Genomic DNA, 67784 nt, shown 5'->3' on the forward strand with positions numbered 1-67784 from the left:
GGCGGTGACACCCGTGTGACTCTGGCGGTGGCTCTGGTGGCTCCGGTGGCGCCGGTGGCGACGGTAACACCCGTGTGACACCGACGGCGGTTCTGGTGGCACTGGCGGCACTGGCGGTGACACTAGCGGTGCTGGTGACACCCGTGTGACTCTGGCGGCGGTGCTGGCAGTGACTGGTGACACCGGTGGCGTTGGCGGTGGCTCTGGTGGCACTGACGGTGGCTCTGGTGACACCGGCGGTGGCTCTGGTGGCTCTGACGGCGCTAGTGACACCCCAGTGACTCTGGCGGCGGTGCTGGCAGTGGCTGGTGGCGCTGGTGACACCCGAGTGACACCGGGGGGGTTTCCTGAGGAAGCGCCGCCCCTCCCCGGCCGGGCTGGGTCGGGGTCAGGGTCAGGGGCAGCGCCGGTTCCGCTCGGGCACCGGGACCGCGGGGAGAGACGGGGGGGACGGAGCGGGGCGGGGACACCGGGATGGGACATGGGGACACTGAGGGCCACCGGGATGGGACATGGGGACACCGGGATGGGACATGGGGACACCGGGATGGGACATGGGGACCTTGGGGACACTGGGGGACAACGGGATGGGACCCTGGTGACACTGGGGGACGCAGAAGTGGCACAGGGACACAAGGGATCCCACGGGTGACAGGGACGGGCCCCCGATGGCACCGGGGGACACAGGGAGGGGACACGGTGACAGCGGGGGATGGCACAGGGACAGGGGGCAGCGACACCGGGGATCACAGGTGTGACGGGGAGGGGACACAGGTCACACCAGAGACCCCACAGGTGACACCAGGGACCTCTGGGTGGCACTGGGGACGCCATAGGTGACACCAGAGACCCCACAGGTGACACCAGAGACCTCATAGGTGACACTGGAGACTGCAGGTGTCACAGGGAGGGGACACGGGCGACACCAGGGACCCTACAGTTGGCACAGGTGACCCCAGGTGTGACTCCAGAGACTCCACAGGTGACTCAGGTGACCCCACGCACCCTCCCGCGGCCACGTGACCTCTCCCCGGTCACTCACGGGTTAAACCCCGCTCCTGCTCCCATTGGCCGCCGCTCAGCCAATCACAGCGCGCGGCCGGCGCTCGGCCCCGCCCCCCCGCGGGGCGCGCCCAGCTGTCTCCATGCCCGAGCGGCGCCTTCTGATTGGTCCGTTCCGCGCCGAGGGCGTGACCGATCGTCGCCGCCGCGCTCCTTATGCGGGCAAAGCCCCGCCCCCGACGCGCCCCGCTTCCGGTTCCGGCGCCATGGCCGCCATGGCCGCCCCGGCCCGGCGCCTCCGCCCCCCCCGGTAACGGAGCCGCCCCCGGCGGCGGGACCCCCCGGCAGCGGGAGCGCCCCCCGGGGCCCCCCGGGCCGGGACCATGTCCTCGCGCTCCGCCCTGGCGGCGGGGAACGAGCGCAACGCGGACACGGTGAGGGGGGGGGCGGTACCGGGGGGGCACCGGGGGTACCGGTAAAATGGGGGGGGGGGGTCAGGGGTCACCGGGACCCCCGGGAGTGAGTTTGGGAGGGGTCTCTCGCACTGGGATGATTGAGGGGGGTCTCAGGGATTTTGGGGGGCTGAGGGGATTTTGGGGGGGCTGATGGGGGTCTCACCCTGTCATAATTTGGGGAGGGGTCTCAGGTCTCAGCCCCCCCAATTTGAGGAGGGGTTTTTAGGGGTGATATTCTGGGGAGGGGTCTGTGGTGTTTGGGGAGGGGTCTGTGATATTTGGGGAGGGGTCTCTGTGTGTTATTCGGGGAGGGGTCTGTGGCATTTGGGAGGGTCTGTGTTATTCGGGGAGGGGTCTCTCTCTCTGTTATTCGGGGAGGGGTCTCTCTGTTATTGGGGGAGGGGTCTCTCTCTGTGTTATTTGGGGAGGGGTCTCTCTGGTATTCGGGGAGGGGTCTTTCTGGTATTTGGGGAGGGGTCTCTGTTATTCGGGGAGGTTCTCTCTGGTATTCGGGGAGGGGTCTCTGTGTGTTATTCGGGGAGGGGTCTCTCTGGTATTCGGGGAGGGTCTCTGTTATTTGGGGAGGGGTCTCTCTGTTATTCGGGGAGGGGTCTCTCTGGTATTTGGGGAGGGGTCTCTCGGTTATTCGGGGAGGGGTCTCTCTCTGTGTTATTCGGGGAGGGGTCTCTGTGTGTTATTCGGGGAGGGGTCTCTGTGCTATTCGGGGAGGGGTCTCTCTGTAATTCGGGGAGGGGTCTCTGTGTGTTATTCGGGGAGGGGTCTGTGGCATTTGGGAGGGTCTCTGTTATTCGGGGAGGGGTCTCTCTGTTATTCGGGGAGGGGTCTCTCTCTGTGCTATTCGGGGAGGGGTCTCTCTGTTATTTGGGGAGGGGTCTCTCTCTGTGCTATTCGGGGAGGGGTCTCTCTGTTATTTGGGGAGGGTCTCTGTTATTCGGGGAGGGGTCTCTCTGGTATTTGGGGAGGGGTCTCTCTGTTATTTGGGGAGGGGTCTCTCTGGTATTCGGGGAGGGGTCTCTCTGTTATTCGGGGAGGGGTCTCTCTCTGGTATTCGGGGAGGGGTCTCTCTGGTATTTGGGGAGGGGTCTCTCTCTGTGCTATTCGGGGAGGGGTCTCTCTGTTATTTGGGGAGGGGTCTCTCTCTGTGCTATTCGGGGAGGGGTCTCTCTGTTATTCGGGGAGGGGTCTCTGTGTGTTTATTGGGGAGGGGTCTCTCTGTGTTTATTGGCGAGGGGTCTCTGTGTTTATTGGGGAGGGGTCTCTGTGTTTATTGGGGAGGGGTCTCTCTCTGGTATTTGGGGAGGGGTCTCTCTGTTATTCGGGGAGGGGTCTCTCTCTGTTATTCGGGGAGGGGTCTCTCTGGTATTCGGGGAGGGGTCTCTGTGTGTTATTCGGGGAGGGGTCTCTCTGTTATTCGGGGAGGGTCTCTGTTATTCGGGGAGGGGTCTCTCTGTTATTTGGGGAGGGGTCTCTCTCTGTGCTATTCGGGGAGGGGTCTCTCTGTTATTCGGGGAGGGGTCTCTCTGTTATTCGGGGAGGGGCTCTGTTATTCGGGGAGGGGTCTCAGGTCTCCCCCGCAGCTGGCCCCGGGGGGCGTGGCTCCGGCCCCGAAGGGCGGGGCGTGGGCGGGGCGCGGCGCCCCCCGGGGCCGGAACTCGCTGGGCGCGGAGGAGCCGCCGCACGTGGGCAATTACCGGCTGCTGAGAACCATCGGCAAGGGCAACTTCGCCAAGGTCAAACTGGCCCGGCACGTGCTGACCGGCAGGGAGGTGGGCAGGGGGCGGGAGGGGTCATGGGAGGGGGATTGGGGGCGATGGGAGGGGCGATGGGAGGGGGATTGGGGGCGATTTGGGGTGATGGGAGGGGGATTGGGGCGATTTGGGGTGATGGGAGGGGGTTCAGGGGTCAGTTGGGGCAGTGGGATGGGGATTAGGGGTCTGGGGAGGGGTCTCAGGTGAATTTGGGGTGATAGGAGGGGGTTTTGGGGAGATTTGGGGGGGACAGGGACGATTTAGGGCGGTGGGAGCATGTTGGGGGGCCTGGGATGGGGCTCAGGTGAATCTGGGGGGTCTCAGGTGAATTTGGGCTCTCTGGGGGTCTCAGGTGAATTTTGGGTCCCCTCAGCGCCCCCTCCCCATTTTTAGGTCGCCATTAAAATCATCGACAAGACGCAGCTGAACCCCACGAGCCTGCAGAAGGTGGGGAGGGGTCTGGGGGGGCTCCCCCCATTTGGGGAGGGGTCTGGGGGCGTTCCCCCTCATTTGGGGAGGGGTCTCGACCCCCCTTGCTGACCCTGCCCCCCCTCCCCTGCAGCTTTTTCGGGAAGTTCGGATCATGAAGGGGCTGAACCACCCCAATATCGGTGAGGGGGAGGGGTCCCAGAACTGGGGAGGGGTCCTGAAAATGGGGAGGAGTCCCAAAAATGGGGTGGGGTCTCAGAATTGGGGTGGGGTCTCAGAATTGGGGAGGGGTCCCAGAATTGGGGCGGGGTCCCGGAATTGGGGAGGAGTCCCGAAAATGGGGAGGGGTCCCGAAAATGGGGAGGGTGTCAAAAATGGGGAGGAGTCCCAAAAATGGGGCGGGGTCTCAGAATTGGGGAGGGGTCTCAGAATTGGGGCAGGGTTTCAGAATTGGGGAGGGGTCTCAGAATTGGGGCGGGGTCCTGGAATTGGGGAGGGGTCCCGTGACCCCCCGTTTCCCTCCCAGTGAAGCTGTTTGAGGTGATCGAGACGGAGAAGACGCTGTATCTGGTGATGGAGTACGCAAGCGCAGGTGAGGACACACCTGGGACACACCCAGGGAACATCCAAAACACACCCGGGACACACCTGGGACACCTGGGGACACCTGGGGACACCCAGGACACACCTGGGACACACCCAGGGAACATCCAGGACGCACCCGGGACACACCTGGGACACCTGGGGACACCCAGGACACACCTGGGACACACCCAGGACACACCCGGGACACACCTGGGACACCTGGGACACACCCAGGACACACCCAGGGAACATCCAGGACGCACCCGGGACACACCTGGAACACACCCAGGACACACCCGGGACACACCTGGGACACCTGGGACACACCCAGGACACACCCAGGGAACATCCAAAACACACCCGGGACACACCTGGGACACCTGGGGACACACCCGGGACACACCTGGGACACACCCAGGACACACCTGCGACACACCTGGGACACCTGGGACACACCCAGGGAACATCCGGGACACACCTGGGGACACCTGGGGACACCCAGGACACACCTGGGACACACCCAGGACACACCCGGGACACACCTGGGACACTTGGGGACACCCAGGACACACCTGGGACACACCCAGGACACACCCAGGGAACATCCAAAACACACCCGGGACACACCTGGGACACCTGGGGACACCCAGGACACACCCAGGGAACATCCAAAACACACCCAGGACACACCCGGGACATGCCTGGGGACACCCTCACCCCTCCCGTGCACTTCCAGGTGTGGGTTTGGGCTGAGCCCAGGTGTGTTTTGGGGTGTTTGGGGTGGTTTTGGGTGTTTTGGGGTCTCACAGGTGTGTCCCAGGTGTGTTTTGGGGTGGTTTTGGGTGTTTTGGGGTCTCACAGGTGTGTCCCAGGTGTGTTTTGGGGTGGTTCTGGGTGTTTTGGGGTCTCACAGGTGTGTCCCAGGTGTGTTTTGGGGTGGTTTTGGGTGTTTTGGGGTCTCACAGGTGTGTCCCCCCCAGGTGAGGTGTTTGATTACCTGGTGTCCCACGGGAGGATGAAGGAGAAGGAGGCGCGGGCCAAGTTCCGACAGGTGGGGACACGGGGGGGGGGTTGGGGACACTGGGGGGGTTTGGGGACACTGGGGACATCAGGGAGGGACTGGGGACACTCTGGGGGGGCTTGGGGACATCCTGGGGGGGGTTTGGGACACCCTGGGTGGGGTTTGGGGACATTGGGGGGGGTTGGGGATGTCAGGGAGTGTTTGGGGACACCCTGGGGGAGGTTTGGGGACATTGGGGGGGGTCTGGGGACACCAGGGGCCCGCGGTGACAGTGCCACCCCCCGTGGTGTCCCCAGATCGTCTCGGCCGTGCATTACTGCCACCAGAAGAACATCGTGCACAGGGACCTCAAGGTGACACTGGGGGGGACACGGGGGGTGGCACCACACAGGGGTGAGGTCCCTGTGTCCGTCCCAATGTCTCCTGTCCCGGTGTCCCTGTCCCTGTGACAATGTCCCTGTCCTGGTGTTCCTGTCCCTGTGTCCATCCTGGTGTCCCTGTCCTGGTGTCCTTCTCTTTGACCCCGTGTCCCTTGTCCCAGTGTCCCTGTCCCTGTGACAGTGTCCCTGTGTCCCCACTGATGTCCCCACTGCTGTCCCCGTGTCCCCAGGCTGAGAACCTGCTGCTGGACACTGACACCAACAACATCCCAGTGTCCCCATCCCAGTGTCCCTGTCCTTGTGACACTGCCCCTGTCCTGCTGTCCCTGTGACAGTGTCCCCGTCCCTCTGGCAGTGTCCCTGTCCCTGTGACAGTGTCCCTGTCCCTCTGGCAGTGTCCCTGTCCCTCTGGCAGTGTCCCCGTCCCTGTGACAGTGTCCCCGTCCCTCTGGCAGTGTCCCTGTCCCTGTGACAGTGTCCCTGTCCCTCTGGCAGTGTCCCTGTCCCTCTGGCAGTGTCCCCGTCCCTGTGGCAGTGTCCCGGTCCCTCTGGCAGTGTCCCTGTCCCTCTGGCAGTGTCCCCGTCCCTGTGACAGTGTCCCTGTCCTTCTGGCAGTGTCCCCGTCCCTGTGGCAGTGTCCCTGTCCCTGTGACAGTGTCCCCGTCCCTCTGGCAGTGTCCCCGTCCCTGTGGCAGTGTCCCTGTCCCTGTGGCAGTGTCCCCGTCCCTGTGGCAGTGTCCCTGTCCCTGTGGCAGTGTCCCCGTCCCTGTGGCAGTGTCCCTGTCCCTGTGATAGTGTCCCTGTCCCTCTGGCAGTGTCCCCGTCCCTGTGGCAGTGTCCCTGTCCCTGTGACAGTGTCCCTGTCCCTCTGGCAGTGTCCCCGTCCCTGTGGCAGTGTCCCTGTCCCTCTGGCAGTGTCCCTGTCCCTCTGGCAGTGTCCCCGTCCCTGTGACAGTGTCCCCGTCCCTGTGGCAGTGTCCCTGTCCCTGTGGCAGTTTCCCTGTCCCTGTGACAGTCCCTGTGACAGTGTCCCCGTGTCCCCCCCGCTGTCCCCAGGCTGAGAACCTGCTGCTGGACGCCGACGCCAACATCAAGATCGCGGATTTCGGGTTCAGTAACGAGTTCTCGCGGGGCTCCAAGCTGGACACGTTCTGCGGCTCCCCCCCCTACGCCGCCCCCGAGCTCTTCCAGGGAAAGAAGTACGACGGGCCCGAGGTGGACATCTGGAGCCTGGGGGTCATCCTGTACACGCTGGTCAGCGGCTCGCTGCCCTTCGACGGGCACAACCTCAAGGTGAGCGCCTGGCACGGCCCTGGCATGGCCCTGGCACCGCCCTGGCACTGCCCTGTCACCGCCCTGGCACTGCCCTGTCACCTCCCTGGCACCGCCCTGGCACCTCCCTGGCACTGCCCTGTCACCTCCCTGTCACCTCCCTGTCACTGCCCTGGCACCTCCCGCTAACCCCATGGTCACCTGCTGGTCAGTGGTCACTGCCCCTTGACGGGCACAACCTCAAGGTGAGCACCTGGCACCGCCCTGGCACCTCCTGGGCACTTGGTCACCTCCCTGTCACCTCCTGTCCCCTCTTGTCACCTGTGACCCCCAGGACCCTGCGGGCCACAACCCTGTCCCCTCCTCCTTCTGTCCCCACCCAAACCCCCCTGACCCTGAGTGACCTTGAATGGCCCCAGGTGACCCCCAGTGACCCCAGGTGACCCCAAGTGACCCAGGTGACCCCAGGTGACCCCGAGTGACCCCAGGTGACCCCGAGTGACCCAGGTGCCCCCGTGTCCCCCCAGGAGCTGCGGGAGCGCGTCCTGCGGGGCAAGTACCGCGTGCCCTTCTACATGTCCACGGACTGCGAGAACATCCTGCGGCGCTTCCTGGTGCTGAACCCCGCCAAGCGCTGCACCCTCGAGGTCTGGGGGAGCTTGGGGGGTCCTGGGGGGGATTTGGGGGAGATCTGGGGGTTTCAGGGGTCCTGGGGGGGTTTGGGGTGGTTTTGAGGGGTCTTGGGGGGTTCCACAGGATCTGGGGGTGTTGCCACTTCCCACTGGGTGTCCTCCCACAGTCCCCTGATGTCCCCAATCCCTCCAATGTCCCCATGCCTCCATTGTCCCCAATATCCCCCCACTGCCCCATGCCTCTATTGTCCCCAGTGTCCCCAACGTCCCTGATGTCCCCAATGTCCTCCCCCAGCAAATCATGAAGGACAAGTGGATCAACATCGGCTACGAGGGGGACGAGCTGACGCCCTACACAGAGCCCCAGGAGGATTTTGGGGACACCAAGCGCATCGGTGAGGGACCCTGGGGGGGGACAGGGCAGGGGGACAGCACTGGGGACACGGTGCCACCCCCTCCGTGTGTCCCCAGAGGTGATGGTGGGCATGGGGTACACGAGGGACGAGATCAAGGAGGCGCTGAGCACCCACAAGTACAACGAGGTGACGGCCACCTACCTGCTGCTGGGGCGGCGGGGAGAGGTGGGTGACAATGGGGACATCAGGGTGACACTGGGGACACTGGGGACCTTGGGGTGATTGAGGGGATCGGGGGATTGGGGACATTGAGGATATTTGGGGCATTTGGGACTTGCAGACCTTGGACTGCGATGTCCCACTGGGGACATCGATGACCCTGGTGACAGCCCGAGGGTGGCAGTGCCCTGTCCCTGTTGGTGACAGTGACACTGTGACCCCGGTGACAGCCCGAGGGTGGCAGTGCCCTGTCCCTGTCCCTGTCACGGCCCCGGGGCGTAGCCGAGGCCCCCAACGGTGCCACCAAGTCGGGGACGTCGGGGACGCACGGGAAGGGACAGCGAGGGGGGGGCCACCACCGGCAGCGACGGCACAGCGACTTCTGTGAGTGACACTGGGGACACTGGGGACACTGGGGGGACATTGGGGGGACTGGGGGGATTGGAGGAGTGGAGACACTGGGGACACTGGGGGGACATTGGGGGTGTTGGGGACATTGGGAGGGATTGGGGGACTGGGGGATTGGGGACTATGGAGGAGTGGAGACACTGGGGACATTGGGGGGACATCGGGGACACTGGGGAAATTCGGGACACTGTGGGGGGCACAGGTGACCCCCCAGGTGACCCCGTGTCCCCCCGCAGGTGGCCCCGCCCCCACCCCCGCCCCCCCCAAGCGCAGCCCAACCAGCGCCGGCGCCGCGGAGCTGCGCGAGGGGGGCGTGGCCGGGGGCGTGGCCGGGCCCCTCCCACCCCGGAGGGGCAGCGGAGGGGGCGGAGCCGGGGGGGGAGGGGGGCGAACAGGGGGCGCCCCTCCCCCCTCCAGCCCATTGGTCAGCAGCGCCCACAACCCCAACAAGGCCGAGATCCCCGACCGACACCTGGACCAGGTGAGAGATTACCTGGGACACCTGGGGGGACACCTGGGGGGGCTCCTCGGGATCCCTGACAGACACCTAGACCAGGTGAGGGGGCACCTAGGGGGGCACCTGGGATACCTGGAGGGGGGGAATGGGGGGAATGGGGGAGAATTGGTGCACCTGAGCAGGTACCTGGAATGGGTGTGACCTGGAGGGGGGGAAGTGTGGGGCTGGGGATACCTGGGGGGCCTGGAGGGTCACCTAGGGAAGGGGAAAAGGGTCTGGGGATGTCCCCAGGTGTGTCCCTGGGGGTCCAGGTGTGTCCCAGGTGTCTCCCGGGGGTCTCTGAGCCCCAGGTGACCCCGTGCCCCCCCAGCCCCACGTGCCCCCCAGCGTGATGGGGCGCAGGAACACCTACGTGTGCTCGGAGCGCGCGGGGGGCGAGCGGCACCTGCTGCTGCCCAACGGCAAGGACAGGTGAGCTCACTTGGGACCCCAAAACTAACCCTAATCCATCCCAAAATCCATCTCAAACACACCTGGGGGCGAGCGGCACCTGCTGCTGCCCAACAGCAAGGACAGGTGAGCTCACCTGGGACCCCAAAATACACCTGGGACCCCAAAACTAACCCTAATCCATCCCAAAATCCATCTCAAACACACCTGGGGGCGAGCAGCACCTGCTGCTGCCCAACGGCAAGAACAGGTGAGCTCACCTGAGCCCCCAAACAGACCTGAACCCACCTGTGCCCCCCATTCACACCTGTCCCAGTGCCCCCAGTGGCACCAGTGCCTGTTCCCACACGGGGGTGTGGGGTGGGATCACCTGTGGGTGTGGGGTCACCTGGGTATCACCTGTGGCTGACACCTGTAGGCGTCACCTGTTTGTTAGCTGTGTGTCACCTGTGTGTGGGTTATACCTCAGTGTCAGCGGTGTGTCTGTCACCTGTATGTTACCTGTGTGTCACCTGAGTGCTTGGTGTCACCTGCGTGTCACCTGCGTGTCACCTGTGTGTCACCTGTGTGTCACCTGTGCGTTTGATGTCACCTGTGTGTCACCTATGCGTTTGGTGTCACCTGTATGTTACCTGTATGTCACCTGTGCCCCCTGACCCGCTGTCCCCTCCCCCAGCCTCACCTCCCGCCCGCCGCCGTCGCCCTCCAGCCACTCCCTGGGCGGGGCTCACCTGGCTCACCTGGCGCGGGGCTGCTCCGCCCGCAGCACCTTCCACGGGGGGGGAGGGGGCGGGGCCGGGGGGGGCCGGGACCCCCGCGAGCGCCGGGGGGGTGGGGGAGGGGCGGGAGCCCCGCCCCCTTCCTCGCCCCCTCCCCCCACACCTGCGGCCGCCTCCCCCCGGCCCCGCCCCACGGCCACGCTGCTGAGCAAGATCACCTCCAAACTGACGCGCAGGTGAGCGCACCTGGGGGGGTCAGACACACCTGGGGATTTGGTGTCACTCAGGGGGGTTCTGACTCACCTGGGGGGTCAGACACACCTGGGGGTGGTGGTGTCACTTGGGGGGGTTCTGACTCACCTGGGGGGGTCAGACACACCTGGGGATTTGGTGTCACTCAGGGGGGTTCTGACTCACCTGGGGGGTCAGACACACCTGGGGGTGGTGGTGTCACTTGGGGGCTTTCTGACTCACCTGGGGGGGTCAGACACACCTGGGGATTTGGTGTCACTCGGGGGGGTTCTGACTCACCTGGGGGGGTTCTGACTCACCTGAGGGGGATTTCTGACTCACCTGGGGGGGTTTGTTGTCACCTGGGGGGGTTCTAACTCACCTAGGGGTGCTCCTCATCCTCCTTGTTCTCACCTGGGGCTTCTTCCTTCTCCTTCTCCTCACCTGAGGGGTTCAGCCCATTTCCTGCTCACCTGGGAGATTCTTCCTCCTCACCTGGGGACCTTATTTCTCTCCTTCCCCACTCACCTGAGCCCCTCACCTGAGCCCCTCCCTCCTCCCAGGGTGTCCCTTGACCCCTCCCGGCGCCAGAGCTCCAATCGCTGCGTGTCGGCCAGCCCCGCCCCCAGCGCCACCAAGATCCGTGAGTGACACCTGGGGACACCTGGGATACACCTGGGGATACCTGGGATACAGCTGGGGATACCTGGGACACAGCTGGGGACAGCTGGGACACAGCTGGGGACAGCTGGGACACACCTAGGGACACCTGGGGACAGCTGGGACATACCTGGGGAAACCTGGGACACAGCTGGGGACAGCTGGGCACACCTGGGACACACCTGGGCACAGCTGGGGACACCTGGGACATACCTGGGGAAACCTGGATACACCTGGGTACAGCTGGGGACATCTGAGAGATACCTCGGGACACCTGGGGACACCTGGGACACAGCTGGGGACACCTGGGACACACTTGGAGACAGCTGGGGATACCTGGGACACACCTGGGCACAGGTGGACAGACCCTGACCGCCCCCCGTGCCCCCCCAGGGTCGCAGACGAACCTGCGGGAATCGGGGGACCTGCGCTCACAAGGTGAGTCCTGCCCCTCCCCCCAAACCCGGGACCCCCCGGGCTCAGGTGAGACCCCAGACTCACCTGTCCCCTCCCCCGCAGTTGCCATCTACCTGGGGATCAAGCGGAAGCCGCCCCCCGGCTGCTCCGAGGGGGGGGGGCTGTGATGGGGGAGGGGCTCCAGCGCCCCCCGCCCCTCCCCCCTCCCCTCCCAAAATCCCCGGGACCCCCCCGGGCTGCCCCTCCCCCGCTGCTGCCGCCAGCGCCACGCCCAGCACAGGGGGGAGGGGAGGGGGCACCGGGACCCCCGGAACTGGATCGGAACCGGATCAGAACCAGACTGGGACCCCTGGGACCCCCCGGAACCGGATCAGGACCAGATCAGGACCACCACACCAGACCGGGACCACGACAGCCGCAGTTCCCGGGACCCCCAGCACCCCCAGATCGAGACCAGAATCCCCCCAGGACCCCCTGGAACCATCAGAACCAGACGGGGACCGGGAGCCAGACTGGGACCCTCCCCACAACCTTTGGAACCACACTGGGACCCCCAGAACCGGACTGGGAGCCCCCTGGAAGGAGACTGGGACCCACCGGGACCCCCAGAACCAAACTGGGATCCCCCCCAGGACCCTTGGACCCAGACTGGGACCCCAGAACCGGACTGGGACCTCCCAGGACCCCCCCAAGACCTGCCCAGGGGGATTCCCCCCCCTCCCCCTCCACACCTGCGGCAGCCCCAGGACCCCCACCCAAAATTTGGGACCAGCGGAGCTGGGAGCCTCCCCTGTGCCACTCCCCCCTCATTTGGGGACCTTGGGGACATCATGGGGAGGGGGAGGGGCAGGGGGGGTTCCTGGGGGCCTGACGGCTCCAGGATTTCGGTGCCAAGATTTTGGGGACCCCCCCCCACAACCTTGACCACGGCCCCGCCCCCCCGTGCCCCTCCCCCATTGTACAGTCTGTAAATATGGCCCTAGGCCCCGCCCCTCCCCCTCCCCAAAATTTTTAAGTTATTCCTGCCCCGATTTGTCCGCCCTGACCCCGCCCCCCAAAATAAATATCGGGACCCCCACACTGGTGTCTGTTGGGGGGAGGGGTGTGTCTGGGGGGCCCCCAAGGTGGGGGAGAGGAGAATTTGGGTGGGGGAACCCCCCAATGTCACTCAAGGGGCGTGGCCAGTACAAATCGCCCATATTTGGTCATTTTGGGGCGTGGCAAGCAGGGATTCCCTTATGTGGTCATTTAAGGGGCGTGGCCAATCACAGAACCTCCTTATTTAATTTATGGGCGTGGTCAGGCAGTTTCCATATGGCTGAGTGGGCGTGGCCATGCCATTCCTTATACGGTCGCCAGCAGGCGGGGCTCGCCCGCCGAGCGCGCGCTCTCCAGCCAGTCAGATCCCTCGGCTGCCCCACCGCCCCCCTGCGGCAGCCAATCAGCGCTCGCCCCGCCGCTCGGCCACGCCCCCGGTGAAGATGGCGGCGCTGCGGGCGCTGCGGTGGCGGCGGCTCCCGGGACTCGTCCCGAGGCGGCTGCGGAGCACGGCCGTGAGTGACAGGGGACAGAGAGGGGACAGAGGGACAGAGAGGGGACAGAGGGACAGAGGGACAGAGGGTCAGAGCGGGGACATTGAGGGACAGAGGGTCAGAGAGGGGACAGAGGGACAGAGAGGGGACATTGAAGGGACAGAGAGGGGACAGAGGTACACTGAGGGACATTGAGGGGACAGAGGGGTCCGTGTGTCCTCTGTCCCGGTGTCCCCTGTCCCGGTGTCCCCGTGTCCCTTTCGGGTCCCGGTGCCACCCCCGTGTCCCCCCAGGAGTCCCCCGAGGAGCGGCCGCAGTTCCCGGGGGCCTCGGCCGCGTTCGCCGAGCGCCTCGAGTTCATCCAGCCCAACGTGCTGGCCGGGATCCCGGTGTACCGGGTGATGGACCGGCAGGGCCAGGTGCTGCGCCCCTCCGAGGACCCCCAGGTGAGCCAAAAACACCTGGGACAGGTGAGCACACCTGGGTCAGTGACACAAACACACCTGGGACAGGTGAGCACACCTGGGTCAGTGACACAAACACACCTGGGATAGGTGAGACACACCTGGGACAGGTGAGGTGGGACAGGTGACACACCTGTCACCCCCTGCTGCTGGAATACACGATGTCTGGGCAGGTGACACCCTGAACACGTGGCACAGAGATGTCCCCAAGTGACCCCAGGTCCCCACACCTGCCCAGGTGTCCCCAGGTGACCCCAGGTGTGCTCTCCATGCAGCTGTCCAAGTCCCCCCAGTTCTCTACACCTGCCCAGGTGTCCCCAGGTGACCCCAGGTGTGCTCTCCATGGAGCTGTCCAAGTCCCCCCAGTTCTCTACACCTGCCCAGGTGTCCCCAGGTGACCCCCAGGTGACCCCAGGTGTGCTGTCCCCGCAGCTGCCCAAGGAGCAGGTGCTGAAGCTCTACAAGACCATGACGCTGCTCAACACCATGGACCGGATCCTGTACGAATCCCAGCGCCAGGTACAGCCGGGGGCTCACCTGGGGGGCCTCACCTGGGGGGGGCCTCACCTGGGGGGGGCCTCAGGTGCGCTCACCTGCGTCCCCAGGGCCGCATCTCGTTCTACATGACCAACTACGGCGAGGAGGGGACGCACGTGGGCAGCGCCGCCGCCCTCGAGGCCTCCGACCTCGTCTTTGGGCAGTACCGGGAGGCAGGTGAGGCACAGGTGGGACAGGTGAGGGATGGGGGGGCAGGTGGGACAGGCGAGAGGGGGGACAGGTGCGACCCGGATTTGGGTTCCCGGTGTGACCCAAGTGACTCAGGTGTGAGCCAGGTGTGAGCCAGGTGTGACCCGCACCTGTCCCCAGGTGTGCTGCTGTACCGGGGCTACCCGCTGGAGCTGTTCATGGCGCAGTGCTACGGCAACGCCAGCGACCCGGGCAAGGGCCGGCAGATGCCGGTGCACTACGGCTGCCGCCAGCGCCACTTCGTCACCATCTCGTCCCCGCTGGCCACGCAGATCCCGCAAGGTGCCACCCCAGCCCATGGCCCCAAAATTCCTCTTCTTCCCTCTGTGTCCGTTTCTCCCAAATCTCCATTTCCCCCCCCCAAAATCCCGTTTTCCCCCAAATCCCCGGTTTTTTTCCCCAAATCCCGTTTTTTCTCCCCGAAGCCGTGGGCGCCGCCTACGCCATCAAGCGCGCTGACGCGAGCCGGGCCGTGGTTTGTTATTTTGGGGAGGGGGCGGCGAGCGAGGGCGACGCCCACGCCGGCTTCAACTTCGCCGCCACCCTCGAGTGCCCCATTGTCTTCTTCTGCCGCAACAACGGCTACGCCATCTCCACGCCCACCTCCGAGCAGTACCGGGGGGACGGCATCGGTGAGAAAATACCCGAAATCTGGGGGGAAAAATCCGAAATTGGGAAAAAATCTGAAACTGGGGGGTAAAACTTCAAAACTGGGGGGTGAAAATACAAAATCTCCACGCCCACCGCTGAGCAGTACCGGGGAGACAGAATGGGTGAGAGAAAATACTAAATTTGGGGGGAAAAAAATTCAAAAATTGGGAAAAAAATCTGAAAAAAGTGCTGGGATATTGGGGCAGGAAATTCTTGGGATTTTGGTGAAAGAACTCTGGGATTTTGAGTGGAATCTCCGGGATTTTGGGTCAGCAGATCTCTGGGATTTTAGGAAAGGAGCTCTGGGATTTTGGGGCAGGAAATCACTGGAATTTTGGGTCAGAACCTTGGGATTTTGGGGCAGAAAAGTACTGGAATTTTGGGTCAGAACCTTGGGATTTTGGGGCAGGAAATCCCCGGGATTTTGGGTCCAGGAAATTTTAAGAAAAGAACTTTGCAAATTTGAGCAGCGCCCGGGATGGGGAGCAGGGAAACCCCTGCGATTCCAGGGAGGGATTTTAATGACCCAAATCCCGTTTTTGGGGGGTTTTTAATGACCCAAATCCCGTTTTTTGGGGTTTCTTCCCCCTCAGCGGCGCGGGGCCCCGGCTACGGGCTGCTCTCCATCCGCGTGGACGGCAACGACGTTTTCGCCGTGTACAACGCCACCAGGGAGGCGCGGCGCCGCGCCGTGGCCGAGAACCAGCCCTTCCTCATCGAGGCCATGACCTACCGGTGGGGGAGCCCAAAAACCCCTGTTCATTTTCGGGTTTTACAGGATTCCCCAAAAATCCCCGAAAAAAATCCATTTTCCTATTGGGTTTTACAGGATTCCCTACAAAAATCGCATTTTCCTATTGGGTTTTGCAGGATTGCGCACAAAAATCCCATTTTCCTATTGGGTTTTGCAGGATTCCCCACAAAAATCGCATTTTCCTATTGGATTTTACAGGATCCCCCCCAAAAAATCCCCCCAGATCCCATTTTCTCACTGGATTTTCCAGGATCCCCCCATTTCCCTCCCGTTTTTCCCATGAATTTTTTGCCCATTTCCCCCCGTTTCTCACTGATTTTTTTTCCCTCTTTTTGTTGCCGATTTTTTTTCACTGATTTTTTGCCCGTTTTTCCTGATTTTTTCACTCGTTTCCCCGTTTTCCTCCCCGTTTCAGGATCGGGCACCACAGCACGAGCGACGACAGCTCCGCGTACCGCTCGGTGGACGAGGTGAATTACTGGGACAAGCAGGATCACCCGATCTCGCGGCTGCGGCTCTACCTGGGCAGGAGGGGCTGGTGGGACGAGCAGCAGGAGCAGGCCTGGAGGAAGAGCTCCCGGAAAATGGTCGGTCTGGGGAGATTTCGGGGTTTTTGGGGGGAATTTGTGGGATTTTTTTGAGGGGAAGCGTTTAGCGTTGTGGGGAAGGAAAGCTGGTGTTTAAGGAGGGAGATCGGCGGGGATTTTGGGGTGCCCGGGACTGGGGGGGGTTTGGAGCTGGTTTTTGGGATTTGCCGCAGGTGCTGGAGGCGTTCGAGCAGGCGGAGCGCGAGCCGAAGCCGCCGCCTCACCTGCTCTTCTCCGACGTTTACCTGGAGATGCCCCCGCGGCTGCAGCGGCAGCGGGAGGAGCTGCAGCGGCACCTGGAGACCTACGGGGAGCACTACCCGCTGCAGCACTTCCAGAAGTGACCCGAAATATTCCCCAAAATATTCCCCAAATCCCGGAAATCCCACCTGGAATCCCCAAACCCGCCCCAAACCCGCCTGGAGACCCCCGGGGAGCACTGCCCGCTGCAGCACTTCCAGAAGTGACCCAAAATTCCCAAAAAATTCCCCAAAATCTCCCTGGAGTTCCCTCAAAAAAAACCCTGGAATTCCTGGGAATCCCCTCAGAACACCCAGAATTCCCTGAGCACTCCCAAATTTACACCAACCCCAAAATCCCCTGGGTCCCAGAAGCGACCCCAAAATTCTCCTTGAACCCCCCAAAAATCCCCCCCCAACCCCCCCCAATAAACGGAATTTTGGAGAGGAAGAGCCTCGGGATTTTGGGGAGAAATTTCTGGGAGTTGAAAAAAAACTCCAGAGGGACCTCAAAAAAAAAAAAAAAAAACAAAAATTGATGGTTCTGGGGATGTCAGGAACACCCAAAAAAACCAAAATGCATGGGAAATTATAGATTTTATTTGGGATGGGGGATTCCATGGGGTCCCAAAAAACCAAATCCACAAGAAAGTATTTATTTTATTTTATTTTAATTTTATTTTATTTTATTTTATTTTATTTTATTTTATTTTATTATTTCATTTCATTTCATTTCATTTCATTTCATTTCATTTCATTTCATTTCATTTCCTTTTATGTTATTCCAGGAATTTTCTGCATCCCAGGAATTTTATCCATGCCCGAAAATTATTTATCCGTGACCCCAGAATTAATTATCGATGCTCCAGGATTTTTTTTTTTTTCCCATGACCCGGGAATTGTCCAAAATCCCAAAAATCCCTGGGAATTCTCCACGACCCGGGAATTCTTTGTGCCCCAGGAATTGTCCTCGATCCAGAAAATTCTGGGAATTATCCACGGTCCAGGAATTTTTCAGGAATTGTCCACGATCCAGAAAATCCCTGGGAATTTTTTCCATGTCCCAGGAATTGTCCTTCATCCAAAATATTCCCGGAAATTCTTCGCAGTCCAGGAATTCCTTCAGGAATTGTCCACAATCCAAAAAATCCCTGGGAACTTTTTCCATGACCCAGGAATTGTCCACAATCCATAAAAATCCCTGGGAATTTTATCCATGACACGGGAATTCTCGATCCAAAAAATTCCCGGGAATTTTTCCCGAGCCCCGGGAATTGTCCACGACCAAAAAATCCCGGGAATTCTTTGTGCCCCGGGAATTGTTCACTATCCAGAAAATTCCCGGAAATTTTTTCGCAGTCCAGGAATTTTTTCGGGAGTTGTCCACGACCCAAAAAATCCCCGGGAATTTTTGCCGAGCCCCGGGAATTCTCCAAACCCCAAAAACCGCGCCCGAATTCTCCGCGCCCCCCCCCCCCCAAAAAAAAACCAAACCCGCCCCCCTACAACACCTGGAACTTCCAGGTGCTCTGATCCTTGAACTCCAGGCAATCCCCCCCCCCAAAATTCACCTTCCAGGCGCCCCCCCCCTCCAAACAGTCCCCGAACCCCCCAAAACCCGCGGGGCCCCCCCCGAACCCCAGCGCGGCCGGGGGCGGAGGGGCGGGAGGGGCGGGGCCGCCCAGGGGGCTGAGCCCGCCCACCTGGGGGGGGAGGGGCGACAGGTAAGGGTCGAGCCCCCCGAAATAACCCGGGTAGGGCTGGCTGAAGCCCCCCGAGGTGGGGAAGCCCCCCCGAAAGCCGGGGGAGGGGTCGGGGGGCAGGGGCGAGAGAGCGGCGGGGCTCCAGATGGACACGGGGGGGGGAGGGGCGGGGGGGGGAGGAGTGAAAGGACCCGCGGGGGGAGGGGGAGGGTCCGGGGGGGGGTCGCGGGGGGGTGAGTTTTTCTTTTTGGGGGGTGGGCGAGGTTTGGGGGGCCCCGAGCCTTGGGCTTGCTGCTGGCGGCATTTGGCGCGGCGGTTCTTGAACCACACCTGGGGGGGAGGGGAGAGGGGTGAGCACACCTGGGACACACCTGGGGGAACACCTGGGACACACCTGGGGGGGCGCTGAGGGACAACCTGGGAGGACAAGGGACAGGTGTGGGGACATGGGGGACACGGGGGCAAAGGAACAAGGGCACACACGGCGAGGTTGAGCCCCAGCCCCGCTCCCTCGTGTCCCACCTGGGACTCACCTGATCCCCACCCCCCTTCTTCCTGTCCCCGTGTCCCCTCACCTGTCCCACACCTGTCCTGTGTCACACCTGTCCTATGTCACACCTGTCCTGTGCCACACCTGTCCTGTGCCACACCTGTCCCACACCTGTCCTGTGTCACACCTGTCCCACACCTGTCCTGTGTCACACCTGTCCTATGTCACACCTGTCCTGTGTCACACCTGTCCTGTGTCGCCCCTGTCCCACCCCGGCCCCACACCTGTCTCACCTGCACGCGGGACTCGGGCAGGTTGATTTTCAGCGCCACCTCCTCCCGCATGAAGATGTCCGGGTAGCGCGTCTTGGCGAACAGCGCCTCCAGCACGTCCAGCTGCGCCCGCGTGAAGGTGGTGCGCTCGCGGCGCTGCTTGCGGGGGGTGCCTGCGGAGGGACCCCCGAATTGGGGAGGGACCCCCGGAACTGGGGAGGGACCCCCGGCATTGGGGAGGGACCCCCGAATTGCGGAGGGACCCCCGGGACTGGGGAGGGACACCCGAATTGGGGAGGGACCCCCGGGACTGGGGAGGGACCCCCGGGATTGGGGAGGGACCCCCGAATTGGGGAGGGGGATCTGGAGAGGGACCCCTGAATTGGGGAGAGACCCCGGAATTAGGGAGGGGGATTTGGGGAGGGACCCTCGGGACTGGGGAGAGACCCCCGAATTGGGGAGGGGGATTTGGAGAGGGACCCCTGAATTGGGGAGAGACCCCGGAATTAGGGAGGGGGATTTGGGGAGGGACCCTCGGGACTGGGGAGAGACCCCCGAATTGGGGAGGGGGATTTGGGGAGCGACCCTCGGGACTGGGGAGGGACCCCGGGATTTGGAACAGGAATTTGGGGAGAGACGCCCGGGATTGAGGAGAGACCCCCGGGATTGGGGAGAGACCCCGGAATTTGGGGACAAATCCCCAGGATTTGGGTGCCCCCTCTTCCCACCCTCCCCCCCATCCCCCCCGATTTTGGGGTACCGGGGTAGCCCACGGGGGGGGGCAGCAGCTCCAGGCCCAGCCCGTTGACGCCGTAGTGCGACTGCTTCAGGTACGACATCATGGCGGGGGGGCTGCGGGGACACGGGGCACAGCTGGGGACACACCTGGGGACACCTGAGATACACCTGGGCCACACCTGGGCACACCTGGGGACACCTGGGCCACACCTGGGGACACCTGCGCACAGCTCTGCTGGCCCTGTCCCTCTGTCCCCCTGTTCCCGTCCCGCCCCAGCGATGTCCCTCTGTCCATGGTGGCCCTGTCTGCTCCCAGCCATTGTTCCCACGGCTCTGCTGGCCCTGTCCCCTGTCCCCCGTGTCCCCCGTGTCCCTGTCCCCTGTCCCCCTGTCCCCTGTCCCCTGTCCCCCGTGTCCCTGTCCCCTGTCTGTCCCCCTGTCCCCTTTCCCCCCCAGTGTCCCCCCCGGCCCCCCGTCCGGCCGTACCTGCGGGTGGCACGGTGGCGGTCCCGGTGGCAGTGACGCGGTCCCGGTGGCAGAGACAGGGACAGGGACAGCGGTGACAAGGGACAGGGACAGCGGTGACAAGGGACAGTGGCGGTGCCAGGGGAGGCTCCCCCGCGCCGGGGGGAGCTTTAAGTAGCGCCCGGTGATGTCACCCCCTAATCCGGGGGGACAGGGGGGGACAGGGGGTGACATTGGCCCGGGCTAATCCAGAGTGGCGCTAATTAACGCGGGGGGGGGGGGGACGACACGGGGGAGACACTGGGGACAGTGGGGGCAGTGGGGCCAGTGCGGGGGACATTGGGGACACTGAGAGGGACCTTTGGGACATTGGGACTGGGGGGGACAACGGGATTTGGGGGACATTGGGGGAACATTGGTGACATTGGCCCGGGCTAATCCAGAGTGGCGCTAATTAACGGGGGGGACACGAGGGGGGGACACTGGGGACAGTGGGGACAATGGGGACATGGGGGACACAATGGGGGGGATTGGGGACTCTGAGATTGGGGGGGACAGGGGGTGACACTGGGGACAATGAGGGCGGACATTGGGGACTTTGGGGACACTTGGGGACATTGAGGGCGGACATGGGCGACAATGGGGGCGACAATGAGGACACTGGGGGGGACAGGACATTGGGGACACTGGGGACATTTGGGGGGACACAGGTGACATTTGGGGGCACACCCATGGGTGACACAGCCCCGGCTCTCGGGGGACATTTTATTTTTTTGGGGGGGGGAGGTGACAAGGAGGGGGAGGCGACACTCCCGAGGGGGGGAAGGGACACAAATCCCGGCCCAGCTGCCACGTCTGGGCCGTGGGGACACGCGGGGACAGCGCGGGGGGGTCCCCAAATTAGGGGGGAGGAACCCAAATTGGGGGGGCTGGAATTTCATGAGCAATCCCCCCCAAAAATAATAATAAAAAAAAATCCTTCCCGGAATTGTAAAAAGAAAGAAAGAAGGAAAAAAAAAATCCTAAATTCCTGACCCCCCCCACTCCCGCCCAAATTCACCCCCAAATTTTTGGGGAAATATTTTGGGAAATGGGGGAGGGGAGAAAATAAAAAAAATTGGGGAGGGGGCGCTGGAATTTTAAGGAAAAAAAAAAACCAAACCCTCCTAAAATTTTGGGATTTGCCAAATCCTGGAGATTTCTCCCCAGAAAATCCCGAGAAATTAAAAGTGGGGAGGGGAATTCCTTGGGGGGGTCCCGAAATTCCCAAAATTCGCGGGGGGGGGGGGGGGGATGGGAACGGTTCTGGTGTTTTCCAGACGCGCGGATTTGGGGGGGGATTAACCCAAATCCGGGAGCGAGGGGGGAGGGGAAAAGGGGGGGTGGGGGAGGGGCGGGGGGAGGGGCGAGACCCCCCCCAGGAAAAAAAAAAAAAAAATCGGGATGGCGGGAACAGGAATTTAGGAATTTTGGGAGAATTTTGGTGAAATAAAAGGGAATAAATTGAATTATTTGGGATAGGGGGAGGAGCGGAGAAAAAAAAAAGTAAAATCTGTTATTTGTGACGAAATCTCAATAATTGGATTTAATAATCGATTATTTGTGGGAAAATCTCAATAATTGCAATTAAAAATCGATTGTTTCTGTTAGAATCTCAACAATTCATGATTAAAATTTGATCGTGTGAAAATCGCAATAGTAATAATTAAAATGGGATTATTTGCATCAAAACCTCAATATTTACCTCCAAAAATCCAATTATTTGTATCAAAATCTCAATAATTGGATTTGAAATCGATTGCTCGTGATACAAAACTTAGAAATTATTAAACCCCTCTGCAATGAGGAAAATATCGGATTTTTAATTAAAAATCTTTTTCAAAATATAAAAAGGAGATAATTCCACGGAAATCCCATTTTCTCAAACCCCAAATCCCTATTTTTAAAATATAAATTTATATCAAAATTAGAAATTATTAAATCCTTTTGGAGAAAAAAAATCGGATTTTAATAAAAAAATTAAATAATCTGTTTTTTTTTAAATATGAAAATGGGATTATTCTATGGAAATCCCATTTCCACAAATCCCAAATCCCGATTTTTTAATTTTTTAAATTTTCAATGTTTTGACCCCTCCCCCTCCCCCCCGGGACCTCACGCGCCCGCCCCTCCCCCCCCTAATCCCGATTTTCGGGGTATTTTTATCCCGGGGGTGTCAGGACGGATCAAAGTCCCGGGATCAGCCCCTCCCCCACCCCCGGGGGCCCTTCCCCCACCCCAAAAATTTTGGGAATCGCCCCCCGAAAAATTTGGGTGAAAATTCCGAGGAAATTTGGGAATTTTTTTTGGATTTTCTTTATTTTGGGAAGGAGGAGAAGCCACGCCCACCCCAATTAACCCCCCATTAATTAACCCCAATCCCGAAATTTTGGGATAAAGGAATTTGGGGAATCCCCCAAAAATTTTGGGTGGAATTCCGAGGAAAGTTGGGAATTTTCTGTGGGATTTTCTTTATTTTAGGAAGGAGAAACCACGCCCACACCAATTACCATCCCTTAATTAACACCTCATTAATTAAGCCCTCGTTAATTCACCACCACCCCCCCACACCCCCCTGCCCCACCATTAATTAACCCCACTCCCAAAATTTTGGGATAAAGGGGTGGCAATTTAAGGAATCCCCCAAAAAATTTTGGGTGGAATTTGGAGCAAATTTGGGAATTTTTTTGGATTTTCTTTATTCAGTTGAGTCAGGGTCACACCCCCCTCCCCCTTCCCCAAAATCCCCGTTTTTTCACCCCAAAACCTCGTGAAGAAAACCCGAGAATTCCCAAAATTCCAAAGAATTCCCAAAATTCCCAATTTGGACATCCCAAATGCACCCAAAAAACCCCCTCCCAAAAAAAACAACCGAAAAAATTCCAGAATGTTTGGGAAGTTTGGGTCCCTTCCCAAAATTTTGGGATGAAGGGCGGGAATTTCAGAAACCCCCCAAAAATTTGGGTGGAATTCCGAAAAAGAAAAATAAAATGCAGGAATTCCCAATTTGGATAAAAAAACAAACAAAAAAAAAAAACCAAAAAAAGAAAAAATAAATTGGGAAAACCCCCCCAAAAAACTCCGGAATCTTTCGGAATTTCGGGATAAAAGGGGAGAGAATTGGAGTAATCATGAAAAAAAATTTTTTGGGTGGAATTTAGAGGAAATTTGGGAATTTTTCCTTTATTCATTTGGGATCACACCACCCCCCTCCCCCTTGCCCCAAATCCCCGTTTTTCCCCAAAAACCGCGCGTAGAAAACCAGGGAAGCGCCGAGCGTACAAAAACCGGGAGGGGTCGGCCCCGAGGCGCCCAAATCTGCCGAAATTTGCCGAAACGCGGGAGGGAGGGAGGGAGGGAGGGAGGGAGGGAGGGAGGGGCTCAGGCGCGCTCGCCGCGGATGCGCCGCGCCAGCTGGATGTCCTTGGGCATGATGGTGACGCGCTTGGCGTGGATGGCGCACAGGTTGGTGTCCTCAAAGAGCCCCACCAGGTACGCCTCGCTGGCCTCCTGCACAGGTGAGACAGGAGAGACACAGGTGAGACACAGGTGTGACACCCACAGGGTCACCTGTCCTTGTGTCCCACGCCTGTGTCCTCAAACAGCCCCACCAGGTACGTCTCGCTGGCCTCCTGCACAGGTGAGAGAGGTGAGACACAGGTGAAAGGTGTGGGAGAGGTGAGACACCCACAGGTGAGAGAGGTGAGATCAATGGCCACGCTCTGGAAATGGAGGTGGGGTTTGGGGTGTCACTGTCAGTACCCAGGAGTGCCCAGGTGTACTCAGGTGTGTCTCAGGCATGTCCCAGCTGTAGCCAGGTATGTCCAAGTGTGTCCCTCACCTGCCCAGGTGTTGCCCAGGTGTGCCCAGGTGTGCCCCTCACCTGCAGGGCCCCGATGGCCGCGCTCTGGAAGCGCAGGTCGGTTTTGAAGTCCTGCGCGATCTCCCTCACCAGCCGCTGGAACGGAAGTTTCCGGATCAGCAGCTCCGTGGATTTCTGGTAACGGCGGATCTCACGCAGCGCCACCGTGCCGGGGCTGGGGACAGGTGAGGCACAGGTGAGACAGGTGAGATACAGGTGAGACAGGTGAGATACAGGTGAGACAGGTGAGATACAGGTGAGATGCAGTTGAGACAGGTGAGGCACAGGTGAGACACCCACAGGTGACACCAACGGCCACACTCTGGAAGCGCAGGTGAGGTTTGGGTTGTCACTGTCAGTACTCAGGTGCGCCCCAGATGGATCCAGGTATGTCCCTCACCAGTCTCCCAGTATCCCCCAGTGTCCCCAGTTACCGGTAGCGATGCGGTTTCTTGACTCCCCCCGTGGAGGGCGCGCTCTTCCGGGCCGCCTTGGTGGCGAGCTGTTTCCGCGGCGCTTTGCCGCCGGTGGATTTCCGAGCCGTCTGCTTGGTGCGGGCCATCCCGGGCCGTCACAGCCTGCAAGAGCCGGGAAAAACCGGGAGGAAAACGGGGAAAAAAACGGAAAAAACGGGGAGAGATCCCAGCGCGGCCTAGGCGACTACAACTCCCATGAGCGCCCCGCGCCGCGTCACGCGACCGCGCCCCTGCGCCTGATTAGCTGAGCGCGACGCAAGCACAGCTCCGAACTACAACACCCAGAAGCCTCCGCGAAGCCCTCGCTGATTTGCCGAGGCGGAGGCGTTCTCTAGCCCTCTTTTTGATTGACGTGCACCACAGTCAATCACAGCCCGCCTTCTCAGCCAATCGGCGCACGGTAGCACACGGAAGGCGGGACTAAAGGGAAACGTCTCCTCAGACGACCCCGGCCCCCCCCACCCCCCCACCGCACACCGGAGCTTTCCCGGTACTTCCCTCCCCCAGCACTCCCCGGTACCGACCCCCGGGCGCCGTTGCGCCCCTGGTACCTGCGAGCGGCGCTGGCGGCGGCGCTGGAGCCGTGCGGGTCCCGCGGTGCAGCTGCGGCGGCTTCGATCTCCCCCTTCCCGCCTTTCCCGGCAGAAAATGGCGGGTCCCGGCTGAGGGCGGTTCCCGTCGTGCCCCGCGCGCGGCGGGGCGGGAACGGGGGGGGTCGGCTGAGGTGAGGCCGCGCCGCCATCTTGGGCGTCCCGAGGGGGGCGCGGGGCCGGAAGCGCTCCGAGGGTTTTATTTTGTTTTTTTCTGGATTTTTTTTTTTTTTTTCCCCTCTACTAATTTCGTAAATCCCAAATTTCCCTCCTGTTTTTTTCCGGTTTCAGCCAGAGGACAGAGTTTGGGAGAGGCATCGCCGCCATCATTCCTCCCTCAGTTCTCTTTTCCCACATGGAAACGCTCAGTAAATCCCCCCAAAAAACCTCACAAAACCAACCGAATCCGTTTTAATGTCGCATCTTTTATTCCCCAAACTGGCAGTTCCATAATTCCGTCATTTCACGACATTTTTTAGGATTAAATCAGAGGACGAAGCTTGGAGGGGCTCGGAGTGCTTTGATCCCCCAAACCAAAACAAAACAGCCCAAGAGCAGCTCGATTTTGCATCCTTTCATTCCCAAAATGAGGAATTTCAGAATTCCCTGATACCACCACACCGCTTTTCAGGATTAAATAAGAAAATGGAATTTCCCAGAGCCTGGAACTCCCTTTTCCCTTAAAAGTGCAGATCCCAAAACCCCCCAAAACAACCCAAAAACCACCCAAAATCCGGCTCAGATTTTCAATGTTTTATTTCCAGTGTTTTACTTCCAATGTTTTATTTCCAAAAGGCCACCGAGTCACAGGAGGACACAGGGATGATGAAATGAGAAATAATGATTAAAAAAAAAACAAAACAAAAACAAAAAACAACAACAACAACAAAAAAAAACCCAACAAAAAAAAATCAATAAAGGCACCAAAAAACCATTTTGGTATTTTCAGTTTTCCTCCAAGTTTTCCTCCTGCCAGGGAGCGCTCGGTGGGAGGAGAATCCCACAAAAAGCCAAAAAAATGAAAAAAAAAAGGAGAATGTGCAGTAAGAGGAAGGATTTGGGGGAAAAAATAAGAATTTGGGGGCAGGAAGAAAGATTTCGGATGGTATTTGAGGGATTTGGGAGGGAATTAAGGGATTTTGGGTGGGATTTGAGGGATATGGGTGAAGTTTAATGGATTTGGGGTGGGATTTGAGGGATTTAAGATGGAATTTGGGGTGGGATTTGGGGTGGATTAAGGTATTTTGGGTGGGATTCGAAGGATTTTGGTTGGGATTTGGGGTGGGATTTTGGCTGGGATTTGGGGTGGGATTTGGGGTGGAATTAAGGGATTTTGGGTGGGATTTGAAGGATTTTGGGGTGGGATTGGGGGTGTGATTTGGGGGGATTTGGGGTGGGCTCTGCCCCCCCAGCCCCCTCGTTCCCCTCCCCGCGCGGGGGGTCAGGGCACCGCCCGGTGCCGGCGGCGTTTCGGCGATTCCCGTCATGGAGCGCGGGGGAGGGGCTGGGGGGGCTGGGGGGGTCAGCACTGTCACGACATGTCCCGACATCGCCAGATATCCCGTGATATTTCACAATATCCTGCGATATCCCGCGATATTTCCTGGAATATTGCGATATGTCTCAATATATCGCGATATTTCCCGGAATATCGCGCCATGTCGCGACAGAGCCCCCCTAGCGGGGCCTAGGCCAGGCGGGCCTCGATGGCGGCGGCGATCCTGCGCAGTTTGGAGTCGCTGTCCACGAAGCCATCGCCGTTCTGGGGGAGGGGAGAACACCCCCAGAATTAGGATGGGGGACCCCAAAATCTGGGGGGAGGGGGGAGGGACACTCACCTTTTTGGAGTGGACCAGGTGTCCCCCCACGGTCACCTCAAACCATCCGGTCACTTCCGGGGTGCCCTGGCCGGTCTGGGGGGGCAGGCAGGGGAGAGATCCCCAAAATCCTGGGGATCCACCCCAAAAATCCCCAAAATCCCAAAAAAAAAACCTTATGTGGAGATACCCGCAAAATCCTGGGGATCCACCCCAAAAATCCCCAAAATTAAAAAAAAACCAAACATGTGGAGATACCCCCAAAATCCTGGGAATGCACCCTAAAAATCCCCAAAATTAAAAAAACCCCCAAACATGTGGAGATACCCCCAAAATCCTGGGAATGCACCCTAAAAATCCCCAAAATTAAAAAAAAAAACCAAACATGTGGAGATACCCCCAAAATCCTGGGGATCCATCCTAAAAATCCCGAAAATTAAAAAAAAAACCAAACAAACATGTGGAGATACCCCCAAAATCCTGGGGATCCATCCTAAAAATTCCCCAAATTAAAAAAAAACCAAACATGTGGAGATACCCCCAAAATCCTGGGAATGCACCCTAAAAATCCCCAAAATTAAAAAAAACCCCAAACATGTGGAGATACCCCCAAAATCCTGGGGATCCATCCTAAAAATCCCCAAATTCCCAAAAATCCTCCCCTTGATGAGAGATCCCTAAAAATCCTGGGGATCCACCCCAAAAATTCCCAAAATCTCCCACTCCAAAAATCCCCAAATTTCCCCCCATGTGGAGAGACCCCCCAAATCCTGAGGATGCCCCCAAAAATCCAAAATCCCAAAAATCCCCAAAACCCCACCCCAAAAATCCCCGAATTCCCGTCCATGTGGAGAGACCCCCAAAGTCCTGGAGATCCCCCCAAAAAATCCCAAAAATCCATGAGGAGACACCCCCCCAAAATTCACAAGAACCCCCCCAAAATCCCACCCCCTCTCCCCAAATCAGACACTATCGCCCCAAAATTTGGGTCCCCCCCAAATCTGGGTCTCCCCCCCAAAATCCCACCACGTCCAGGGCTCCCGGGAAGCGCCGCTCCAGCTCCTGCTTCAGCTTCTCAAACTGCAATTTGGGGGGGGGGGGCGGCATTTTTTGGGGGTTCCCCGGTTTTTTTGGGGGCCCCCCGAGTTTTTTGGGGGGTTAAGAAAGGGGGAAGGGGCTCACCTTGGGTTTGTAGCCTCAGGCTCCGCTGGGAAGGGGCGGTCAGTGAGGGGTTGAAAAAAGAAAGACCCCCAAATTGGGGACACTCCCCAAAATTAGGGACACCTCCCAAATCTGGGGACCCTCACCCGGAATCAGGGAACCCCCCCAAAATTTGGGACAAACCCGGAATTGGGAACGCCCCGTCCCCCGAATTGGGGACCCCCCGGGTCAGGGACCACCCCCGCCCCCGGGATTTGGGGACGCCCCCCCGGGATTTGGGGACCCCCCGGTACCAGTAAAGGACATGGACTCGGAGCGGCGCCATGGCGGCAATTGCGCATGCGCGGGGCGGGGCCGCTGGGACCGGGGCGGGGCCACGGGGGGAACCAGTGAGACCAGGACGGGAACAGAACCGGGACCGGTGAGACCAGGACGGGAACAGAACCGGGACCGGTGAGACCAGCACGGGAACACAACCGGGACCGGTGAGACCAGCACGGGAACAGAACCGGGACCGGTGAGACCAGCACGGGAACACAACCGGGACCGGTGAGACCAGGACGGGAACAGAACCGGGACCGGTGAGACCAGGACGGGAACACAACCGGGACCGGTGAGACCAGCACGGGAACAGAACCGGGACCGGTGAGACCAGCACGGGAACACAACCGGGACCGGTGAGACCAGCACGGGAACAGAACCGGGACCGGTGAGACCAGGACGGGAACAGAACCGGGACCGGTGAGACCAGCACGGGAACACAACCGGGACCGGTGAGACCAGGACGGGAACAGAACCGGGACCGGTGAGACCAGGACGGGAACACAACCGGGACCGGTGAGACCAGCACGGGAACAGAACCGGGACCGGTGAGACCAGCACGGGAACAGAACCGGGACCGGTGAAACCAGCACGGGAACACAACCTGAACCGGTGAGACCAGCACGGGAACACAACCGGGACCGGTGAAACCAGCACGGGAACAGAACCGGGAGCGGTGAGACCAGCACGGGAACAGAACCGGGAGCGGTGAGACCAGCACAGGAACAGAACCGGGACCGGTGAGACCAGCACGGGAACAGAACCGGGACCGGTGAGACCAGGATGGGAACAGAACCGGGACCGGTGAAACCAGCACGGGAACAGAACCGGGACCGGTGAAACCAGCACGGGAACAGAACCGGGAGCGGTGAGACCAGCACGGGGCTACCAGTGAAACCAGGATGGGGATACTGCTGGGACAAGGGGGAACCAGTCCCGCCCCCAGTCCCTCCCAGTTCCCCCCAGGACTCCCAGTCCATTCCAGTCCCTCCCATTCTCGCCCCTCCCCTCCCAGTCCCGCCCCCAATCCCCCCAATCCCCTCCCAGTCCCCCCCAATCCCCTCAGTCCCGCACCCAGTCCCTCCCAGTCCCGCCCCCAGTCCCTCCCAGTTCCCCCCAGCACTCCCAGTCCATCCCAGTCCCTCCCATTTCCGCCCCTCCCCTCCCAGTCCCCCCCAATCCCCTCCCAGTATCCCCCAGTCCCTCCCAGTATCCCCCAGTCCCCGCCCAGTCCCGCCCCTCCCCTCCCCCACGCTCCGAGCGCCGATGGATTCCCGGGATCCGCTGGATCCGCCCGATCCCGGGGGGCGCCGCTGCTGACCCGGGGGGTCCCGGGGGTCCCGGGGGGTCCCGGGGGGCTCGGGGGGCTCCCGGTGCCCCCCAGGCCGGAGCCATGGGCGAATGGACCATCCTGGAGCGGCTGCTGGAGGCGGCGGTGCAGCAGCACTCCACCATGATCGGCAGGTGAGCGAGCCCGGAGCCCCCCGAATCCGCTCCGAATTCACCCCGAATCCACCCCAAATTTATCCTAAATCCATCCTAAATCCACCCCGAATCCATCCCCGGTTACACCGCAAATTCATCCTAAACCTGCCCCAAGCCCACCCCGCATCCATCCCAAATTCACCCCGAATCCACCCCAAACTCACCCCGAATTTATCCTAAATTCACCCCAAATTCACCTCGAATCCATCCCAAATTTATCCTAAATCCATCCCAAATCCACCCCGAATTTATCCCCGGTTACACCCCAAATCCACCCCGAATCCATCCTAAATCCACCCTAAATCCACCCCGAATCCATCGCCGGTTACACCGCAAATTCATCCTAAATCTACCCCAAACCCACCCCAAATCCACCCCGAATCCATCCCAAATTCACCCCGAATCCACCTCAAATTCACCCCGAATTTATCCTAAACCCACCCCAAACCCACCCCGAATTCATCCCAGTTACTCCTCGAATTCAGCCCCCCCCAGCCTGAGTCACTCCCCGCTGTCACCTCCCCAGGTGACACTGGTGACACTGGTGACACTGGGGTGGGATTTGGGGGGGTGGGGGAGGGGACAGGTGTGACCCCAGGTGACCCTGCAGTGGCTCTGGGCCGCCCACGGGGTCATGTGACCATCAGGGACACGTGACCAAGGGGCAGGTGACAAGGTGAGGCAGGACAGGTGAATCCTGGGGATCCTGGGCCAGGTGAGACTCGGGGTCCAGGTGGGATCTGGGGGTCCAGGTGAATCCTGGGGATCCTGGGCCAGGTGAGACTCGGGGTCCAGGTGGGATCTGGGGGTCCAGGTGAATCCTGGGGATCCTGGGCCAGGTGAGACTCGGGGTCCAGGTGGGATTTGGGGGTCCAGGTGAATCCTGGGGAATCCTGGGCCAGGTGAGACTCGGGGTCCAGGTGGGATTTGGGGGTCCAGGTGAATCCTGGGGAATCCTGGGCCAGGTGAGACTCGGGGTCCAGGTGGGATCTGAGGGTCCAGGTGAATCCTGGGGATCCAGGTGGGACTCACAGCCAGGTGAGACCCAGAGCCAGGTGATTTTGCACCCCACACCTCACCTGTCCTGCGGAATCCTCCTGACCATGGTGGTGATCTTATGATTTTGTGATGATTTCATGACGATTTTATGATGATTTTTAACCCCTTTCTCTCCAGAATCCTGCTGACTTGGGTGCTGATTTCAGGATAATTTCACACCCCATTTTTGCCCCAGAATCCTGCTCAGCCTGGGGGTGATTTCATGATGATTTTTAACCCCTTTCTCTCCATAATCTTCCTCACCATCCTCCTGATTTTATAACGATTTCATGATGATTTTTAACACCTGTTTCCCCAGAATTCTGACCGTCATGGTGATTTTTAACCCATTTTTCCCCATTTCTCCCATTATTCTCCTGACCATGGTGATGATTTTTAACCCTCTCTCCCAGGATTTTGCTGTTTTCATGATGGTTTTTAACCCTCTCTCCCAGGATCCTGCTGACCGTGGTGATGGTTTTTAACCCTTTATCCCAGGATCCTGCTGACTGTGGTGATGGTTTTTAACCCTTTCTCCCAGGATCCTGCTGACTCTTTTCGTGATGGTTTTTAACCCTTTATCCCAGGGTCCTGCTGACTGTTTTCATGATGGTTTTTAACCCTCTCTCCCAGGATCCTGCTGACCGTGGTGATGGTTTTTAACCCTTTATCACAGGATCCTGCTGACTGTGGTGATGGTTTTTAACCCTTTCTCCCAGGATCCTGCTGACTGTTTTCGTGATGGTTTTTAACCCTTTATCCCAGGATCCTGCTGACTGTTTTCGTGATGGTTTTTAACCCTTTCTCCCAGGATCCTGCTGACTGTTTTCGTGATGGTTTTTAACCCTCTCTCCCAGGATCCTGCTGACTGTTTTCGTGATGATTTTTAACCCTTTATCCCAGGATCCTGCTGACTGTGGTGATGATTTTTAACCCTTTATCCCAGGATCCTGCTGACTGTTTTCTTGATGATTTTTAACCCTTTATCCCAGGATCCTGCTGACTGTGGTGATGATTTTTAACCCTTTCTCCCAGGATCCTGCTGACTGTTTTCATGATGGTTTTTAACGCTCTCTCCCAGGATCCTGCTGACCGTGGTGGTGATTTTCCGCATCCTGATCGTGGCCATCGTGGGCGAGACGGTGTACGAGGACGAGCAGACCATGTTCATGTGCAACACGCTGCAGCCCGGCTGCAACCAGGCGTGCTACGACAAAGCCTTCCCCATCTCGCACATCCGCTACTGGGTGTTCCAGATCATCCTGGTGTGCACCCCCAGCCTCTGCTTCATCACCTACTCCGTGCACCAGGCGGCCAAGCAGCGCGAGCGCCGCTACTCCTTCCTCTACCCCCTGCTGGACTCCAAAAAACCCAAACTCAACGGGGCCCTGGCGCCCGACGGCGCCAAGGACGAGGCGGAGACGGCGGTGCGGCCGCCCCGGAGCGCCAAGATGAAACGGCAGGAGGGCATCTCCAGGTTTTATGTGATTCAGGTGGGTGGGAAATGAGAAAAAAGGGGGTTTTGGCAGTGGAGAATGGGGTAAAAAATGTAAAAAAAAAAAAAGGTTTTTCGGTAGCAAAAAATGGGGTAAAAAACACACCAAAAAAAGGGTTATTGGTAGTAAAAATTGGGTAATTACACAAAAAAAAATATATTTTTGGTAGTAAAAATGCCATAAAAAAACATACAAAAAAGGTTTTTTGATAGGGTGGTGATGCCTGGAGAATCCTGCACCCCAGAATCTCTCTGTCCTGCATCCCATAGTTTCTCTGCCCTGAACCCCAACATTTCCCTCTCCCTCACCTGGTCCCACCTCTCCCTGCACACCCAAAATTTCCCTGTCCTGAACCCCCAAAATTTCCCTGTCCTGAACTCCTAGCATTTCTGTCCCCGGAGTCCCAAAATTTCCCTGTCCCTCCTCCCCAGAATTTTCCTCTTCTGAACCCCCAGAATTTCCCTGTCCTGCCTCACCTGCTCCCACCTGTCCCTGCATCCCCAAAATTTCTCTATCCTGCCTCACCCCCGGCATTTCCCTGTCCCTGAACCCCCAGAATTTCCCTGTCCTGAATTCCCAGCATTTCCGTCCTTGGAGCCCCAAAATTTCCCTGTCCCTCCTCCCCCAGAATTTTCCTCTCCTGAACCCCCAGAATTTTCCTGTCCTGCCTCACCTGCTCCCACCTGTCCCTGCATCCCCAAAATTTCTCTATCCTGCCTCATCCCCGGCATTTCCCTGTCCCTTAACCTCCAAAATTTCCCTGTCCTCCCTCACCTGGTCTCACTTGTCCTTGCAGCCCCAAAATTTCCCTCTCCTGCACCCCCAGAATGTCTCTGCCCCCCCTCACCTACTCCCACCTGTTGCCGCACCCCCAAATTTCCCCTCACCCGGCGCCTTCTCCCCCCAGGTGGTTTTCAGGAACGCCCTGGAGATCGGCTTTTTGGGGGGACAGTATTTCCTCTACGGTTTCAACGTCCCAGCCATCTTCGAGTGCGACCGCTACCCGTGCGTCAAGGAGGTCGAGTGCTACGTGTCGCGGCCCACGGAGAAAACCGTGTTCCTGGTGTTCATGTTCGCCGTGTCCGGCGTCTGCGTCCTGCTCAACCTGGCCGAGCTCAACCACCTGGGCTGGCGCAAGGTGCGCGCGGCCGTGCGCGGGGCGCGGGCGCGGCGGAAATCCCTGGCGGGAGCCGAGGGCAGGAAGAAGGAGCCGGCGGCGCCGGCGCCGGTGCCGGCACTGGGCAGGACCCAGTCCAGCGAGTCGGCCTACGTGTGATTCGGGGGGCAGCTGGGAGAGGACTGGGATCAGAGCTGGTGTTGACAGGACCCGCTCCAGCGAGTCGGCCTGTGTGCGATTCGGGCTGGATTTGGGGTGGGATTGCGGTCAGGGAAAGGGATTGGGATTGGAGTTTGTGCGGAGTGATTTGGGGTGGGACTGGGGATTGGGATTTAAGGTAAAGATTGGGATTGGATTTGGATCAGAGCCAAGGCTGGCCAGGAAACAGTCCAGTGAGTCTGGACTGTTTGTGATTTGGGATTGGGGTCAGGAGACAGGGGATGGGATTTGGGATTGGACTGGGGTCAGGAGATGGGATGGACAGGATTAGGATTGGATTTGGGCGGGATTAGAGCCTGTGCTGAGCAGGACACAGTCCAGTGAGTCAGCCTATGTGTGATTTGGGGTTGGGATGGGATTGGAGTCAGGATTGGGATGGGATTGGGACTGGGATGGGATTGGATTGGGGTCAGGAGAGGAACTGGACAGGAGCTCAGCCCCGGATTGGAGCCAAATTGTTGGGATTTCACCCCCAAATCTGTGGGAACTGGAACCAAAACCCTTGGGTTCCCACCCTGGAATTGCTGCGATTTGGAGGCACAAAGGGTCGGGATTTCACCCCAAAATCATTGGAGTTTGGAGTCACAACTGCTGGAATTTAATCCCAAAACCGCTGGAATTTCATCCCAAAACCGCTGGAATTTAATCCCCAAACTGCTGGAATTTCATTCCCAAAACTGCTGGAATTTCATCCCAAAATTGCTGGAGTTTCATCCCCAAATTTGCTGCAATTTGGACCCAAAATATTTGGGATATGGAGCCACAACTGTCAGGTTTCGATGTCCAAGGTTTGGCCTGAAAACACAGGAATTGTCCCCAAATTTTTGAGGTTTCTCCCCAAATTTTTGGGGTTTGGACCCCAAATCCCCAGGATTTCAACCCCGAATTTCTGGGGTGATAATGCGGAAATTGCTGCAGTTTTGCCAAAAATTTTGGTGAATTTTCCCTCCCAAAATTCCCAAATTTCCCTCCCTAAATACCTGGACTTTGGGACCCAAAGCTTCAGGGAGTTTGGATGCAAAATATGAGGTTTATCCCCAAATTTTTTGGGAATTCAGGCCTAAAATTATCGGATTTCCCCCCAAAATTCCCAGTTTGTCCTCCCAAAACCTCCAAATTTCAGAGTTTCACCCCAAAAACTGCGGCTTTTTTTTTTTTTCCCAAATCTTGGGGGATTCCACTCCATCTTTTATTTCCCTAAATTTAATTTGGGACCCCCTAGGTGCAAATGGGGAATTTGGGGGGGCTGTGTTTATTTTAGGAATATTTGTATTTATTTTAGCAATATTTGTATTTATTTTAGAAATATTTGTATTTATTTTAGGATGTATTTATTTAAAGGGGGAGGGTTTCTATTTATTTTAGGAAATTTTATTTGGTTTTTGGGGGGGGTTTATATTTATTTTGGGGAGGTTTTATTTATTATAGGATTATTTGTATTTATTTGGGGTTCTATTTATTTTAGGGATGTTTGTATTTATTTTAGGGATGTTTGTATTTATTTTTCGTGTGCATTTGGGGGGGTGGGGGGATTGATTTTCAGGGGGAATCAGAGGTGCTGGGGGGGGCAGAGCCCCCCCAAAAATGTAAATAAATAAATAAATAAATAAAGTGGTCACAGAGACCTAAGAGATTTTGGTGTGTCCCTCCAAAATTTGTGGGTCAGCCCTGGATTTGGGGCCCCTTAATCCTCCTCACCAGTGGGTGTGGCCTCTTTCCCAGTGGGCAGTGCCTCCCCAGGGGGCGGGGTTTCTGCCTTGGTGGGGCGGGGCTGCTGATTAGGGCCCCTATATATTATATATAATAAGGAAAAAAAAAACCAAACCCACTATATGTCTGGTGCAGCAGTAGAAAATTTCAGGTTCCCAGGGAGTAAATTTATTTAAATGTTTAAAAGTTTTTTAATTTTTTAAAATTACTACCAGGGAGCCTGAAAGTTTCTACTGCTGGTTTTTTAAAGCTAGAAAGGAAAAAAAAAAACTTAGAAAGAGAAAGAAACAAAGAGAAAGAGAGAGAAAGAGAGAGAGCAAGAAATAGGGGGAAATACAGTGAGAGGGAAGTAGAGTAAGAGGGACAGAGGGACAGAAAGAAATAGAGTTAGAGAAACAGAGGGGGAGAGAAAGAGAGGGAAATAGAGAGTGACAGGGAAATAGGGAAATAGAAACAGGATAAGAAAGAGAGAGGAAGACAAACAATATAAAGGGAGAGGGAAATAGAGAGTTAGAGAGAAAAAGAAACACAGTCAGAGAGAGAGAGTTACAGTAAGAGAGAGAAAGCAAAAGATTTGGGGGTTCCTGGGAGCCTGGGAAAATCCTCCTGCCTGAGGAACCCCCAGCTCTGTGCCCCAACTCTGGCGATGAACTCTGGCCAGGACCGAGATAAAAAACCCAGCTGGGGAAAAAAATCCTGCTCCAAGCCCAACTGGTGCCCCTGTGACTTTCCTCAAGGAGCTGGTAGAACTGTGCAATATTTGCCACCAGAGCTTCATTCCTGAAGAAGCTTTCTCTGGAAAATGCATCCATTTCCTACTTAACAGCACAGTCCTCTGTCCCTGACCTCGGGAAGAGCTGCCCACAGCCACGGAAACCACCTTCCTCTCCTGATCACCTCACTGTCCTAAAAACACTGTGACAGAAGCCAGGCGGTCCATGCAGGGACAGTGTCTCTTCTCTTTAGGGTCAGGGGAAAAGGGCAGAAGCACCTACAGAGCTTCAGTGCCTCTCTTGAGGAGGAAACACCATGGATCTGCACCCCCTTCTGCTTGCAGGGAAGACAATAAAACAGCTCAAGGAAAAAAAGGGTAAAAAAATATTAAAAATGGGTAAAAAAAGATGCCCCTTTCACTCCACTGGTAGAAATTACACAATACCAAAAAACCTGTACCTGTTCCATCTTTAGACTGAAGCAGTAGCTTCTAATGCAGCAGGGACAACAGCAGGGAAGGGAAATGTTTGGATAATCATGTCTTCATTTAAAGATTTCTTCGTGAAAGTCATCACTGCCCTAAATCAGGACATCCACCACACACAGGGCATCTAATAAATGAAGAAAAAAATCTAAGCAGAGGATCCAGACTACCAGGAAAAACAACAGAGGTAGAATGCAACACTCTAAGAATACAAGGCAACCTTTTAATTTATTAAAAAAAAAAAAAAAAAGAAAAAAAGAAAAAAAAGAAAAAAATATTAAAGGCACCTTTGTCACACAGCACAATGTTAAGTGCAACACAAGCATCACAGCTGAACCTTCCCTCTGCTTTGCAATGCTGCTGTCCAGCAAGGAGAGGCTGCGGCTGCTCCTGAATCCCTGGAAGTGTCCAAATCCAGGTTGGACACTGGGGCTTGGAGCACCCCGAGCTACTGGAAGGTGTCCCTGCTCACGGCAGGGAGTGGAACTGGAGGAGCTTTAAGGAGCCTTCCCACCCAAACCATTCTGGGATTCCATGATTCTGTGCAGAAACCCAGGCAGAAGGGCTGAATTTCCATTTTAGTTCAAAAATGCTGCTGCCAGGTCATGGAGAGGCATTTCAAATACTGTTAAAGTATCACATCAGAAATTACTTACAGGAGTACAGAATTCTCTGTCTACGCTGGAACAAAATTCCCCTGCAGCGCCGGCAGCGGCGGGTTTGGAGGTGCCGGGGCCGGCACGGGCGGTCCCCGCGCCCCGGCCGGTTCCGCTCAGCGCGGGGCAATCGCGGCCGCCGCCCTCCCGCGCACGGCGGGCACACGGCCCCGGGTCCCCGCGCCGCGGCGGGAGCGAGTCCAGAGCCCCGGCGGGACCCCGGAGCGGCAGCGGCACCGCCGCGCTCGGGCCCGGCGCGCGTCCCGATGCCGCCCGGTCCCCGAGCCCCGCGCTCCGCCCGCCGAGGGAGCGGCGGCACCGCTCGGCACGGGATCCCCGGCCGGCACCGACAGCACCCGAACGGAACCCCGGTCCCACTGGGGAGCCCACCTCAGCGGCCCGGGCTCCACCCACGGCCCTACGGCATCGGGTCACGGCGACACGGCGACACGGCGACACAGCGAGACGGCGACACGGCGACACGCCGACACGCCGACGGCCCCGCGCCACAGGAACGGCCCCGCCCTTCACGCCACAGCGACTGCCCGCCCCCCGCCTCACAGGAACGGCCCCGCCCCCGCCTCACAGCGACTGCCCGCCCCCCGCCTCACAGGAACGGCCCCGCCCCCGCCTCACAGCGACTGCCCGCCCCCCGCGGCACAGCCCGCTGCCCCCCGGGTTAAGGGTCAGCCCTCCCGGCACCGTCACCGCCCCCCACCGTCACCGCTCCCGCGCGTCAGGGGGTCGGCCTGCCCTCCATGTCATCGGGTGAGGCCGGCGTCCCGCATCACCCCGTCGGCCCGACCACGTTCATTGGCGCCGCACGGAATGTCCCCAATCACAAGGCCGAATGGCCGCCGCCATAATCTCCGGCAACACGTGATTATTTAGTCGCAGCCATACTTGTCCTGCACCAAGTGGCCGCGTTGGAGCCGCCATATTTGACCAAAAGCACGTGGCGGCAAGGGTACCGCCATTTTAAACCGAAAGCACGTTGCGAGCATGAACGCTGTCTTTTTAAGCCGAAAGCACGTGGCGAGCATGGGCGCAGCCATTTTGAACCGGAAACACGTGGCGATCATGGGCGCAGCCATTTTAAACTGGAACCACGTGGCGGGCATGGGCGCCGCCATTTTGAACCGGAAACACGTGGCAATCATGGTAGCCGCCATTTTAAACCGGAACCACGTGGCGGGCATGGGCGCCGCCATTTTTAACCGGAAGCACGTGACGATCATGGGCACCGCCATTTTAAACCGGAAATACGTAAAGAGCAGGAGCGCCGCCATATTGTACGGAAAGTACGTACGGGGCAAGAATGCCACCATATTCAACCGGAAGTACATACGGGGCATCGACGCCGCCATATTTAACCGGAATCACGATCCTAACGCTTTCTAGCGTTGGAATGGCGGCGAAACACCGCGTCGAGAGCGCAGGGTCGGTCGGCCGGTGTCAGAGTCGCGTCGGGATCAGGCAGGTGACAAGAATGATGCATTTTGAGGGGCGAGGGCCCTGAAGGGAGCCACAAAAAAGATGGCGGCCAACCGGAACTCATTTCCGCCACAACAAAGATGGCGACCAACAGGAAGTGGCATCGGCCACCACAAAGATGGCGGCGAGGAAGGGCGGAAGTCGCTTCATGCCACTCCCATGATGGCACCTCGCTCGTGCTTCGGCTGACCTTCCAAAGGTGGCGGCAGAAAGGGCGGGAAATGAAGGTCCCTGCTCGGTTATTTGGCTGCCTGCCTGCGCCCCGGTGCCGATCCCCCCCACCCGGCGCCGCTTTCCGCGGCAGTGCCAGGCGTGCGGACACGGGCCGTGCGCTCAGCGGCACCGCGGGCACGCCGGAGCCCCGCGGGCACCGGCAGGCAGCTGCGAGAGCGGCTTTCTCTGCGGGGCTCCTCCGCAGGAAGGGCCCTTCCCGAGCCGTCCCGGCTCCGCTCCGCGCTCCCTGCCCGCTCCCCTCCGGCCCCGGGGACATGGAGAGAAACACAAATACATCGAGGAAGAACGAACACTCTGCAGAGCTGCCGAGCCATCGCCGGGCCCGCAGCCGGGATCAGCCGGCAGGAGGAGGCAGCTGCTTTCTCAGCCAGCAAGGTGAGAGCTGCGGGAGGGATTTCTTCCTTTGTCCTCTCTGCTGTCACTCCCTCGCTCTGCCTCTCGCCGCCTGTGTCTGCGGGGCTGGGGAACTGTGGGCTGCCCCCCCCTTCCCAGTGTGAGCACAGTCCCTTTTTGGGGGCATGGACCGTGGGAAGGGTTCGAATAAAGCCCCGTGCTCCTGCCCGGGGCAGCTGCAGCCGTTCTGTGCCTTCTTTGGGAGGTAAAAAGGCTGAGGGGGGGACGGGGTGGGCTGGGTGTAGAAGACAGAAAAAATGTAAATATAAAAAATACCTAACTAAACGTTAAATAAATTTATTATTGGTCTTATTTGGTTAGAGGCAGGATTTTTAATCCATAATATAAATGTAGTTTATATAAACAAAAATATAAATGCACAAATATGCAATATATACAAACATAAAACTAAAAATATATCTGCATTTATGAATATATGTAAGTGTAAATATATATAAATTAAAATATAAACAAATAGAAGTATATATGTAGGATATAATATAAATAATATATGTTATAGTGTATAATATACTTAATATATACATATTAAGTATCAACTTAATCAAATCTTTATATATATCAAAGAGTATGATATATATAAATAGAAAAATACATTTAAATATAGTTAAAAATAAAGGGTTTTTCTGTTTCTATTTGGTTAGAGGCAGAGCTTTTCAATAAATAATATTAAAAATATAAACATACAAATATATGTAAAGATATATATACATAAAATAGAAAAAAGATCTAGTAATGTAAACATGTACATAATAAATAATAAAAGTGTAGTATATGTTATAATGTAAATTCCATAAAATTTATTGAGTAATATATGTAGAATATATAATGTCAAATATGGATAGGACCAGAACTTAAATAGGTATAAATAGGTATAAGTTTTCTGTATTTAAAGGGGGTTTTTTTTGTTTTATTTGGTTAGGGGCAGGAAGTTTTTTAGTTGTGGTTGGGCTTTTCTTAGGGCATTCATTTAGGGGAATTTTTTCTAGAATTGGGACTTTCCTTTTTGCCCCAGGACCTCAGGGCTGCCCCAGCCTGGAGCCTCTCCTGCATGGTAGAGAAGGAATCCACGCAGTGTTCTGGGACTTTGAATCTACACAAATGTTTTCCAAAAGTGTTTGCAGAGATCCAGCTGTGGGGAAGCTATTGTGAAGGTTTGTAACCTTCTCAGAGGTAAAAAAAGTATTTACTATTGGTATGAATTGATTGTCATTGATAAGCAGCTGAGGTTCTCAAGTACTGGAGAAAAAAAATCAGTTTTATTTCAATAAAATTGAATAATTACATGGTGATTCCTACATTCCAAACTCTGTTAGTCCTTGTCCTCTCAAAGTGCAAAGAAGTTGAAGTAATGGAACAGAATTATTCCACCTAAAACATTCTGCATGAACCATGTAAATTTTTGTTTTAGCCTCTTCATTTAAAATATCTGAGTTCTTTGTCCTTTTCATTTTAAGCAATCTTGTTCTATCTGTGGACACCCTTTTTGCTAAGCTAGTAAGAGATGGAAAATAGGAACAAAATGAGTTTTAGCATGATGTGCATTACTGTGTTTCAGTAACCTTCCTGTTTATCATTAGGGCAAAATAGAAGAAAATAATTTCTTCTGAACCTGGTTTCCTTTTCTAGCATAAATTGTTGGTTTCTAGCTCAAGGAGCATCTTAGATTAGTCCATAGTCAGAAAGCTGAAGGAGCATCTGGAATTTTAGCACCTGTCATATGTGATGAAGTTATGCTCATCCTGCATTCATACCTGGTGAAAAATACAGATGGTGCTGGTTTGTATTTCTGAAACCTTCCATTAGCAGTTTCCATCTTTGCAGCAGCACAAGTGGGGGGCAGGGGGGAGTACATGAAGGTTTATAAGCAGGGTGAAATCTTTGTGTGTGCTACGTAGGTACGATAACACAACTTGCAGGAAGGTACAGCTGCCAATGAAAACAAGTTTCAGCTCTGCTCCTGGGGTTTTTATCCAGATGAATGCTGATTGTTCAGCATTACCTAATGGCCAGCTTCTTTCAGAATTTACAAAGGTATCTGTGCAAACTATATTTTAGCATAATATATATGTATACTTTATTGATGATAACTAATACATTAATAAAGCACACATTATACAGAACCAGGAGAGCAACGGTGAGTCGCAGGTAAGCATAAGGAGGTGCATGTGGCAGATGAGAGTCTTCTGTGTGCTGACTATCCTTTGGATTTCCTGTATAAATAAAGCAAACTACGGTGAGCAGTTTTGAAATAGGAGGATGGATATATTGCATTAATATGTATTTGACTTGCAGTCAATGGTATTATTGTGCATTTGCTGCTGCATTTCCAGGTATTGCTCTATATGTAAATTTGCATTTAACAGCGTGTATATGGATTGTGTTTGTAATTCAATTTGTATCTGTACTTGCCTTTGTATACACTGTTTGGCTGTGTTTGATGAAGTGTAAATTAAAAAAAAAATTCATTCAATAAAATTGAATATAATAAAGATACCCCAGTCCTTCTCCCCCCTCTTCCCCTGGCTCCTGTCTTTATTTGGTATGATTTATTCATTTTCTTCACTGTCTTTCTTGCTTTGCTTCTCACTTTACTTTTCAGTCTATTTCTGGCTTTGCTTTTCTATTTTGAGCTCTCTGCGTCTCTCTGGTTCTCTAAGTCTATCACTATATCCTTATTTCCCTCTACCACTCTTTCCCTGTAAGTCTGTTTCTTCTCTGTTTCTCTAACTGTGTATTACTATTTTCCTTTAACCCCTAAGTATTTTGCTTTCTCTCTCTCACCCTAACTCTTTCTGTCTCTGTGTTTCTTTTTCTAATTCTCTATGTCTCTCAGTGACCCCACCCCCCCCCCGCTCCCAGGAAAAGAGGCCCCGCCCCAAGAGCCAGAGGCCCCACCTCCAGCAGAGGAGGCCCTGCCCCTGGGGGTGAAGCCCCGCCCCCCAGACTATGGGACATGTCCCCTCCCTGGTGGGTGCAGCCTACTTTCCTGGAAGGCAAGGGCTGTTCTTCCGTAGGCATGGCCTCTTTGTAGGCGTGGTCTCATTTCCTGAGGCAAGGGGCTATTCCCTGGTGGGCGGGGCCACCTTCCTTGGGGGTGGAAGGGATCTCCTCTCCTGGGGGCGTGGCCCCCTCCCCGGTGAGTGTGGCCTCTCCTCCAGTGTGAGCACTTAAGGTGATGAGAGAACAGGGCAGCCCCAGGTGTGAGCACTTAGGGTGAGCAGTCCCAGGTGTTCACAATGAGAGTGAGGATGAGCAGGTCCTGCTGGGGGCTGTTTTAGGGGGAGGGTTTTACTGCTCTCTTCGGTATGGAGCTGCTGGGGGAGAGCAGTTTATGGTGGGTTCCCGGGGGTACCTCGTGGAACGGAGGTGAGAGCACCTCACAGGATCTGGGGAAATGCTGGGATGTGGAGCACTGCTTCAGCGAGGTGCTGAGGGACACTTCTGTGCGACAAAGCAACTGCTGAACAGGTGAGCCAGTGTGGCTTTGTAGTAGGAACTTGTCTCTTTTCCCTAGTCAGCTTTCTCTTGGCTATCCCTCCCTGGTGCCCCCAGGAAAAAAAGGGGGGCTATGGGGACAAAAGAAATTTAAATTGAGGGGAGAGGCACTTCTTCCATTTTTGTATGTGTTTAAACTGCGGGAAATAGTCCTCCAGCTGTGATTTTAAGGGGACTGACAGACGCGGGCGAGTGTGAACCGTGCAGAGCCGAGCCGCAGAGCCGAACCGAGCTGTGCCAGAGCGGCAGGCGGGAGCGGCGGCAGGAACCGAGCTCGTTTCGTCCCACTCCGGAGGGGGCTCGGGGGGCCGCCCGGGCCCGGTGCCGGCCCCGCTGGTTGGGCAGGGGCAGGCGCGGTTCTCCCGGCGCAGCCCCCGCCAGAGGAGCAGCCTTAGCCCCGGGGGCCGAGCCGCTGCGGCTCGGCAACGGCTTCTCTCGCCTGGCGCCGCTCGGCTCCGCGCGTGTCGGCTCGGCTCCCGCTCGGGTTCGTCTCGGCTCCGCGCGGGTCGGCTCGGCTCCGCGCGGGTCGGCTCGGCGCCGCGCGGGTCGGCTCGGCGCCGCTCGGCTCCGCGCGGGTCGGCTCGGCTCCGCTCGGCTCGGCTCCGCGCGGGTCGGCTCGGCTCCGCTCGGGTCGGCTCGGCTCCGCGCGGGTCGCTCGGCGCCGCTCGGCTCCGCGCGGGTCGCTCGGCTCCGCTCGGCGCCGCGCGGGTCGGCCTTCGGCGCCGCTCGGCTCCGCGCGGGTCGGCTCGCGCGGGTCGGCTCGGCGCGGGTCGGCTCGGCTCCGCTCGGCTCGGCGCCGCTCGGCTCCGCGCGGGTCGGCTCGGCGCCGCTCGGCTCGGCGCGGGTCGGCTCGGCGCGGTCGGCTCGGCGCGGGTCGGCTCGGCGCGGGTCGGCTCGGCTCCGCTCGGCTCGGCGCCGCTCGGCTCCGCGCGGGTCGGCTCGGCGCCGCTCGGCTCAGCTCGGCTCGGCCGCGGTCGGGTCGGCTCGCCGCTCGGCTCGGTAGCCGCTCGGTCGCCGCTCGGCTTCCGCTCGGCTCGGCGCACGCGCGGGCTCCCCCTCGGCTCGGTGTCCGACTCGGGTCGGCTCGGCTCCCGCTCGGCGCCCATCTGACCCCCACTCAATGACCCGCAGCGGGTCGGCTTCCGGCGCCGCTCGTGCTCGTGTGCCGCTCGGCGTCCGCGCGGCTCGGTCTCCGGCTCGGCGCCGCTCCGCTCGGTTCGGGCTCCGGGCCAGCGTCCCGTTCCGCCGCTCTGCGCCGCCTCCCGCTCGGCATCTCCTCCCTCCCCGCGCCGGCATCTGCTCCGCGCCGCTTCCCCTCGCCCGGGTCCCGGTGAAAGCAGTGCCACATGTGTCACCTTAAGCGCTACATCTTTCTGACACGTGCTCGGGTTGGGGTTTTCATGTCAGTTTTTCTGGTCTAAAGGCTTTTCTTGTGCCCCAAAAGCCACAAGGAACCTGCCAGAAGCAGGCCTTCATTGCATAGGTGGGATTTCAATTTCCTCTTGGATTCTTCTTTCCCATCTTTTTTGGAGTTCTTGTGCCAGAGGGGGGCTCTGACCCCCAAGCCACACAGGGTCTGTTGCCTTGCTAAGTGGGAATTAAATTGGCCAAGTCTGTCAGGAAAGCAAAACCATCCTGGGATTTGTTTGGCCAAAGATGGACTGTGAATATATCTGCAGTAGCAATCGGTGTGAATGCTGATAGTTTTGGGTTGTCTGATGCCTCTGGCCCCTCAGATGTTTTTAGCAGCAATCCATTTTTTAAAAGAACACAAAGAGCTTACAATGTGGAAGATTGTTTAGGAAATGCATCCATAAAAGGGACTCTTTTTGTAGTTCTCCTTCCTGCTTTCACCTGGGCTGGAAGGATGGGCATGGCCTGTATTTATCATATGAAAGTGATGTTACTAAATTTGTCCATAGATTCTGATGATGATGATTATTATTACACTTTTTTTTGACAGAAAACATTTTCATTTTGCCTTTCCCACGTTGTTTTCAGGTCCTGCCCTGGAGTGACATGTGTGGTCTCAGACAGTGATTCCCTAGGAGGAAGGGGAGCCTTTGTCTCACCTGCACAGCTCAGGTGGATGTGACAGAATTGGTGTGGCCTGACAAGGAATGAACAGCTGTGTTCTGGAGTGCCTCGAAACCTTTCTCTGTCAGGTTTTGGGGGGGTTTCTCTTTGGGATTTCTTGTGATGCAGCACCTGGGGTGTCCCTTTGTGCAAAGTCCAGTGGTAAAGGATTGAATGACTGACAAGCAGGGTCTGGGATGAAAATGGTTCTGTTAAAATCAAGCAAAGAATGCAATAAGAAAGATGAGCATCCTTTTAATTTCTGAAATAGTTTGGAATAAAAATGCTGGGAAAAGGCACTTTTGCATTTGAATTGGTGTCACCTGGATAAAACCCCTTAGTGAGCAATGAGAGCAGAAATGTGAAAGCCAGGATTCTTTGACTTCTGCAGGGGACTTAATTTTCTTTTCTTTTCCTCCTCTCTTTCAGGACAGGAAAAATCATTACGCTGCTCGCATCTTTGCCAAAAGCTGTGGTGGTTGAACAGCCAAAGCCAAGAGACTTCAGCATCAGGGGTCTGTGCTTGAGGGCTCCTGGTCCTGTCTGTGCTGTGGGGTAAGTCACAGGGATGCTGCGTTCCTCTTTTCCTCCCTGCTGGGATTGGCTGCCTAGGGAATCCTGGATCTGGGTGAAATGCCAGCTCTCCTGGTGTTCAGGGATGCAAGGTCTGAGGGACTACGTTTACCTAGGGCTTTCCAGCAAGAGGAAATGGGGTGCCAGAGCCGTGTCCCATCAGGCTGCGTTTCCCTCTGGGGAGGAGGGAGTCTGGGCTGAAGCGAGATTGCCACGAGCGCTTGGATGAGCATTCCAGGGAACAGGGAGCTGGGAATTGCAGGTGCTGCCGGAACCATTGCCTTAGGTCTGCTCCATCTCTGTCTGACCAGTGGGATTTGTGCTGGAGAGAGAGGTGGTGTTGGGAACAAAAGCAGGAGTAAATCCTCTCTGGAGATGTGCAGCAAAGGACTGAATAGCATGGAAGGAGAGCATTTAGAAACTCTATAGCTCTTTCTCCCAAAATTAAGATGGAGCAGTGAAGGGGGTGGTTGGGTTTGGTCTGGGAATCTTATTCTTTGTGCAATTTTTAATTATTGGACAACATACTGTACAGTATCTTTTGAACAAAAGCGGTCAGAAATTTAGGTTAAGGATTAGAACTTTCTCTGTGAAACACTTCAACTCTTTTGTAATGTCCATTTAGAGGTGGGTTTTGGCAGCCCAAGTCCAGCCAGGGTTCTAAGCAGCGGCATCTTTAGTCTGAGAGAAATCCGGAACAGTTCGGAAATTTAGCAGGCAGAAGCCCAGTCTAAGGCTGCATTTCACAGAGAAATAGGCCCCTGTTTGTGTCCACTGCCCAGTTAATTAAACGTGGCTGCTGCCTGCTAAAATTCCAAACAGTGCAGAGTCTCTCACAAGCACAATCTGGTACCACTTAGAAGCCTGGCTGTTTTTTGAGTGCCAAACACCTGCTATAAACTAACATTAGAAAACTGGTGAAGTGAGCTGTATTTCACAGAGAAATAGGCCATTATTTGTGTCCAGGTCCCTGTGCCCGATACTGGGCTTCTGCCTGCCATAATCCCGAACGGATCAGAATTTTTCCCAGGCACAACCTGTCACTACTTAGAACCCTGGTAGTTCTCTGAGTGCCAAAAGCCTCCTCTAAATAGACATTAGAAAAGTGGTGAATTCAGCCATATTTCGCAGAGAAATGGGCCCATGTTTGTCTCCAGTGCCCAGTGAATTAAACACGGCTTCTGCCTGCTAAAATTCCAAACAGTCCAGGATCTCCCACAGACACACCACATAGAACCCTGACAGTTCATTCAGTACCAAAATGCTCCTCTAAACATACATTACAAAAGTGATGATGTGAGCTTTATTTCACAGTGAAATAAGCCCCTGTTTTTGTCTGTGCCCGAGACTGGGCTTCAGCCTGCTCATATGCCAAACAATTTAGGATCTCACAGACACCATCTGGCACCACTTAGAACCTGGCTGTTCATTCATTGCCAAACACCTGCTCTAAACAAATCTTACAAAAGTGGTGAAGTGAGCTGCATTTCACAGAGAAATAGGCCTCTCTTTGTCTCCAGTGCCCAGTGAATTAAACATGGCTTCTGCCTGCTAAAATTCCAAACAGTTCAGGGTCTCTCACAAGCACAATCTGGCACCACTTAGAAGCTTGGCTGTTTTTTCAGTGCCAAACACCTGCTTTAAACTGCCATTACCAAAGTGATGATGTGAGCTTTATTTCACAATGAAATCAGCCCCTGTTTGTGTCCAGGTCCCTGTGCTCGAGAGTGGGCTCTGTCTTCTGCAAGTATTAACAAATCTGGTGTTTACCCAAACCCCAGCTGCCACCACTTAGAAGACTTGCTACCTTTAGAGTGACAAAGACCTCCTTCAGACCGGTATGGGAAAACTGGGAGGGTAAGTAGTTTTTCAAAGTGAAAAGTGCCAATGTTTTTTCCCAGGGCCCTGTGCCTGAGACTGGTTCTCAGCCTGCTAAATTTCCGAACGGATCAGAATTTTTCCCAGGCAGAACCTGTCACTATTTAGAACCCTGGTAGTTCTTTGAGTGCCTAAAGCCTCCTCTAAATAGACATTAGAAAAGTGTCGAATTCAGCCATATTTCGCAGAGAAATGGGCCCATGTTTTGTCTCCAGTGCCCAGTGAATTAAACACGGCTTCTGCCTGCTAAAATTCCAAACAGTTCAGGGTCTCTCACAAGCACAGTCTGGTACCACTTAGAAAGCCTGGCTAGTTTTTTGAGTGCCAAACACCTGCTATAAACTAACATGACCCAAAGTGCTCGAAGTGAGCTGTAATTTACAGTCAAATAGGCCCCTGTTTATGTCCAGGTCCCTGTTCTTGAGACTGGGCACTGTCTTCTGCAAGTATTAACAAATCTGGTTTCTCTCCAAACCCCAGCTGCCACCACTTAGAAGACTTGCTACCTTTAGAGTGACAAAGACCTCCTTCAGACCGGTATGGGAAAACTGGGAGGGTGAGTAGTTTTTCAAAGCGAAAAGTGCCAATGTTCTTGCCAAGGGCCCTGAGCCTGAGACTGGGCTTCTGCCTGCTAAATTTTCGAACGGATCAGAATTTTTCCCAGGCACAACCTGTCACTACTTAGAACCCTGGTAGTTCTCTGAGTGCCAAAAGCCTCCTCTAAATAGACATTAGAAAAGTGTTGAATTCAGCAATATTTCGCAGAGAAATGGGCCCATGTTTGTCTCCAGTGCCCAGTGAATTAAACATGGCTTCTGCCTTCTAAAATTCCAAACTGTCCAGGATCACCCACAGACACACCACATAGAACCCTGACAGTTCATTCAGTACCAAAATGCTCCTCTAAACATACATTACAAAAGTGATGATGTGAGCTTTATTTCACAGTGAAATAAGCCCCTGTTTTTGTCTGTGCCCGAGACTGGGCTTCAGCCTGCTCATATGCCAAACAATTTAGGATCTCACAGACACCATCTGGCACCACTTAGAACCTGGCTGTTCATTCATTGCCAAACACCTGCTCTAAACAAATCTTACAAAAGTGGTGAAGTGAGCTGCATTTCACAGAGAAATAGGCCTCTCTTTGTCTCCAGTGCCCAGTGAATTAAACATGGCTTCTGCCTGCTAAAATTCCAAACAGTTCAGGGTCTCTCACAAGCACAATCTGGCACCACTTAGAAGCTGGCTGTTTTTTCGAGTGCCAAACACCTGCTTTAAACTGCCATTACCAAAGTGATCGATGTGAGCTTTATTTCACAATGAAATCAGCCCCTGTTTGTGTCCAGGTCCCTGTGCTCGAGAGTGGGCTCTGTCTTCTGCAAGTATTAACAAATCTGGTGTTTACCCAAACCCCAGCTGCCACCACTTAGAAGACTTGCTACCTTTAGAGTGACAAAGACCTCCTTCAGACTGGTATGGGAAAACTGGGAGGGTAAGTAGTTTTTCAAAGTGAAAAGTGCCAATGTTTTTTCCCAGGGCCCTGTGCCTGAGACTGGTTCTCAGCCTGCTAAATTTTCGAACGGATCAGAATTTTTCCCAGGCAGAACCTGTCACTATTTAGAACCCTGGTAGTTCTTTGAGTGCCAAAAGCCTCCTCTAAATAGACATTAGAAAAGTGTCAATTGCAGCCATATTTCGCAGAGAAATGGGCCAGTTTTTGTCTCCAGTGCCCAGTGAATTAAACACAGCTTCTGCCTGCTAAAATTCCAAACAGTTCAGGGTCTCTCACAAGCACAGTCTGGTACCACTTAGAAGCCTGGCTGTTTTTTGAGTGCCAAACACCTGCTATAAAACTAACATGACTCCAAAGTGTCGAAGTGAGCTGTAATTTACAGTCAAATAGGCCCCTGTTTATGTCCAGGTCCCTGTTCTTGAGACTGGGCACTGTCTTCTGCAAGTATTAACAAATCTGGTTTCTCTCCAAACCCCAGCTGCCACCACTTAGAAGACTTGCTACCTTTAGAGTGACAAAGATCCTCCTTCAGACCGGTATGGGAAAACTGGGAGGGTGAGTAGTTTTTCAAAGCGAAAAGTGCCAATGTTCTTGCCAAGGGCCCTGAGCCTGAGACTGGGCTTCTGCCTGCTAAATTTCGAACGGATCAGAATTTTTCCCAGGCACAACCTGTCACTACTTAGAACCCTGGTAGTTCTCTGAGTGCCAAAAGCCTCCTCTAAATAGACATTAGAAAAGTGTTGAATTCAGCAATATTTCGCAGAGAAATGGGCCCATGTTTGTCTCCAGTGCCCAGTGAATTAAACATGGCTTCTGCCTTCTAAAATTCCAAACTGTCCAGGATCACCCACAGACACACCACATAGAACCCTGACAGTTCATTCAGTACCAAAATGCTCCTCTAAACATACATTACAAAAGTGATGATGTGAGCTTTATTTCACAGTGAAATAAGCCCCTGTTTTTGTCTGTGCCCGAGACTGGGCTTCAGCCTGCTCATATGCCAAACAATTTAGGATCTCACAGACACCATCTGGCACCACTTAGAACCTGGCTGTTCATTCATTGCCAAACACCTGCTCTAAACAAATCTTACAAAAGTGGTGAAGTGAGCTGCATTTCACAGAGAAATAGGCCTCTCTTTGTCTCCAGTGCCCAGTGAATTAAACATGGCTTCTGCCTGCTAAAATTCCAAACAGTTCAGGGTCTCTCACAAGCACAATCTGGCACCACTTAGAAGCCTGGCTGTTTTTTCAGTGCCAAACACCTGCTCTAAACTGACATTACCAAAGTATCGATGTGAGCTTTATTTCTCAGGGAAATCAGCCCCTGTTTGTGTCCAGGTCCCTGTGCTCGAGAGTGGGCTCTGTCTTCTGCAAGTATTAACAAATCTGGTGTTTACCCAAACCCCAGCTGCCACCACTTAGAAGACTTGCTACCTTTAGAGTGACAAAGACCTCCTTCAGACCGGTATGGGAAAACTGGGAGGGTGAGTATTTTTTCAAAGCGAAAAGTGCCATTGTTTTTTCCCAGGGCCCTGTGCCTGAGACTGGGCTTCTGCCTGCTAAATTTCCGAACGGATCAGAATTTTTCCCAGGCAGAACCTGTCACTATTTAGAACCCTGGTAGGTCTTTGAGTGCCAAAAGCCTCCTCTAAATAGACATTAGAAAAGTGTTGAATTCAGCCATATTTCGCAGAGAAATGGGCCGGTTTTTGTCTCCAGTGCCCAGTGAATTAAACACGGCTTCTGCCTGCTAAAATTCCAAACAGTCCAGGATCTCTCACAGACACACCACATAGAACCCTGACAGTTCATTCAGTAGCAAAATACTCCTCTAAATATACATTACAAAAGTGATGATGTGAGCTTTATTTCACAGTGAAATAAGCCCCTGTTTTTGTCTGTGCCTGAGACTGGGCTTCTGCCTGCTAAAATTCCAAACAGTTCAGGGTCTCTCACAAGCACAATCTGGCACCACTTAGAAGCCTGGCTGTTTTTTGAGTGCCAAACACCTGCTATAAACTAACATGACTCAAAATGTCGAAGTGAGCTGTAATTTACAGTCAAATAGGCCCCTGTTTATGTCCAGGTCCCTGTTCTTGAGACTGTGCTCTGTCTTCTGCAAGTATTAAGAAGTCTGGTTTTTCTCCAAACCCCAGCTGCCGCCACTTAGAAGACTTGCTACCTTTAGAGTGACAAAGACCTCCTTCAGACCGGTATGGGAAAACTGGGAGGGTGAGTAGTTTTTCAAAGCGAAAAGTGCCAATGTTCTTGCCAAGGGCCCTGAGCCTGAGACTGGGCTTCTGCCTGCTAAATTTTCGAACGGATCAGAATTTTTCCCAGGCGCAACCTGTCACTACTTAGAACCCTGGTAGTTCTCTGAGTGCCAAAGCCTCCTCTAAATAGACATTAGAAAAGTGTTGAATTCAGCAATATTTCGCAGAGAAATGGGCCCATGTTTGTCTCCAGTGCCCAGTGAATTAAACACGGCTTCTGCCTTCTAAAATTCCAAACTGTCCAGGATCACCCACAGACACACCACATAGAACCCTGACAGTTCATTCAGTACCAAAATGCTCCTCTAAACATACATTACAAAAGTGATGATGTGAGCTTTATTTCACAGTGAAATAAGCCCCTGTTTTTGTCTGTGCCCGAGACTGGGCTTCAGCCTGCTCATATGCCAAACAATTTAGGATCTCACAGACACCATCTGGCACCACTTAGAACCTGGCTGTTCATTCATTGCCAAACACCTGCTCTAAACAAATCTTACAAAAGTGGTGAAGTGAGCTGCATTTCACAGAGAAATAGGCCTCTCTTTGTCTCCAGTGCCCAGTGAATTAAACATGGCTTCTGCCTGCTAAAATTCCAAACAGTTCAGGGTCTCTCACAAGCACAATCTGGCACCACTTAGAAGCCTGGCTGTTTTTTCAGTGCCAAACACCTGCTCTAAACTGACATTACCAAAGTATCGATGTGAGCTTTATTTCTCAGGGAAATCAGCCCCTGTTTGTGTCCAGGTCCCTGTTCTTGAGACTGGGCTCTGTCTTCTGCAAGTATTAACAAATCTGGTGTTTACCCAAACCCCAGCTGCCACCACTTAGAAGACTTGCTACCTTTAGAGTAACAAAGACCTCCTTCAGACCGGTATGGGAAAACTGGGAGGGTGAGTACTTTTTCAAAGCGAAAAGTGCCAGTGTTCTTGCCCAAGGCCCTGCGCCTGAGACTGGGCCTCAGCCTGCTAAATTTCCGAACAGATCAGAATTTTTCCCAGGCGCAGCCTGTCACTACTTAAAACCCTGATAGTTCTCTGAGTGCCAAAAGCCTCTTCTAAATAGACATTAGAGAAGTGGTCAATTCAGCCATATTTCGCAGAGAAATGGGCCCATGTTTGTCTCCAGTGCCCAGTGAATTAAACACGACTTCTGCCTTCTCATATCCCAAACTGTCCAGGATCTCACAGACACCATCTGGCACCACTTAGTACTTGGCTGTTCATTCATTGCCAAACACCTCCTCTAAGTACATCTTATAAAAGTGGTGAAGTGAGCTGTATTTCACAGAAATAGGCCCCTCTTTGCCTCCAGTGCCCAGTGAATTAAACATGGCTTCTGCCTGCTAATATTCCAAACAGTTCGGGGGCTCTCACAGACAAATCTCTTAGAATCCTGTACCTATACATCGAGCCCAGTACCAAAATCCTCCTCCTAGAACCTTAGAACCTAGACATTTCAGAACTGTTGAAGTGAGCTGTATTTCACAGAGAAATAGGCCTCTCTTTGCCTCCCGTGCCCTGTGAATTAAGCATGGCTTCTGCCTGCTAAAATTCCAAACAGTTCAGGGTCTCTCACAGGCACATCTGGCACCACTTAGAAGCCTGGCTGTTTTTTGAGTGCCAAACACCTGCTCTAAACTGACATTAACAGAGTGTTGAAGTGAGCTTTATTTTACAGTGATGTAGGCCCCTACTTTGTCTCCAGGTCCCTGTGCTTGAGACTGGGTACTGTCTCCTGAAAGTATTAACAAATCTGGTTTTTACCCCAACCACAGCTGCCACCACTTAGAAGACTTGCTACCTTTAGAGTGACAAAGACCTCCTTCAGACCGGTATGGGAAAACTGGGAGGGTGAGTACTTTTTCAAAGCGAAAGTGCCAGTGTTCTTGCCAAGGGCCCTGAGCCTGAGACTGGGCCTTCTGCCTGCTAAATTTTCCGAACGGATCAGAATTTTTCCCAGGCGCAACCTGTCACTACTTAGAACCCTGGTAGTTCTCTGAGTGCCAAAAGCCTCCTCTAAATAGACATTAGAAAAGTGGTGAATTCAGCCATATTTCGCAGAGAAATGGGCCCATGTTTGTCTCCAGTGCCCAGTGAATTAAACACGGCTTCTGCCTGCTAAAATTCCAAACGTCCAGGATCACCCACAGACACACCACATAGAACCCTGACAGTTCATTCAGTACCAAAATGCTCCTCTAAACATACATTACAAAAGTGATGATGTGAGCTTTATTTCACAGTGAAATAAGCCCTGTTTTTGTCTGTGCCCGAGACTGGGCTTCAGCCTGCTCATATGCCAAACAATTTAGGATCTCACAGACACCATCTGGCACCACTTAGAACCTGGCTGTTCATTCATTGCCAAACACCTGCTCTAAACAAATCTTACAAAAGGTGGTGAAGTGAGCTGCATTTCACAGAGAAATAGGCCTCTCTTTGTCTCCAGTGCCCAGTGAATTAAACATGGCTTCTGCCTGCTAATATTAGGCTTCTGCCTGCTAAAATTCCAAACAGTTCAGGGTCTCTCACAAGCACAATCTGGCACCACTTAGAAGCCTGGCTGTTTTTTCAGTGCCAAACACCTGCTCTAAACTGACATTACCGAAGTATAGATGTGAGCTGTATTCTCAGGGAAATCAGCCCCTGTTTGTGTCCAGGTCCCTGTGCTCGAGAGTGGGCTCTGTCTTCTGCAAGTATTAACAAATCTGGTGTTTACCCAAACCCCGCTGCCAACCACTTAGAAGACTTGCTACCTTTAGAGTGACAAAGACCTCCTTCAGACCGGTATGGGAAAACTGGGAGGGTGAGTACTTTTTCAAAGTGAAAAGTGCCAATGTTCTGTCCCAGGGCCCTGTGCCTGAGACTGTGCTTCTGCCTGCTAAAATTCCAAACGGAGCAGGATTTCTCTCAGATAGAAATGGGAGCTACTTAGAACCCTGGTAGTTCTTTGAGTGCCAAAATACTCCTCTAAAGTGACATTTCAAAAGTGGTGAAGTTAGCTTTATTTCACAGTGAAATAATCCCCTGTTTTTGTCCAGGTCCCTGTTCATGAGACTGGGCTCTGTTTGCTAAAAGGATGAACTAATCCAGATTTAGTCCAAACCCCAGCTGCAACCACTTAGAAGGCTTGCTACCTTTACAGTAACAAAGGCCTCCTACAAACTGGTATCAGAAAACTAGGAGGGTGAGTTTTTTTTCCACAGCTAAAAGGCCCAATGATCTTATTCATGGCCTTTTGCCTGGGACTGGGCTTCTGCATGCTAGAATTGTAAATCAAATAGTATTTCTCCCCGACTAAAACTGCCATCACTTAGAGCCCTGGAGGTTTTTCCAGTGCCAAAAGCCTGCTCTAAATAGACGTTACAAAAGTGGTGAAGTGAGCATTATTTCACAGATGAAATAGACCCCTGTTTGTGACTAGGTCCCTGTGCCTGAGTCAGGGCTTCTGCTTGCTAAAATTCCAAACAATCAGCATATTTTGCAGATGCAAACTAGCACCACTTTGAACCCTGGCTGTTTTTTGAGTGCCAACCACCTCTTCTAAATAGACATTACCAAACTGGTGAAGAGAGCTTCATTTCACAGAGAAATAGGCCCCTGTTTGTGTCCAGAGCCCTGTGCTTGAGACAGGGCTTCTGTCTTCTGAAATTCCAAAGAGTTGAAAAATCTTCCATATACTAACTGGCACCAGCTTTGAGTGATATCACCTTATCTAAACTGACATTACGAATGTGGTGGCGGGGTTTTTGTTTCACAGGTTAAAGGGCCAGTATTTGTGTCCAGGGCCCAGGCTGAGGATTTAACTCCGCCTGCTCAAACAACAAACAAATCAATCTTTCTTCCCCAGACGCAAGTTGGCATCACTTGGGAACATGTCTGCTTTTGGAGCGACAAGGCCTTCACGAAACTGTATTGAAAACTGGGGGGTGAATATTTTTTCAAAGTAAAAAGGCCAATGTTCATTGTCCTGTGATCCTTTGCCTGACTGTGAGCTTCCTGCATGCTGAAATTCGCACAGATCATGATTTCTCCCAGACTAAAGATTCCAACCCATAGAAGCCTGGCTGTTCATTGAGTGCCAAATAACTCCTCTAAGTAGAATTATTACAAAAGTGGTGAAGTGAGCTGCTATTTCACAGAGAAATAGGCCTCTCTTGTCTCCAGTGCCCAGTGAATTAAACATGGCTTCTGCTGCTAAAATTCCAAACAGTTCAGGGTCTTCACAAGCACAATCTGCACCACTTAGAAGCCTGGCTGTTTTTTCAGTGCCAACACCTGCTCTAAACTGACATTACCAAAGTGATCGATGTGAGCTTTATTTCACAATGAAATCAGCCCCTGTTTGTGTCCAGGTCCCTGTGCTCGAGAGTGGGCTCTGTCTTCTGCAAGTATTAACAAATCTGGTGTTTACCCAAACCCCAGCTGCCACCACTTAGAAGACTTGCTACCTTTAGAGTGACAAAGACCTCCTTCAGACCGGTATGGGAAAACTGGGAGGGTGAGTACTTTTTCAAAGTGAAAAGTGCCAATGTTTTTTCCCAGGGCCCTGTGCCTGAGACTGGTTCTCAGCCTGCTAAATTTTCGAACGGATCAGAATTTTTCCCAGGCAGAACCTGTCACTATTTAGAACCCTGGTAGTTCTTTGAGTGCCAAAAGCCTCCTCTAAAATAGACATTAGAAAAGTGTTAAATTGAGCCATATTTCGCAGAGAAATGGGCCAGTTTTTGTCTCCAGTGCCCAGTGAATTAAACACGGCTTCTGCCTGCTAAAATTCCAAACAGTTCAGGGTCTCTCACAAGCACAGTCTGGTACCACTTAGAAGCCTGGCTGTTTTTTGAGTGCCAAACACCTGCTATAAACTAACATGACCCAAAGTGTCGAAGTGAGCTGTAATTTACAGTCAAATAGGCCCCTGTTTATGTCCAGGTCCCTGTTCTTGAGACTGGGCACTGTCTTCTGCAAGTATTAACAAATCTGGTTTTTACCCAAACCCCAGCTGCCACCACTTAGAAGACTTGCTACCTTTAGAGTGACAAAGACCTCCTTCAGACGGTATGGGAAAACTGGGAGGGTGAGTAGTTTTTCAAAGCGAAAAGTGCCAATGTTCTTGCCAAGGGCCCTGAGCCTGAGACTGGGCCTTCTGCCTGCTAAATTTTCGAACGGATCAGAATTTTTCCCAGGCACAACCTGTCACTACTTAGAACCCTGGTAGTTCTCTGAGTGCCAAAGCCTCCTCTAAATAGACATTAGAAAGTGGTGAATTCAGCAATATTTCGCAGAGAAATGGGCCCATGTTTGTCTCCAGTGCCCAGTGAATTAAACACGGCTTCTGCCTTCTAAAATTCCAAACAGTCCAGGATCACCCACAGACACACCACATAGAACCCTGACAGTTCATTCAGTACCAAAATGCTCCTCTAAACATACATTACAAAAGTGATGATGTGAGCTTTATTTCACAGTGAAATAAGCCCTGTTTTTGTCTGTGCCCGAGACTGGGCTTCAGCCTGCTCATATGCCAAACAATTTAGGATCTAACAGACACCATCTGGCACCACTTAGAACCTGGCTGTTCATTCATTGCCAAACACCTGCTCTAAACAAATCTTACAAAAGTGGTGAAGTGAGCTGCATTTCACAGAGAAATAGGCCTCTCTTTGTCTCCAGTGCCCAGTGAATTAAACATGGCTTCTGCCTGCTAAAATTCCAAACAGTTCAGGGTCTCTCACAAGCACAATCTGGCACCACTTAGAAGCCTGGCTGTTTTTTCAGTGCCAAACACCTGCTCTAAACTGACATTACCAAAGTATCGATGTGAGCTTTATTTCTCAGGGAAATCAGCCCCTGTTTGTGTCCAGGTCCCTGTGCTCGAGAGTGGGCTCTGTCTTCTGCAAGTATTAACAAATCTGGTGTTTACCCAAACCCCAGCTGCCACCACTTAGAAGACTTGCTACCTTTAGAGTAACAAAGACCTCCTTCAGACCGGTATGGGAAAACTGGGAGGGTGAGTATTTTTTCAAAGCGAAAAGTGCCATTGTTTTTTCCCAGGGCCCTGTGCCTGAGACTGGGCTTCTGCCTGGGAAAAATTCCGAACGGATCAGAATTTTTCCCAGGCAGAACCTGTCACTATTTAGAACCCTGGTAGGTCTTTGAGTGCCAAAAGCCTCCTCTAAATAGACATTAGAAAAGTGTTGAATTCAGCCATATTTCGCAGAGAAATGGGCCGGTTTTTGTCTCCAGTGCCCAGTGAATTAAACACGGCTTCTGCCTGCTAAAATTCCAAACAGTCCAGGATCTCTCACAGACACACCACATAGAACCCTGACAGTTCATTCAGTAGCAAAATACTCCTCTAAATATACATTACAAAAGTGATGATGTGAGCTTTATTTCACAGTGAAATAAGCCCCTGTTTTTGTCTGTGCCTGAGACTGGGCTTCTGCCTGCTAAAATTCCAAACAGTTCAGGGTCTCTCACAAGCACAATCTGGCACCACTTAGAAGCCTGGCTGTTTTTTGAGTGCCAAACACCTGCTATAAACTAACATGACTCAAAATGTCGAAGTGAGCTGTAATTTACAGTCAAATAGGCCCCTGTTTATGTCCAGGTCCCTGTTCTTGAGACTGTGCTCTGTCTTCTGCAAGTATTAAGAAGTCTGGTTTTTCTCCAAACCCCAGCTGCCACCACTTAGAAGACTTGCTACCTTTAGAGTGACAAAGACCTCCTTCAGACCGGTATGGGAAAACTGGGAGGGTGAGTAGTTTTTCAAAGCGAAAAGTGCCAATGTTCTTGCCAAGGGCCCTGAGCCTGAGACTGGGCTTCTGCCTGCTAAATTTTCGAACGGATCAGAATTTTTCCCAGGCGCAACCTGTCACTACTTAGAACCCTGGTAGTTCTCTGAGTGCCAAAAGCCTCCTCTAAATAGACATTAGAAAAGTGTTGAATTCAGCAATATTTCGCAGAGAAATGGGCCCATGTTTGTCTCCAGTGCCCAGTGAATTAAACACGGCTTCTGCCTTCTAAAATTCCAAACAGTCCAGGATCACCCACAGACACACCACATAGAACCCTGACAGTTCATTCAGTACCAAAATGCTCCTCTAAACATACATTACAAAAGTGATGATGTGAGCTTTATTTCACAGTGAAATAAGCCCGTTTTTGTCTGTGCCCGAGACTGGGCTTCAGCCTGCTCATATGCCAAACAATTTAGGATCTCACAGACACCATCTGGCACCACTTAGAACCTGGCTATTCATTCATTGCCAAACACCTGCTCTAAACAAATCTTACAAAAGTGGTGAAGTGAGCTGCATTTCACAGAGAAATAGGCCTCTCTTTGTCTCCAGTGCCCAGTGAATTAAACATGGCTTCTGCCTGCTAAAATTCCAAACAGTTCAGGGTCTCTCACAAGCACAATCTGGCACCACTTAGAAGCCTGGCTGTTTTTTCAGTGCCAAACACCTGCTCTAAACTGACATTACCAAAGTATCGATGTGAGCTTCATTTCTCAGGGAAATCAGCCCCTGTTTGTGTCCAGGTCCCTGTTCTTGAGACTGGGCTCTGTCTTCTGCAAGTATTAACAAATCTGGTTTTTACCCAAACCCCAGCTGCCACCACTTAGAAGACTTGCTACCTTTAGAGTAACAAAGACCTCCTTCAGACCGGTATGGGAAAACTGGGAGGGTGAGTACTTTTTCAAAGCGAAAAGTGCCAGTGTTCTTGCCCAGGGCCCTGCGCCTGAGACTGGGCCTCAGCCTGCTAAATTTCCGAACAGATCAGAATTTTTCCCAGGCGCAGCCTGTCACTACTTAAAACCCTGATAGTTCTCTGAGTGCCAAAAGCCTCTTCTAAATAGACATTAGAGAAGTGGTCAATTCAGCCATATTTCGCAGAGAAATGGGCCCATGTTTGTCTCCAGTGCCCAGTGAATTAAACACGACTTCTGCCTTCTCATATCCCAAACAGTCCAGGATCTCACAGACACCATCTGGCACCACTTAGTACTTGGCTGTTCATTCATTGCCAAACACCTCCTCTAAGTACATCTTATAAAAGTGGTGAAGTGAGCTGTATTTCACAGAAATAGGCCCCTCTTTGCCTCCAGTGCCCAGTGAATTAAACATGGCTTCTGCCTGCTAATATTCCAAACAGTTCGGGGGCTCTCACAGACAAATCTCTTAGAATCCTGTACCTATACATCGAGCCCAGTACCAAAATCCTCCTCCTAGAACCTTAGAACCTAGACATTTCAGAACTGTTGAAGTGAGCTCTATTTCACAGAGAAATAGGCCTCTCTTTGCCTCCCGTGCCCTGTGAATTAAGCATGGCTTCTGCCTGCTAAAATTCCAAACAGTTCAGGGTCTCTCACAGGCACAATCTGGCACCACTTAGAAGCCTGGCTGTTTTTTGAGTGCCAAACACCTGCTCTAAACTGACATTAACAGAGTGTTGAAGTGAGCTTTATTTTACAGTGATGTAGGCCCCTATTTGTGTCCAGGTCCCTGTGCTCGAGACTGGGTACTGTCTCCTGAAAGTATTAACAAATCTGGTTTTTACCCCAACCCCAGCTGCCACCACTTAGAAGACTTGCTACCTTTAGAGTGACAAAGACCTCCTTCAGACCGGTATGGGAAAACTGGGAGGGTGAGTACTTTTTCAAAGCGAAAAGTGCCAATGTTCTTGCCCAGGGCCCTGCGCCTGAGACTGGGCCTCAGCCTGCTAAATTTCCGAACGGATCAGAATTTTTCCCAGGCGCAGCCTGTCACTACTTAGAACCCTGATAGTTCTCTGAGTGCCAAAAGCCTCCTCTAAATAGACATTAGAGAAGTGGTGAATTCAGCCATATTTCACAGAGAAATGGGCCCATGTTTGTCTCCAGCGCCCAGTGAATTAAACACGGCTTCTGCCTGCTAAAATTCCAAACAGTCCAGGATCTCCCACAGACACACCACATAGAACCCTGACAGTTCATTCAGTACCAAAATGCTCCTCTAAATATACATTACAAAAGTGATGATGTGAGCTTTATTTCACAGTGAAAAAAGCCCCTGTTTGTGTCTGTGCTCGAGACTGGGCTTCGGCCTGCTAATATGCCAAACAGTTTAGGATCTCACAGACACCATCTGGCACCACTTAGAACCTGGCTGTTCATTCATTGCCAAACACCTCCTCTAAATAAATCTTACAAAAGTGGTGAAGTGAGCTGCATTTCACAGAGAAATAGGCCATTATATGCCTCCAGTGCCCAGTGAATTAAACATGGCTTCTGCCTGCTAAAATTCCAAACAGTTCAGGGTCTCTTACAAGCAATAATCTGGCACCACTTAGAAGCTTGGCTGTTCTTTGAGTGCCAAACACCTGCTCTAAACTGCCATTACCAAAGTATCGATGTGAGCTTTATTTCACAATGAAATCAGCCCCTGTTTGTGTCCAGGTCCCTGTGCTCGAGAGTGGGCTCTGTGTTCTGCAAGTATTAACGAATCTGGTTTTTACCCCAACCCCAGCTGCCACCACTTAGAAGACTTGCTACCTTTAGAGTGACAAAGACCTCCTTCAGACCGGTATGGGAAAACTGGGAGGGTGAGTACTTTTTCAAAGCAAAAAGTGCCAATGTTCTTGCCAAGGGCCCTGCGCCTGAGACTGGGCCTCAGCCTGCTAAATTTCCGAACGGATCAGAATTTTTCCCAGGCGCAGCCTGTCACTACTTAGAACCCTGATAGTTCTCTGAGTGCCAAAAGCCTCCTCTAAATAGACATTAGAGAAGTGGTGAATTCAGCCATATTTCGCAGAGAAATGGGCCCATGTTTGTCTCCAGCGCCCAGTGAATTAAACACGGCTTGTGCCTGCTAAAATTCCAAACAGTCCAGGATCTCCCACAGACACACCACATAGAACCCTGACAGTTCATTCAGTACCAAAATGCTCCTCTAAATATACATTACAAAAGTGATGATGTGAGCTTTATTTCACAGTGAAATAAGCCCCTGTTTGTGTCAGCCTGAGACTGGGCTTCTGCCTTCTCATATCCCAAACAGTCCAGGATCTCACAGACACCATCTGGCACCACTTAGTACTTGGCTGTTCATTCATTGCCAAACACCTCCTCTAAGTACATCTTATAAAAGTGGTGAAGTGAGCTGTATTTCACAGAAATAGGTCCCTCTTTGCCTCCAGTGCCCAGTGAATTAAACATGGCTTCTGCCTGCTAATATTCCAAACAGTTCGGGGACTCTCACAGACAAATCTCTTAGAATCCTGTACCTATACATCGAGCCCAGTACCAAAATCCTCCTCCTAGAACCTTAGAACCTAGACATTTCAGAACTGTTGAAGTGAGCTCTATTTCACAGAGAAATAGGCCTCTCTTTGCCTCCCGTGCCCTGTGAATTAAGCATGGCTTCTGCCTGCTAAAATTCCAAACAGTTCAGGGTCTCTCACAGGCACAATCTGGCACCACTTAGAAGCCTGGCTGTTTTTTGAGTGCCAAACACCTGCTCTAAACTGACATTAACAGAGTATTGAAGTGAGCTTTATTTTACAGTGATGTAGGCCCCTGTTTGTGTCCAGGTCTCTGTGCTTGCGACTGAGCACTGTCTGCTGAAAATATTGGCAAAACTGTATTTTACCCAAACCCCAGCTGCCACCCCTCAGAAGAATTGCTACTTTTAGAGTGATAAAGACCTCCTTCAGACCGGTATGGGAAAACTGGGAGGGTGAGTACTTTTTCAAAGTGAAAAGTGCCAATGTTTTTTCCCAGGGCCCTGTGCCTGAGACTGTGCTTCGGCCTGCTAAAATTCCAAACGGAGCAGGATTTCTCCCAGATAGAAATGGGAGCTACTTAGAACCCTGGTAGTTCTTTGAGTGCCAAAATACTCCTCTAAAGTGACATTTCAAAAGTGGTGAAGTTAGCTTTATTTCACAGTGAAATAATCCCCTGTTTTTGTCCAGGTCCCTGTTCATGAGACTGGGCTCTGTTTGCTAAAAGGATGAACTAATCCCGATTTAGTCCAAACCCCAGCTGCAACCACTTAGAAGGCTTGCTACCTTTGTAGTAACAAAGGCCCCCTACAAACTGGTATCAGAAAACTAGGTGGGTGAGTTTTTTTTCCACAGCTAAAAGGCCCAATGATCTTATTCATGTCCTTTTGCCTGGGACTGGGCTTCTGCATGCTAGAATTGTAAATCAAATAGTATTTCTCCCCGACTAAAACTGCCATCACTTAGACCCCTGGAGGTTTTTCCAGTGCCAAAAGCCTGCTCTAAATAGACGTTACAAAAGTGGTGAAGTGAGCATTATTTCACAGTGAAATAGACCCCTGTTTGTGACTAGGTTCCTGTGCCTGAGTCAGGGCTTCTGCTTGCTAAAATTCCAAACAATCAGCATATTTTGCAGATGCAAACTAGCACCACTTTGAACCCTGGCTGTTTTTTGAGTGCCAACCACCTCTTCTAAATAGACATTACCAAACTGGTGAAGAGAGCTTCATTTCACAGAGAAATAGGCCCCTGTTTGTGTCCAGGGCCCTGTGCTTGAGACAGGGCTTCTGTCTTCTGAAATTCCAAAGAGTTGAAAAATCTCCCATATACTAACTGGCACCAGTTAGACGCCTGGCTGTTCTTTGAGTGACATCACCTTATCTAAACTGACATTACAAATGTGGGGGCGGGGTTTTTGCTTCACAGGTTAAAGGGCCAGTATTCGTGTCCAGTGCCCAAGGCCTGAGGATTTACTCCGCCTGCTCAAACAACAAACAAATCAATCTTTCTCCCAGACGCAAGTTGTCATCACTTGGAACTATGTCTGCTTTTGGAGCGACAAAGGCCTTCACGAAACTGGTATTGAGAAACTGGGGGGTGAATATTTTTTCAAAGTAAAAAGGCCAATGTTCATGTCTGTGATCCTGTGCCTGACTGAGCTTCTGCATGCTGAAATTCCGCACAGATCAGGATTTCTCCCAGACTAAAGATGCCAACCCATAGAAGCCTGGCTGTTCATTGAGTGCCAAAATACTCCTCTAAGTAGATATTACAAAAGTGTTGAAGTGAGCTGTATTTCACAGAGAAATAGGCCTCTCTTTATCTCCAGTGCCCCGTGAATTAAACATGGCTTCTGCCTGCTAAAATTCCAAACAGTTCAGGGTCTCTCACAAGAACAATCTGGCACCACTTAGAAGCCTGGCTGTTTTTTGAGTGCCAGACACCTGCTCTAAACTGACCTTACCAAAGTGTCGATGTGAGCTTTATTTCTCAGTGAAATCAGCCCCTGTTTGTGTCCAGGTCCCTGTGCTCGAGAGTGGGCTCTGTGTTCTGCAAGTATTAACGAATCTGGTTTTTACCCCAACCCCAGCTGCCACCACTTAGAAGACTTGCTACCTTTAGAGTGACAAAGACCTCCTTCAGACCGGTATGGGAAAACTGGGAGGGTGAGTCCTTTTTCAAAGCGAAAAGTGCCAATGTTCTTGCCCAGGGAAACTCTTGCTACCGGGTTGTGAGTTTTATTTCACAGCGAAATAGGTCACAGTCTGCATCCAGGAGCGGACTTCTGCCTTCCAAAATTCCACACGGATTAGGATTTCTCCCAGGTCCTGCCTGCCACCATTTAGAACCCTGACTTCCTTTGGAGTGACAAACTCTTCCTCCAAACTGGTATCTGGAAACCAGGAGAGTGAGTTTTGTTTCACCGGGAAAACGGCCCAAGTTTATGTTTATGGGTCTGTGGCCACGTACAAGCCTCCACACACTAAAGTTCTGAACGTATCAAGATTTCTCCCAGACCCAAGCTGCTACTGCTTAGAACCCTGGCTGCCTTTGTAGTGTGAAACAGCTCTTCTCGACTAATATCATGGAACTGGGGGGGGGGGGGGGGGGGGTGTGTAAATGAGTTTTTCTTTATAGAGAATTTATTATTTTTCCCTTTCTTTTTGTACCATAGCACTAAGTAGAGTTCCCTGTAAGACTTACACAGTTTTTGTCATTCCTAGTCATCCACCCTACTTAGGCATAGGTGTAGTACTTCTTTGCAATAGCTAATGAATAATTATGTAGCTGAATAAATTATCTAAGTTATCTCACTATGCCGCTGAAACACAAAGTTTTCTTTCTGACCAGATTTCTGCCCTTTTTGTCAAAGTACTTTTGTTATAAAGGATAGCATTTTCATTTCCTATAAAGTTTTCTTTTATATTGAAAAAAGACTCACCTTTCTCTCCTTGCATGCACTCACCTCACTTTCACTTCAGAGGAGCCAAACAGCTGCAGGTCTTCTGAGGCCTTTTATACCTCGTGGAACTTGCTCCACCTTTTCTGTGGGAGGAGGAGGAGGACCCAATCAGGGGTATATTAACTCCAGACTTTGCTAAGGGCCTTCATTCCCTCTCTGGGAATCAGAGAGAGAATCAGCTGAGATAAGAGGTCTTTCATTTCTCTGAAGTGGTTGTTTCACCTTGTCTCAGTTTGTTTTTTTCAATAGATGGTTTTGGGTATCTAAAACAGCAGAGGATTTGAAAATACAGCAAAGGAATTAGCATTAAACACAGGGAGTATTTCAGTTTCTCCTTTTGGGTCACATATTCAGAGGCAACAAGGCACTTTTGCAATTTTTGGCTTTTTTTGTTTTTTGTTTGTTTTTTGTTTTTTTTTTTTTTTAATTTTGTTTTTTTTTAGGAGGAATACAACTTCCTGAAATTCTAGGTTGTGTCAACCTGGCACACGAGATTTTTTTTAAGCAGGTTTGTCTTTTCACAAAAGGCTTCTGCTTTGTCTCAAAGAGGATATTTGAGATCAAGGCTTCAGATGAGTAAGTTGAGGACTGTGACCAGAAGAAGGAGGCTGAGCACGGTATGCAGTTAGAAATTACTGGTGGGGGATGGGGGGCCAGTTTTGAAGGCAGCACAGTGCAAAATGTCCTTTTGTAGGTCGCCAATGCTTTTCATGAGAGCAGCAGATGCATTTACACGCCTTATAGGGCATAGATATAGCTGCCTCGCTCACAGCAATGCCCTGTATTTTGTCTCTTGCTAACTCAGGTGCCAATCATAATAACAGCCACTGGCTTAAACTTAGGATAAAGCCAGAGATAGAAGGACTGATCAGGAGCAGGTGAGTAGCTGAGTAGCAGGCACTTGCAACTTGTTATGTGGGGTGTAGTTGGGCTCCAGATGATATCTGCTGATTGAGGTGAGATATCTGGAGGTATTAAGTTATCCTGCAGGGCTTTGACTTTTGTCTTTAATTCCTTTCAGGTATAGCCGGATCAAATCCACGGCAGAGAGCCCCATCCCAGGCGAGGGGCTTGCCCCGAGAAGGTCGGTCACAGTTTGCCTTTTCAGGGCAACCATAAATGGTGATTCTGTTAAGGGAATATTTTTTTGTTGTTGTTAACGAAGCTGGATATTGGCAGTCATGGGGAAGCGACAAGGTGAGTAGTTGCTGGCAGACAGAAGGAGCTGTTATTGATCAGGTCTCAATCTCTGGCGCAACTCTCAGCATTTGTTATCTGCGCATTTTATGCGACGCACTTGAATTACACCGAGATCGCTCTCACCAAAAGGCATCACCCTGCGAGGGGGGATGAAGAGTGCGTCCCAAGCACCCGGGCATTTCTGGGAGGCGGTGACTAATGGAATTACCTGATTTTGGCTGTTGTACTGCTCGGAGCAAGTACAGTCGTTTGATTTTCTTTATCGCAGCTGACTAAGAGACTACAGCCTGATGATTGCAGCGATTTGCTACACGGCTGAACTGCTTTTCCTCACAACTGGCATGGATTCCCATCCCTGGATATCTGACAGATAAGTGGAGGGTTCAAACTCACAGAGGGGATGAGAGCGGGATGCTGGGTCCGGACTTGTCAGGAGGGATTCTTAAGGCAGCTTTAGATGCGGGGATGTCCAAGAAGCAGCCCCTTAGGCCCCATAATGGGCAAGTCTCATTTTGATCTCCCTGCTGAGGTGCACAGGGTAGAGCAGTTCCGGTGGGTGTCACCTCACTTGTCCGTGGTGCAGTCTGCGTCTTTTGCGTGTGTTGCATTGTAAGTGTCTTGCCTTAGCCCTTTGATGGGCATATCAGAAACTCTGGAGTTGTTCTTAGCATCTCAGATGTCCGCATTCCTCGGCCCGGTGCCCGTACCACGGAACCTCCCTTCTGGATCTGAGCAGGCATCCGAATAGCATCTCTGCCTAAAAGCCTCCAGTCTGATGTCTATAAAGTCTTGTTCTGCGCCATATTGACCGCTATGCTCTTCAAGGACCCATTACAGCAGATTGGGACTCAGAAGAATGTGAAGATAGGGAGAAGATTCTGCCCACAGTATCCTGTGCCATCTTTCTCTGTGACTGCTAGAAGAAATGCTTCCGCTAGCATCTTTTTCTCGCCTTGTCAGCTTGCTATCAGTCTCCACTCGGTCATCTCATTTTGCAGTCTCTCATCTTCACGGTCATTCATCCAGCCCAGTTTTTTCCTCCTCGTGCCATCCCCTCGTTTGTCATGTCCCGTGTCACGGGTCCCTGCGGGCATTTGTCCCGGAGCTGCTCTGCCCTGCTGCTTAGTCAGGGTGTGGGTGCGATAGGAGCAGTCCTAGGGACTTGAAATTTGTAAAGTGGGGTGTATTGGGCTCGAGAGGATAATATGCAGATTGAGCCAAGAGGTCTGGAGGTGTTAAGTTCCCCTGCAGGGCTTTGACTTTTGTCCTACCTTTTTTTCAGCTGCAGATGGATTCAATCTGAGGCAGAGGGCCCATCCCAGCTGAGAGGGCTCCCCTGAGAAGGTCAGTCCTTGGTTTTTTTTGCAGGGGAATCATAAATGATAAGTGTATTTACAGCACTTTTGTTTTCCTTCTTTTCATAGGAATTAAAGCTGGCTATCTGCAGTGAAGTTGAAGTGGGCAAGGTGAGCAGTGACCTGTTTACAGAAGCAGCTGTTTTTGCCGAGGTCTCCATTTCTGGTGCGACTCTAAGTATCCATTACTGTTTGTGTTTGCTCTTTTATTATGCTGAGATCTCCTCACTGACCTGGCAACAGACTCTGTTCACCGCTCATGGGAGCTCTCCAGAAGTATCAGAAGAATGTCTGACGAACCCTTTGCCTTTTCCTCTTTGGAGGTGCCACCCGGGCAGCCTTTGGCATCGGCCGAGCTATTGCGGTGAGTCGGGGAGTTTGGGGGGCGGAGCGTGGGTCCGGTCTAGTTTCAGCCCTGCCACATCACCTTGTCTCCTCTTACTGCAGGTCTCTCCTGTGAAGATGGCATCAGGCACTGAGAGCGGCTAAAGCTCCCCTAGGACTCGGGCATTTTTGGGAGGCGGTGAGTAGTGGCATTATCTGGTGTTGGTCAATGTGCTGCTAAGAGGATACACTGATGTTTACTTTTCTTTTTTGTAGCCGACTAAAAGGCAGCATCCTGGTGCTGGCAGGAATTTTCCAGCTTGCAAGAGGCTTTTGATCACACCTGACATGGATTCTCTTCCCTGGTTCCCTGGATATGAGACAGATAAGTGAAGGGGCATGACTCGCTGAGGGGAGGAGAGGGGGATGCTGTG

General features: G+C 53.5%; 5 protein-coding genes and 1 pseudogene across 8 annotated transcripts; 3 read left to right on the forward strand and 3 right to left on the reverse strand.

Annotated features, from left to right (window-relative positions):
* Positions 1-1241: 1241 nt before the first annotated feature.
* On the forward strand, positions 1242-11644 carry MARK4 (microtubule affinity regulating kinase 4). Its single transcript, XM_079332591.1, has 18 exons — positions 1242-1436; positions 3056-3244; positions 3620-3673; positions 3789-3837; positions 4182-4247; positions 5221-5291; positions 5558-5614; positions 6698-6934; positions 7441-7560; positions 7841-7940; positions 8017-8126; positions 8351-8504; positions 8765-9009; positions 9356-9456; positions 10112-10390; positions 10949-11028; positions 11439-11483; positions 11565-11644. The coding sequence occupies exons 1-18, from the start codon at positions 1386-1388 to the stop codon at positions 11627-11629; spliced, it is 2073 nt and encodes a 690-aa protein (XP_079188717.1). The 5' UTR covers positions 1242-1385; the 3' UTR covers positions 11630-11644.
* A 1184-nt stretch (positions 11645-12828) lies between these two features.
* BCKDHA (branched chain keto acid dehydrogenase E1 subunit alpha) lies at positions 12829-16595 on the forward strand. Of its 2 annotated transcripts, XM_079332585.1 has the most exons (9): positions 12829-13015; positions 13288-13440; positions 13891-13977; positions 14064-14172; positions 14326-14487; positions 14631-14837; positions 15450-15591; positions 16026-16197; positions 16371-16594. In XM_079332585.1, exons 1-9 carry the CDS (start codon positions 12944-12946, stop codon positions 16539-16541), a joined length of 1275 nt encoding a protein of 424 aa, XP_079188711.1. In that variant the 5' UTR covers positions 12829-12943; the 3' UTR covers positions 16542-16594. The 2 variants fall into 2 exon arrangements, with proteins under 2 accessions (XP_079188711.1, XP_079188712.1); XM_079332586.1 differs by lacking the exons at positions 12829-13015; positions 13288-13440 and adding an exon at positions 13644-13706 and having other exon boundaries at positions 13843-13977; positions 16371-16595.
* A 1343-nt stretch (positions 16596-17938) lies between these two features.
* On the reverse strand, positions 17939-19752 carry LOC306816104 (homeobox protein otx5 pseudogene; annotated as a pseudogene). The gene is made up of 3 exons: positions 19662-19752; positions 18923-19074; positions 17939-18469 (listed from the first exon to the last, which is right to left on the reverse strand). The product of its transcript is annotated as a homeobox protein otx5 pseudogene (transcript).
* A 3765-nt stretch (positions 19753-23517) lies between these two features.
* LOC306816107 (histone H3.3A) lies at positions 23518-25190 on the reverse strand. 2 transcript variants are annotated; one of them, XM_079332595.1, is made up of 4 exons: positions 25033-25190; positions 24440-24583; positions 24027-24180; positions 23518-23653 (listed from the first exon to the last, which is right to left on the reverse strand). In XM_079332595.1, the coding sequence occupies exons 2-4, from the start codon at positions 24565-24567 to the stop codon at positions 23525-23527; spliced, it is 411 nt and encodes a 136-aa protein (XP_079188721.1). In that variant the 5' UTR covers positions 24568-24583; positions 25033-25190; the 3' UTR covers positions 23518-23524. The 2 variants fall into 2 exon arrangements, with proteins under 2 accessions (XP_079188721.1, XP_079188722.1); XM_079332596.1 differs by lacking the exon at positions 23518-23653 and adding an exon at positions 23702-23775.
* A 1436-nt stretch (positions 25191-26626) lies between these two features.
* On the reverse strand, positions 26627-28419 carry SELENOW (selenoprotein W). Its single transcript, XM_079332593.1, has 5 exons — positions 28343-28419; positions 28071-28095; positions 27915-27968; positions 26910-26984; positions 26627-26833 (listed from the first exon to the last, which is right to left on the reverse strand). The coding sequence occupies exons 1-5, from the start codon at positions 28372-28374 to the stop codon at positions 26759-26761; spliced, it is 261 nt and encodes an 86-aa protein (XP_079188719.1). The 5' UTR covers positions 28375-28419; the 3' UTR covers positions 26627-26758.
* Positions 28420-29715: 1296 nt separating this feature from the next.
* Positions 29716-33666, forward strand: LOC306816106 (gap junction delta-2 protein-like). The gene is made up of 3 exons (XM_079332594.1): positions 29716-29834; positions 31975-32386; positions 33297-33666. Exons 1-3 carry the CDS (start codon positions 29764-29766, stop codon positions 33663-33665), a joined length of 852 nt encoding a protein of 283 aa, XP_079188720.1. The 5' UTR covers positions 29716-29763; the 3' UTR covers position 33666.
* Positions 33667-67784: the final 34118 nt, after the last annotated feature.

Source organism: Erithacus rubecula (genome assembly GCF_903797595.1).
Source record: "Erithacus rubecula genome assembly, contig: scaffold_363_arrow_ctg1, whole genome shotgun sequence".
NCBI classification, from domain to species: domain Eukaryota; kingdom Metazoa; phylum Chordata; class Aves; order Passeriformes; family Muscicapidae; genus Erithacus; species Erithacus rubecula.

What these genes read in the sequence shown, in the direction of transcription:
- LOC306816107 (XM_079332595.1), bottom strand. Translation starts at nt 24,567, where the DNA reads ATGGCCCGCACCAAGCAGACGGCTCGGAAATCCACCGGCGGCAAAGCG. An exon ending in AAGAAACCGCATCGCTACCG is followed by an intron (nt 24,181 to 24,439) that starts GTAACTGGGGAC and finishes ACCTGTCCCCAG; the next exon opens with CCCCGGCACGGTGGCGCTGC. An exon ending in CGGCCATCGGGGCCCTGCAG is followed by an intron (nt 23,654 to 24,026) that starts GTGAGGGGCACA and finishes TCACCTGTGCAG; the next exon opens with GAGGCCAGCGAGGCGTACCT.
- MARK4 (XM_079332591.1), top strand. Translation starts at nt 1,386, where the DNA reads ATGTCCTCGCGCTCCGCCCTGGCGGCGGGGAACGAGCGCAACGCGGAC. An exon ending in TCGTGCACAGGGACCTCAAG is followed by an intron (nt 5,615 to 6,697) that starts GTGACACTGGGG and finishes CGCTGTCCCCAG; the next exon opens with GCTGAGAACCTGCTGCTGGA. An exon ending in ACCTCCAAACTGACGCGCAG is followed by an intron (nt 10,391 to 10,948) that starts GTGAGCGCACCT and finishes CCCTCCTCCCAG; the next exon opens with GGTGTCCCTTGACCCCTCCC.
- BCKDHA (XM_079332585.1), top strand. Translation starts at nt 12,944, where the DNA reads ATGGCGGCGCTGCGGGCGCTGCGGTGGCGGCGGCTCCCGGGACTCGTC. An exon ending in GGCCACGCAGATCCCGCAAG is followed by an intron (nt 14,488 to 14,630) that starts GTGCCACCCCAG and finishes TTCTCCCCGAAG; the next exon opens with CCGTGGGCGCCGCCTACGCC. An exon ending in GTACCGGGGGGACGGCATCG is followed by an intron (nt 14,838 to 15,449) that starts GTGAGAAAATAC and finishes CTTCCCCCTCAG; the next exon opens with CGGCGCGGGGCCCCGGCTAC.
- LOC306816106 (XM_079332594.1), top strand. Translation starts at nt 29,764, where the DNA reads ATGGGCGAATGGACCATCCTGGAGCGGCTGCTGGAGGCGGCGGTGCAG. An exon ending in CACTCCACCATGATCGGCAG is followed by an intron (nt 29,835 to 31,974) that starts GTGAGCGAGCCC and finishes GCTCTCTCCCAG; the next exon opens with GATCCTGCTGACCGTGGTGG. An exon ending in CCAGGTTTTATGTGATTCAG is followed by an intron (nt 32,387 to 33,296) that starts GTGGGTGGGAAA and finishes TTCTCCCCCCAG; the next exon opens with GTGGTTTTCAGGAACGCCCT.